The 72089-nt window shown below is 35.1% G+C and overlaps 1 protein-coding gene, 2 long non-coding RNA genes and 1 pseudogene across 5 annotated transcripts; all 4 read right to left on the bottom strand.

The window, feature by feature from the left end:
* Window positions 1-35139: 35139 nt before the first annotated feature.
* On the bottom strand, window positions 35140-37275 carry LOC113353257 (annotated as a pseudogene).
* Window positions 37276-61480: 24205 nt separating this feature from the next.
* On the bottom strand, window positions 61481-62103 carry LOC113353256. Of its 2 annotated transcripts, none has more exons than XR_003361179.1 (4): window positions 62012-62103; window positions 61810-61879; window positions 61608-61727; window positions 61481-61506 (listed from the first exon to the last, which is right to left on the bottom strand). It is a non-coding gene; the product is annotated as an uncharacterized LOC113353256 (long non-coding RNA). The 2 variants fall into 2 exon arrangements; XR_003361178.1 differs by having other exon boundaries at window positions 61608-61712.
* Window positions 62104-63526: 1423 nt separating this feature from the next.
* LOC113353255 lies at window positions 63527-64107 on the bottom strand. The gene is made up of 3 exons (XR_003361177.1): window positions 64045-64107; window positions 63764-63841; window positions 63527-63627 (listed from the first exon to the last, which is right to left on the bottom strand). It is a non-coding gene; the product is annotated as an uncharacterized LOC113353255 (long non-coding RNA).
* A 5455-nt stretch (window positions 64108-69562) lies between these two features.
* On the bottom strand, window positions 69563-71754 carry LOC113347633 (probable caffeoyl-CoA O-methyltransferase At4g26220). 2 transcript variants are annotated; one of them, XM_026591309.1, is made up of 5 exons: window positions 71517-71754; window positions 71160-71239; window positions 70860-71028; window positions 70584-70715; window positions 69563-70119 (listed from the first exon to the last, which is right to left on the bottom strand). In XM_026591309.1, the coding sequence occupies exons 1-5, from the start codon at window positions 71592-71594 to the stop codon at window positions 69826-69828; spliced, it is 753 nt and encodes a 250-aa protein (XP_026447094.1). In that variant the 5' UTR covers window positions 71595-71754; the 3' UTR covers window positions 69563-69825. The 2 variants fall into 2 exon arrangements, with proteins under 2 accessions (XP_026447094.1, XP_026447096.1); XM_026591311.1 differs by having other exon boundaries at window positions 70884-71028; window positions 71517-71747.
* Window positions 71755-72089: the final 335 nt, after the last annotated feature.

Below are 72089 nucleotides of genomic sequence, written 5' to 3'. Positions count from 1 at the left end.
GACAGACATATAACAATTACCCTAAGAGAGAGACAGGGAGTATAGTTTTTTTCACTGAAAGTCGTTAGAAGCAGGACAGGAAGATATAGTATCACCAAGCAACTGCTTTATCAGTTTAACAAGCAGGCTAATATCTGCATTTCTAGCTTCACACGCAGGGTAACAACTCCTTTTTTTGGCTCCAAGTGGGAATCTATCAACTGATATACTGTGTCAGAGAATACATATTAGTAAGGCTCAACAATGGGATACTAGTCTAACATCAGAAAACTCGGGAGGCTTATATTATTAAGGCTTCATGTTCGCTTGATTTAGTGACGTAACCAGCTAGTCGAGAATCGCACGTTCAATACATGGGATCAACTGTAACAATTAGTTATTTGGTTAATTTTAATCATTTAATTCTAGTGAGCATCCAAACGAAAGATATCACCCTTCGGCAGAAAAATCAGACAAATTGCATACAAACTTATATTGAGGTTGAATGGTGGATGAGTGTATAAGTGTTGCTTCCAGAGTGTAAATTGTTAGATTCTTACAGAAATCTATTGGAAATTGTTATTCATAGAAGTTGAACTAAACCAAAGCAAACTATTGCTTGATATAGCATCATAGTAAATCAATTTACTGGAAATATGGGGTCCTGAGAACAAATTACAGATTGCATCTCAGATGTCTCGCAAACGGCTTCTTATTTTTTGCCAAGAGACACCAGTCGTGCATAACATTTTACATGACAAAGAAACAGGAAAGGGTAACCATTAAATCCCACACCCGAAAGACTAAAGAAATGGAGAAAAAAGTAACCTCACAAACAAACTTGTCAGAATGAACTAAGTTTTAAGGTTATCTTCATCAACAATGCCATAGTTCTTTGAAATATTTTGATTTGGTTGTGCCCCGCATCCACGAAATAAAAAAACTTCACATATCAGATATAATATCGTACAATAACTATTTAAAGCAAAACTGGCCACAATAAAGGCAGAACTGAGTGAGCTTGAAAAAATACATAACATACCGCATAATAATTAACTTTCTGTTTCATTAACAAGTTACATAATTAGTTCACAAACCTTTGCAGTTCAACCTAAAACATACTCAACATGTACTAAAGGGATTTACAGTCCATAAAACTTGCATCAATTGCCCTAGATTTGGTATTATGCATCCAAGTTTTCAGATAATTTAGATAAACAATTTGTGTATGATAAGTGGATGAAAGACATGCAGGAAAAAAGTAATCACACGACTTAAAAATCAGTACAATACTTCCCACAGAACCTACAATGATATTGAATATCTCAGTTGAGGAGACCACAAGTTACCTGCAATTGAACCACATATAACTGAACCACAAAAAAAAATAGAGCTTTAAAATATCATACTGAAAGACATCGGTAGATATATATACAGGTACTGCTGCGAAATCAAATCAAAGACACATTAGGTTAAGGATATCGAATACATTGAATCAAGCACCAAGGAAGAAGGAGACCAATCTCGGGAAGGGGAGTTCGAATTTCTGAACGTCCTTATAAGTGCGAGAATCTAGTGCCAACTGGATTAGTTGCCATTATGATCTTTGGGTTCACTGTCAAAGAAAACATAGAAAACCAGTTCATCTTTAAAATAGGTATCAACACAATATAAGATGCCAAGGAAGAAACTAACTTATCGTTCACATAAAGGGAAAAGGCATGCATCTCCCACACTCTAGCAATGCTTGTTGGTCGACTGAAGGGGGACCTTCTATATGTTCACTTGAGATGCAATTGTCAGTCACGCAATTGGTCTCAGTTTTGAAAAAAAAATTCAATTTCATCACAATTGGAAGCCAACTGATCATTCTTTTTATTCTTAGGGTGCCTATTTCTAAATTCGAACACAATAAAAATTAGAAAAATAATGTGCCATTGTCTCAATCAAGAAAACCCTAAAATATAAAGAATCTCATTCAACACACTATTACATCTATTAACCAAAGGCGAGTTCAAAATTTAACGAATTTAAAGTCTTACCAGAAAAAACCCAAGCTGCTTGAACTTAATCGAAAATCAGTTTCACCATGAAATAGCAAAACGCGTTTTTCACCGAGTACTCCTCTAATTTTGAACCATAAAATTTATCTGAACTATGTAATTCTGATCCCACAGAAACATTGACTGACTGATTGGACCTCCGATTCAAACTCCATTGGAACAGGAAACCAGATCGAGCAAGATCTCCCTAAAAACATTGATTGACAGATAAAATAAGGTTTTTATTTGGGGAACGACAAGGAGAAGAAGTAGAGGAATGATTGCTCTAAAACATAAGAAGCTGCACGGAGTTGGAGTAGATCGTGTGAGACTGGGAGTGTCCGGGAGTGTAGAAAGTGGGTTAAGAAAACAAAGCAGTTCTAACTTCTAATCGTGTTTAGAAAAAGATGTAAACTAGACTCGCGCCGAGTGTTCCCGTATCTAAAGAGATATGAAATGGTTACGGACACATATTTGGCCGTGACAAGCAACACTTTAATCCCGTTTATAGATACAACCTTGACAAGGTCAACCGTGACCAAAGACCATAGTTGTACTAGTGTTAGTAAACTTGCATTTATATAAAGATATAGAGATTTTCCAAATCTCTCTCTTTAGTTGATTGGACTCTTATAAAATCTCCTGAAATCTCTATCGTTAGATAAAGACTTTCTGAAAGATTTTAGAAGTCCTTGTTATTTCATTTAGATTTTAAAATCATTGATTTAAAATTTTGAAGCATTTTAAAAGATTTTTATCAGTTTATATCAAAATATACCATAAAAACCTTGATTAAAATCTCTCATATATAGGTGATATCCTGAGTGGAAAAACTTAACAGATCGTATGGAAAAATCATGCAAAAACCGACCCATCACATTCTTCCTATGGTGGGGCCCAAAAATGGCCCTGCTAATCCCTTGAGGGGCGGGACCCGCCCCCATGTGAGAGCTGGATTCTTGCATAGTTCTTCAATGCCGTTCATGTAAAATCACTATATTTTCAGAGATCTTTTTTTTTTGATTTATTATTTTTTATTATTAATGATCAAGAGAATAGTAAAAATAACCACCAAATAAGCTACAACTGTTCCCATGCAAATAGAATTATAGATGTATTCATGCTTATTTCATTATAAGTCTTAGTTGAAAAACATAATTATATTTTCTATAGTGCGTGTATAGATTTTATTTTGTCATTAATTATTGATTTACTTAATTATTTTGTAAAATAGTTTTTGTACGGTTATTTTTTTAATTTAGGCAGGGATGGACTATGTCTTCTGGTCCGATAACTTGGTGAGTTCAGCAAAGAAATAAGCGGTAGTTAACTTTTAGACAAATCCATTTGAGGGGAGATCAAAGCTCAGGCCAGTAGACGTCCTTATTTTTGAATGCTAGTAGGTGCAACTTTAGACACTATCCTCCATCTACTTCAAATACTGGTTCAGCTAATATAACACAACAAAAAAAACATGATTTTACTTTTATAGGTGAAGATGTGCATCTTTCAAATTTTTCAGCTCCTTCAACATCTGAGACTCCACAATGGTTAGCTGATTCTGGTGCAACATCACATATGACTGGCAATGAGGGGCCTCTTTATCATATCTTCTTATAAAGGCAAGCAACAAGTTCAAGTTGGTAATGGTAAGTCTCTAAATATAACTTCAACTGGAACATCTGTTATTGAAACTCATAAAACTAGTTTTAGGCTCAACACTGTTCTTTTGATTCTGATGTGTTGCTTGCTAGTGGGACTGTAGTTAACAATTTGTATCCTATTACTAACACTTTAATTTCATCTCATATTCCTTTTTCTTTGTCTGCTTCTTTAAATGCTCCTTCTCAAGTTTGGCATGATAAGTTAGGTCATCCATCAGGTCATATTATTCAAAAGTTGCATTCTACAAAACAAAATGTTTTAACTTCTCCTCAATCTTCATCTTTATGTCATCCTTGCCTGTTGGCTAAAAGTAAACAACTTCCTTTTCATTTGTCTTCTTCTCATGAACAAAAACCACTCTCTTTAGTTCACTGTGATGTTTGGGGTTCAACTATTCCATCTTTAAATGGTTATATGTACTATATTGTTTTTATTGATGATTTAAGTACGTAGGTTTTATCGGATTTATCCAATGGAACTAAAAACAAATGCTGCTAAATATTTTGTTCATTTTAAAACTCATACTATGGATCAGTTTTCCACAAAAATTATTTCTTTCCAAGTTGATGGTGCAGCAGAACTTGTTAAGGTAATTTTCAAAAATGTTTTAGACCAGAGTGGTATCAATATTCGAATTTCTTGTCCTAAAACACCTCGGCAAAATGGTCTTGCTGAGAGGAAGCATAGACATATAAATGAGATGGGAAATACACTTTTATTAAATGCTTTTTGTCCTAAAGAGATGTGGTATGATGCTTATCTCACACCTACTTATCTTATAAACAAGACATAAATAGACTTTTATAATATAAATCTCCTTTTGAGGTTCTTTTTGCTACAGCTCCTGGTTATTCTCTTTTAAAAGTTTTTGGTACTATTTGTTACCCTCATTTGGCTCATACCAGAAATGATAAATTGTCCCCAAAGTCTGTTAAGTGCATGTTTTTGGGTTATAGTCCTATGCATAAGGGGTAAAAATTCTATAATCCTATTACTAAGAAATATTTTGTCTCTGGAAATGTTATTTTTGATGAGTCAAATTTCTATTTCTTAAATCTTGTGCCTTCAATTTCAGATTCCACAACTACTGGTGTTTCACTTATTCCTAATTCTTTTCCTGTGCATGGTTCCATTGCTTTTGATAGTGATAATTCTATTACCATATGGTTACTAGAGCACAAAAATTCATTTCAAAATCTAAGCTTTTTCCAGATTATGTGTCTCATGTTTCAGTTAAACATCCTATTTCTTCTTCATATGCATCTTTGTTAACCACAATCACTGAACCCAAGACTTTTAAGCAAGCAATCACAAATCCTATGTGGAAAGTTTCTATGAAAGAAGAGTATACAACATTAAGAGAAAATGACACTTGGGACTATGTAGCTCCAGAGACTCACATGAATATTCTAGGTTCAAAATGGGTATACAAAGTTAAACAAAAGTCAGATGGTACTATTGACAGGCTTAAGTCTAGATTGGTTGCTAAGGGGTACAACCAGCAAGATGGTATTGATTATAATGATACTTTTAGACCAGTTGTAAAGAGTAGTATTGTAACAGTTGTTTTGTGTATGGATATATTCTATAATTGGAAGATTAGACATTTGGATGTTACTAACGCATTTCTACGTGGATATTTAGATGAGGAAGTTTATATGTCTCAGCCACGGGGTTTTACTAATCCAGATTATCCTTCCAATTATGTTTGTCATCTTAAGAAGAGTTTATATGGGTTGAAACAAGCTCCTAGAGCATCGTTTCATAGATTTAGTACTTTTCTCTATTCAAATGGTTTTAAGAAGTCAATCTCTGATAATTCTATGTTTGTGTTCACTTCAAAGAAAGGCATGCTTGTTCTATTATTGTATGTGGATGACATTCTGTTAACTGGTAGCTCCCATGTTATGATTGATTCTTTGATTTATTCCCTCAAGAAAGAATTTTCCATGAAGGAGTTAGGTGATTTGTGATATTTCTTAGGAATTGAAGCTGTAAAAAGTGCAGATTCTATTTTATTAACACAAAAAAAGTATATTTTGAGTTACTCATAAAGGCAAATATGTTGGATAGTAAACCTTGTGATTCTCCTGTGGTGAAAGGTGCAAGAGTGTCAATTCATGATGGCAATAAATTAACTGATCCTAGTGAATATATAACTATTGTTGGTAGCTTACAGTATTTGACAGTTAATTACAAGGCCAGATATCTGTTTTGGAGTAAATTATGTTTCACAGTTTATGCATTCTCCGTCAGATGCACATATGCAGTTAGTTAAAAGAATACTCAGATATTTGAAAGGAACAATTGGGCTAGGAATCACTTTAAGAAGGGATAATTTACAACAGTTAAAGGCATACACAGATTCTAATTGGGCAGGATGCCCAGATACAAGAAGATCAACTTCTGGTTATGCTGTTTTTCTTGGTAAAAATTTAATTTCTTGGTCATCTAAAAAGCAGATCATTGTATCCAAGTCATCTGCTGAGGCTGAATATAAGTTTTTTTTCAGTTGCATCTGCAGAATTAAAGTGGCTTTCAGATTTATTCTCAGAATTACAAGTTTCTATTTCTACACCAACAACACTTCTTTGTGATAATACAAGTGCTTTGTCTTTAGCATCTAATCGTGTTTTTCATGCTAGGAAAAAGCATGCAGGGATCCAATATCATACTATCATAGAGCTAGTGGAGAAGGATTTTGTGCAGCTTCAACATGTGCCCAGTGAAGGCCAAGTTACTGAAATTTTTACCAAGGGACTTTGTGCTCCTACTTTTTCCAGATTGCTGAGAAGTTTGGTGGATACAACATTGCAGTAGCTTTTCAGAGTCTTGTGTATTTCAGTAGCTTGTCAGAGTGTGTATTTTGTTCTTTACTTTATCTCTGTTCTTGTTAGACACTATAAGTGTGTCAATAGTTTGTGTGTGAAGTCTTTTCAAACTGATTATTGTTAGCACATAACAGTTTGAGGGGGTGTATTAGACACTCTAAGTGTGTTAGTAGTTTGTGTGTCAAGTCAATACTAGTCAACAATTGACTTGACTATTGTGGTTTGTCTGTGTGGTTCACATGAGTGTTGTACTGCTATTACAGCTCATGTTTACTCATATAAAGTCTGTAAGAAAACTCTATGTAAGATTAACTTTGACAATTATTGAATAATAAAGATTCTCTGTTTTCTCATCCAGTGACTTTATCACTGTACTATAATGACACCGGAAATAGATCGTAAGACAAACTAGTTCACCAACTAGCTACCAAATGCAATTAATACACACTACTATTTTCTTTAATCGTCATGGGACAATGGATCAGTGGAACTAGAAACCATTATGAGACACAACTAAGTATGGGCTTTAATCCCTTTATGAGAACTGGGCCGTCTTCATGAAGGCCCTCAAAAGTTATAGTGGATTAGTGGTCATGGATGAACCGTTACATGAAACTGTCGTCATAAGTAGGAGTTAAGTAGGGGCTGTTGAACCTTGGAACTCTCCACCGACTATGAATTATGATGCTACGGGGAGCCGGGGACCAGGTGAGATGACATGACCACCTCTGTGGAGGGCGGGGCTCCAACCTTGTTGTAGTTGTCAGAAATAACTCTTTAAGGAGCTATGGAAATAGCCCAAGGACCACTATTCCACCCCATCAAAAAGAAAAAAAAAGGTCCTCCCCACTTTTCAATTGCTATCAATCTTTCATTGTCTTGGTCGTTCCCGGGGTGATACACTGACCGCGGATTGAACCCCGCGGTCCATCGCGCAAGACACAAAACATAGGGTCCCTTCTGACCCGACGCCCGGTGGAATTGCAGGGCGTGGGTTAAGGGTGGGACCCACCCCCTCACTATGACAATCCCACTTCACGCGATAGCCCGCAAGATCTAACCCGCACGATGCTAATCATTTTCGGGTCGTTCCCCTTTCTCGGGATGTTAGGTTTCATGCCTCTCTCTTCTGTTTTTATTTTTTTTCGTTTGTTGGTAAAGAATTTGGTGATGTACTCATTAAATGTACCACGATATTACATTGACAAAATTTTTACTTTTAGTTGACTAAAATTTCCTTTAGTGTTTTATGAGGAAAAAAATAAACTAAAAGTTAAACTTAAGATGGCGAGCGAGCAAAAGAATTTCTCGCTTTTAAAGAGAGTTCCTTTATCGACCGCTTGTTAAACCCCACGGCCTATCTGATATCTGATAGACACGGTGTGGTGGGCCCACTCTAGTAGGGTGGGATTTGGGTTGGGTTAACCCACCCAACTCATGCCCAACCCTATTTTCGGGCGGATATGGGCTGTCTATTTCAAAACTTTTGGCAAGTTTGGGCAAAATTTTTAAATCCGAGTTATATTTGGGCAAATATGAAAATAAATATTTCTAACCCAGGCAACCCGCCCAACCCGAAAAACTATGATATAGTGATATAAAATTATTTTTATAATTGGTATCATTATCTATTTAGATTAATTTTAGATATTATCTTTTAATCTAATAATGAAAATATGCTAAGGTTGATCCGTTGGCGGGTTAGGATTAGACGCGCGGCTCTGGTGAATTCGCAATGAATAAACCAATCAAAATATTTATTTTTACACTCATTTTTGGAGTTTGGTCAATCCATAGTAGGAGCAAAATGGCATACATTCTATAGGAATTGCCGGACCATTTATAATTTACCGGCCCGCCCGTGCCGACCCACCCATACGGAAGACTAAGCCCATTATTCTATACGGATGATATTCCTTTTAGAATATCCAATATGAGACTAAAATTTCTGTTTCATTCGTTAAAAGAGAAAACATGAGTAAGTATCCAACCAAGACCAAAACATTTGTGTTAAAAATCATTTTTCTCCAAAATTACGTGGGTTATGTTTGTTATTTGGTTTTAAACAAAAGCAAATGTAACATGTGTTCTATTTGAGCTGAAGAAGAGATTATGATGGAGATTTTTCTTGATGAGAAATGGGTTTGGAGATGAGTGGGAAAATGGGCTTGGGCTTATGGAGAAGAGGAGAGAAAGTTGGTGCCAAAGAAGAAAAAGAAGACAGTACCTGAATCCCATAAACACTAATAATCCCGAGACCTAGTCCAGATTGAACACACACTGTATTAAGCCGCTACAGACACTAGCATACTCCAAGCTAACTTCGGAATGGACTGTAGTTGAACCCCAATCAGCCTCCCACTGATCCAAGGTACAGTTGTACTCCCTATTCCTCTGATCCCAGCAGGACACTGCGCACTTGATTCCCTTAGCTGATCTCACCCACAACTAAGAGTTGCTACGACCCAAATTCGAAGACTTGACAATAAACAAATCTGTCTCACACAGACAAGTCTATCAAAGGATCAATATGTCTCCCACAGATAAACCCTAAAAGGTTTTGTTCAGTCTTTTGATAATAATCAAGGTGAATAGGAACCAATTGATAATCTGGTCTTATATTCCCGAAGAACAGCCTAGAGTTATCAATCACCTCACAACAATCTTAATCGTATGGTAGCGAAACAAGATGTTGTGGAATCACAAACAATGAGACGAAGATGTCTGTGATTACTTTTTATATCTTTCCTATCAGAGATATCAATCTCAAGCCAATCAATCTGATTGTACTCGTACCATAGAAGATGCAAGATCATATCACATAACTACGATAAAAGTAGTATCGGTTTGGCTTCATAATCCCAATAAATTCTTTAAGTCGTTAACCTGGTTTTAGAAGAAGAAAACCAAAGGTTAAAGGAGAACCGACTCTAGTATGCAAACTAGTATCACATGTGAGGTGTGAGGATTAGTTTTTCACAATGCTAGAGTTCCCCTTATATAGTCTTTCAAATCAGGGTTTGCAATTAAGTTACTTTGGTAACAAAGTAATCAATATCCACCGTTAGATGAAAACCTGATTTAGATTCAATCTAATATTTCTCAATCGTTAGATCGAAAACTTAGCTTGTTACACACACTTGACAATGCACGCTTCTAGGTTTGTCATCTGTACCCAAACATATGCACTTGTTGGTTCAACAATAGTTAACCAAATGGTTAGCCATATGAGCATTCCATATCAACCACGTTCTTCTTCACCATAACTAGTTCAAATGAATTCAAATGAACTATTTAGAGAGTTGTTCAATTGCAAGGAAATCTCATGTACTACACAAGACACAATTGAAGCAAAGATTATTTGATTCACTTGAATCGGTTCATGAACTTTTATAGCCACGGTTTGCAAACTGCATTCCTTAGTCTTTTTAAGTTTAAGTTCAGAAATCATCTTCAGATATATAACCTTCTCAAGTTCGCAAACTAGGTTCGCGGACTTAAGTTACCGGGCAGAGTTTACAAACTCCAGCAAAAATTCTCGGGTATGAGAACTTCGCCGATTCGTTGACTGGGTTCGCGGACTGAGTTCGCGGACTTAGTTTCACGCAAATAGTTTGTCAACTCCAGCAGAAATTCTCGGGTTTGAGAACTTTGGCAGTTCGCGGAATGAGTTCGAGGACTTGGCTCACGTCATTCTTCCAGTTCTCTTGATCAACAAAGTTCGCAAACTTTGGTTCAACGAATAAGACTTATACATAAATATGTTTCCACAACAATGCTTATGTCCACCATTGGTTATGTAATCTAAACTCTTATTTCAATCATTGAAACATTCTTAGAGGACGTTAAATAGTTACTACACCATTTCTCGTCAAAGCAATTTTCAGGATGATTGAAACATATCATGACTCTCGTCACATGGTAAAGATAAACTTGGTTAAAGCGAAAAGCTTACCAACTCATATTTCGAGATATAGATAGGCAAGGTATACTCGTCTCGAAATACCAAATGTGTATAATCAAAGGCTATATATATAGGATACGACTTCTTGTCTCAAAGAGTAGGAGATAGCGTAGATAGACTTTTGAGTGATAGATAATTTCAAGTATTCACATAACTTTTTATCGAGAGGTTCCATCGGTTCCTTGAGTAGTTCTTCTTCTTGTATGATGAATCGCCATGAAGTCCTTGAGCTCAACTACACTTTCTATCCTAGTCCGAGACTTAGCTATAATAGACTAGAAATCAAGACTTATAGTTTGATCACTAACATTGACAAACATGCTTGAGATAGTAACGCATGAGAGTTCGACCGAGCAATGCTCTAACACAAACACAATAGGATTGCTTATCAAGTAAATAGGAATTAACGTTTGTGTGATTTACTTTAATTATAATAAAAAAATTATAATGCAGAATATAAAAGTAAATGACACAACAAGATTTTGTTAACGAGGAAACCGCAAATGCAGAAAAACCCCGAGACTAGTCCAGAATTGAATACTCTCAGGATTAAGTCGCTACACAAAATTACACTAACTTCGTATAGTTGAGACCAAGTAACTAACTCTATAGTTCACCTAGTTCCTTCTATATTCCCACGCCTCCAACTTATAAATAAGTCACGTACTTGGAACAATTCCTTTGGTTCGTATTCCAAACAGTAAAGGAACAACAAATCTGTTTGGTATCAACTCTATTCAACCAAGTGATATGAGTCGGACAAAGGCTCTTCCGTTTATCTCAACATAAACTCCTTCGTCAGGTCCTTAGATCTATCTTATGTTAAATCACCCAAAGGTAATCGTTAAGATTAAGCCAACAACACCTTTAATCCGAAGAATCGTGTTAATGCCGATCTACGCAATTAATCAATCCAATCTACCACAAGGATAAACCAATTATTAATTGGATCCTCTATTACCGAAACAAGTATTGTACACGCCAAATATTATAAAACCCAAGTCAGATCTTCAATATCTCCTTTGTCTTCAAATCTTCTTAAATCTTCAATAAAAACCTGCACACAATCACTTGAATCTCTTGTGATCAATCACACACAGAACGAAGTCTGTTAACAATGGACTATCACAAGATCGTCTTTAGAACTAACAACAGTCTAAAAATCCCTGTCGAAACTCTGAACTAGTTTGAGTGAATCTTATATCAGAAGAGAAGATTCTAAAGAATAAACAAACTAGGTGCAATCAGATTTCAACCACCGTTAGTCAATCAAATCAATCGAAAACAAAAGATAAACCGCAATTATCTAGTTTCCCACCAACGGTACACGCTAGAACTTCTCAATCCCAAAGAAGACTTTAAATTGAGCGGCCGTAAGAGATTTCGCCTAATTAGGTTACTCTCCTCTCCGAATAGGCGGCTACACCAGTAACAACAATAAAAGAGTAAATCTGTTGTTACGAAGGATTAGTTAGCCAGAAAGGAAAACTTCGAGTATTTATAGATAAGGAAGTTTGGACACCAAGGAATTTCCAAAACCAAAAATATTCTCAAGATATTCATAAAAGCACAGATTCGATTTTCATAATTCCTGGAAATTCTCTTTCCAAAAATAACGACCGAAATCTCTCGGAAAATGTAATTAATAAATGCACATTGCTAATTTTGTAATTTCCCTACAAAATGAAATTAATAACCTTAAGTAAAAGATTCTTAACTTGCTTATGTTTCGATCCTGGAATTCTCTTCCCTTATCCGTTAAAAGTTTGTCGACATCTTTACTTTGTAAGTTCTCTTTCACACTTATAACCTTGAAACAAATTTGCCACACTTCCAAACAAGTTTATAATTGGTTCATCTGACTTTCAAGAACTATGTAATTGATCAAACCAACATTCAATCATAATCATGGTTTTAACGGTTCTACCAAAACAAGTTTCGGTTCTATCTCCATGTGAGAAATGTGAATAGTAACACTAGCTTTCCAAAAATTCGGTTCACTAGGTACTAGGATCGGTTCCCCCCATATATATGGTATCTAACTTATATGTATTGCACATGTCCATAGGATCGGGTCCTCTTTGCCTAAAAACTTGTTGCACATGTCCATAGGATCGGTTCCCCTTTCTGCTATAAACCTTGTTGCATCCTATACAAGGATCGACTCCCTTTGATGTACTGCACCCTTTACAAGGATCGGTTCCCCCTTTCCTTTTAATTGGTCAGACATACAAAATACGATCATACCACAGGTGATTACTTAAGATCGGTTTACTAGTAAAAGTTATACCTATACATAAGTCAGGCCTTTGTGAATAGTTCTACCAAGAACACAACAATTTGTGAGCGGTTATACTCTATCAAACATATTGGTTGTTCATAAGGTATGCAATGAATAACAAAACCAATAACACCTGGCAATTTCCTTTTTCGGTCCACACATTTAGGCCGCTTCAATAAATATTATGCAGTCCGAATTTAAATTTGACCATTTATCCTTGAAATCAATACTTCTTTGAACCATTTTACTCTTTTGGATATTCTCTTGAGGGTATTGTTGTAAAAATTTCTTGATCTGCTCTATAAGATTATTTGGATTTGGACTTATTTTATCAAAGACTACCGAGCACCTATACTTCCAGATGAACCAGAAGATTGTCGCGATCTTATCAGAAAGGAGTATGAAATCTGGTACTGTAATCCACTCTTTAATCCAGCTTGCTATAGAGTCTGCATTAATTCCTATGTTCACTGCTTCCAAAGATAGGCCAAACCAATTAGCTCTAGAAAATGGGAAATATTGAATTAGATGTTGTTCATTTTCTTGGGCTTGTGAGTTGCAACGTATTAAATTATTTACTATGTGCCCCTTTCCAAATCTCCCAACGTATTAAAGTCTTGCATTAGTTGGGAGAGCTTTCTGAGCTAATTTCCAAATAAATAATTTGATCCTCGGGATCACTTTAATTTTTCAAATCTTTGGCCAAGGAGAATCACTTGAATTGTTGTTTTCTTGATCTTGGTTTACAAAGAAATTATAAACATTCTTCGCTGAAAAGTTTCCAGAAGATTGGTGTTGCCATATAATTTTGTCTTGTTCTTGACTGTTTGGCGATATGGCTTAATTTTTTTATTTTATATCAGGGAAGAAGAAATTATTGAGTTTATCTTGATCCCATTTGTCTTTTTGAGTAATCAGTTCAATTACCCTTTGTGGGGCAGGCTCTGGGATATTTATGGGTTTTTGAATTATGTCTTCAGTAGAGACCCATTTATCTTCCCAAATTTTTGCCGAAACTCCATTTTTGACTTGCCAAACAAAATTACCTTTAATAAGGTTTAGAAATTTTTGAATGCTAGTCCAGATCCAAGATAAGTTTGATGTCCTTGAAGCTTCTAGAGGGTGATTATTAGGAAAATATTTAGCTTTAAGTAATCGAGCCCAAAGGTGGTCGTGTTCTGAGATCAGTCTGCTAGCTAATTTATTAAGGAGGGCTATATTGAATTGATGAGGGTTTTTTATTCCAAGACCTCCTTGTGAAATTGGTTTACAAATACTGATCCAATCTTTAAAATAACCTCCTCTACTTTTGGCTTTATCTTTATTCCACCAGAAGTGTCTTTGTATTTTATCCATTTGGTCTAGAGTTTCCTTGGGTAGGTCTATGATTTGCATCTGGTAAGTTGGGTAACCTTGTAGAACGTATTTAATCAGCACTGTTCTTCCTGCTTGAGATAATAATTTTGATTTCCAACCCTGAAGAGTAGCATAATACTTTTTTAGAAGAGGTTCGAAATTTTCTTTTCTTTTTTTATCGAAAAAGAGGGGAGTTCCAAGATATCTATCATCTTTTGTCATCATAGGAACTTTTAGGATTTTAGCGATGATTTTCCCATTGTTACAGCATTGCTCGGTTGAACCCACCAAGCGTTGGTATGTAAAGTTTGGTTGTCATATTTTAGTGAATCAAAACTCATGTTAAGAGTCGTTTGATTATGTACGAGAGTCAACTTCGTATAGGTTAGATTGAAAGTATTAGGATACGAGACTTTACAAGTATTGCGAAGACTTGAAGATGTGAAGAAGCAAGGAGCTACAACGAAAACAATCATCCTTCCACTTGAGGTTAGTGATATTTGACTTGAACTGTTTCATTCCCTAACGTATATTTCAAGTCGTTCATATTGAAAAATAACTGGGAAGCATATTTGAACTCTAGATATACATAGTATTAAGGAATACAATACGAGGTTTATTGCTTAACCATTAAACTTTGTAAATAAGACATCGCCATAATCATTTGAATTCTATTGTGATTATTTATGGGTATAAGGTGAGGATTTCATCTTAGGGAACAATGTTTACATATTTTCTAAGGAAGTAAGTTCATAAACTTGTTTGTGAACCGAAAAGGAAATTTCCAGGTGTTATTGGTTTTGTTATTCATTGCATATATTATGAACAACCAATAGGTGTGATGGAGTATAACTGCTCACAACGTATTTTTGTTCTTGATAGAACTATTCACAAAGGCTTGAATTATGTATTGGTATGACTTTTATTAGTGAAACCGATCTTAAGTAATCACCTGAGATGGTATGATCGGGTATGTGTTATGTCTGACCAAATTTAGGAAAGGGGGACCGATCCTAGTAAGAGGTGCAGTACATCACAAAGGGGAACCGATCCTTATATGAGGTGAAGCAAGGTTTATAGCAGAAAGGAGAAACGATCCTATGGACATGTGCAACACGTTTTTAGGCGAACCGATCCTATGGACATGTGCAAAACATATAAGTTAGATACCATATATATGTGGGGAACCGATCCTAGTACCTAGTCAACCGAATTTTTGGAAAGCTAGTGTGACTATGCACAATACTCACGTGGAGGTAGAAACAAAACTTGTTTTGGTAGAACCGTTAAACCCATGATTGTGATTGAATGTTTGTATGATCAATCACATAGTTCTTGAAAGTCAGATGAACCAATTATAAACTTGTTTGGAAGTGTGGCAAATCGGTTTCAAGGTTGTAAGTTTGAAAGAGAACTTACAAACTAAGGATGTCGACATACTTTGAACATGTGATGTGAATGTTTATTTCTATAATTGTTCAAAGTTATTCCTTAATAGGTAAAGGAATAAAATCCCAGGATCGAAACATAAGTAAGTTAACAATCTTTTACTTAAGGTTATTAATTTCATTTTGTAGGTAAATACAAGAATTAGTAATGTGCATTTACTAATTAGATTTTCCGAGAGATTTCGATCTTATTTTTGGACAGAGCATTTTCAGGAATTACGGAAACCGAATTTGTGCTTTAACGAATATCTTGAGAATATTTTCGGTTTTGGAAATTCCTCGGTGTCCAAAATTCCTTGTCTATAAATACTTGAAGTTTTCCTTTCTAGCAAACTTATCCTTCGTAACAACAGACTTCCACTTTTGTTGTTGTTACTGGTGTAGCCGCCTATTCGGAGAGGAGAGTAACCTAATTAGGCGAAATCTCTTACGGCCGCTCACTTTAAAGTCTTCTCTGGGAATGAGAATCTCTAGCGTGTACCGTTGGTGGGAAACTAGATAATTGCGGTTTATCTTTTGTTTTCGATTGATTTTATTGACTAACGGTGGTTGAAATCTGATTGCACCTAGTTTGTTTATTCTTGATGATCTTCTCTTCTGATATAAGATTCACTCAAACTAGTTCAGAGTTTCGACGGGGATCTTTAGACTGTTGTTAGTTCTAAAGACAATCTTGTGATAATCCATTGTTAACAGACTCCATTCTGTGTGTGATTGATCACAAGAGGTTCAAGTGATTGTGTGCAGGTTTTTTATTGAAAATTTAAGAAGATTTGAAGACAAAGAATATGTTGAAGATCTGACTTGGGTTTATAATTTTTGGTGTGCACAATACTTATTTTGGTGAAAGAGGATCTAATTAATAATCGGTTTATCCTTGTGGTATATTGGTTTGATTAAATGAGTAGATCGGCATCAACACAACTCTTTGGATTAAGAGTGTTGATTAGCTTAATCTTAAACGATTACTTCGGCAATTGAACATAAGATAGATCTAAAGACCTAAAGAACGAGTTTATGTTAAGATAAATGGAAGAGCCTTTGTCCGATTCATATCACTTGGTTGAATAGAGTTGATACCAAGAAGATTTTTTGTTCTTTTAATGTTTGGAATACGAACCAAAATAATTGTTCCAAGTACGTGACTTATTTATAAGTTGGAGGCGTAGGAATACAAACAGAAATAGGTGAACTGTAGGTTTAGTTGCTTGTTCTCAACTATACCAAGTTAGGTGTAATTTTGTGTAGCGGCTTAATCCTTAGAGTTATCAATTCTGGACAAGGTCCCGGGGTTTTTCTGTATTTGCGGTTTCCTCGTTAACAAAATCTTGCTGTGCCATTTACTTTATATTTGCGCATTATAATTGTTTTATTATAATTAAAGTAAATTACACAAACGTTAATTCCTATTTACTTGATAAGCAATCCTATTGTGTTTGGTTAAGTCCGAACCTTTTTATCAAGTAACATACTTCGTTGTTGTATTGTCTCGATCTCGTATCCATAGTCGATCACACGAAGTGTGAACCGATTAGTTGTATTGTCTCGACTGAGTCCATAGACAATCACTTTCGGAGAAAGGACTTATAAGTAGGAAAAGTTTTAGCTTGAGGTATATTTGGGTACCTTCACCTTTTCATTTGGTATCAGAGCAGGAAAACACGAAAAGATCTAAAAATCTGTGTTTGGTGCGATCCAACCTATAAGAATTGAATATAATGTCTGATTCAGTTAATGCAATAGCAGGATTTGACTACTTTATAAGATCGTGGTGTAAATCACACATGAAGTGTGTAATACTGTTATTCCTAAACATGTTAGGAATTATACTTATGTATGTCTTGAGTGACTTACATAATCCTTTGGTAGACATAGGATTGTATATCATGTACATTTTCAGATGCAATTCTGTCAATGTTTCATCATCTAAGGTGTGACTTTGGAAAATTTGTATTCCTACAAGGAATAAGTTTTCAGTTAATAATTCTATTAACAATGGATTACTTCATACACCTCACAACTGTTTTAATGAAGCAAGTGATCTTTTGAAATATTACTTGGTTTATGATTCTGATGATATTTTTAACAAATATCATATTTTGTTCAATTTTATTTCTGTATACTCTAGTAAATTCTTGAATAAATTTCAAGTGATAGTATCACATTCTGGTAATGAAAGAGTACACATATTATTGGACAAAAACATGGAATCAACCCTAAATAAAGATCCAGTCCATAAAAAACCCGTTTTCTAAAAGAAAGACCTAGATACAAAATTGTAATTGTTTCCCCATAAGCCACGATTTCCGATTTTGAGAGTTATTCCTAAAACTAGTTATTTCCGGTTTTTGATGTCAAGTATTCCTATAAAAGATAATCTCTTGCTATGTGTTCAAACATATTGGGGAAGATTGCTTAAAACCATAACTAGGGTATTTCATATTTCGCAAGTATGAGAAAAAGGAAATCAAGAACTAAATCCGCTAATAAACGGATCAGAATTGAAAATATGGATGAAATCAGATTTCCTAACAGTATTGACAAAAAGCATGAATTTACGCGTTTCATTGATAGCTCGTGCTTCAGGAAACATGAAGCACTTAAGGGAATGGATTTTACCATTGAAAAAAAGTTTGATCCAGATGTCCAAAACAAGGATTATGTGAATTTCGTTCAAGATCGAAACTGGGGGAATCTTTTTAAACTTGAAGAATATTCACCTGATTTGGTAAGAGTGTTCTATGCTAATATACACAATGTTGATCACAAAAAACGCAGTTTTGTGACTTTTATTGGTCGATGTATCTATTATATTGATTGAAAGACAATTTCTAATGCTATTAAGTACAGTAAGGGAAGTAATTACCTGATTACCGGAGTTGAAATTGATCACGATACCATTTCAACATGTCTCATTAGAAAGAAGGTTTCATGGAAAAATGTTAGATTACCTACAAAGAATATACCCTTTCATCTTAGGGTTTTCGGTAAACTTTCTTTAGCAACCATATTTGCAAGTACAAGAGATAAATCAGTCTGGAATAAGACGTTTGCTGAATTTGTCTATTTTCTGTTGAAAGAGGATACTCAAATATATCTTTGTGGCATCACTGTCAGCCAAATGATCAAGATATTAGATTCAATCCCATCTTCTGGTATCAAGAGACATCTCGGTTTTCTGTGCATAATTACCAAAATCTGCAAACCTGTCGGAGGAGAATATTTTGACGACTATAAGTCAAATGATCGGGGTACAATCCCCCCATGATTTTGTTTGAAAATTTTCTCCAAATTCTAACAAGAAGACTCTTCTGGTTCACCTTGAAAGTTTAGGTAAACAACTTGACCGTTTTCAGAAACAGTTGGGATTTGCTGCTCGAAAAGACATAGAAACCCTTAAAAGAATTCAAAATTTTGAATCAGAGTTTTGGGAACAAGAATCAAAAATTGAAGAAGAACGACAAAAAGCACTTGATTCGAAGGAGTGTTCTTCCAAATTATTAAGCTGAAAAAGAAAGAAAAATAGACAGTAGTTTTTGATTTATTTCAATAAAGTCTATTATGAATAAAACTATCTTTTATGAGTAAAATTATTCGATTTATAATTTTTCTTGTGATAGTTTTAGGTTTACATAGCATGTGCTTGAATGCTTTTATCTTATTGCTATATATGTTTATGGGATGTTTGATTTCGGTTTTACTACATTAATATTCGATCTCATATATTGTGAACCCTTGTGGTTTGGGTGACTTTTTGATTTAGCAGGATTAAGTTATATCTCATGTTGGTAGGCTTTATCAAAGAATCATGAGGGGTTCTGGTAGAAACAATATGTGAAAAAGTCACAATATGTTGAATCGGTTTTGGTTTAGCATAAAAGCATATGTGTTTCGACGGTTTTCAACTTTTGGTTGCAATTGTTAAAACCGATTTTCAACCTTATCAGGTAAAGGTTGGTTGTTGTTATTCTTTTGTTTATGCATAAGGATGACAACATGCTGATATTTTGATATCAATTCTCCCTGGTCGAAGATGCAAACATATTGGAGAAGTGGATGCGAAATTTGAGGTAACAATCTTATTAGTTAATTGTTTCCTGTTTAAGAAAAGCCAGAGTTTATCTCATATATATTTATTGCTTTTTCTTAGAAAAATTTTGGTACAATTGATGTTTATTCCATGATGTGTGTGTGGATATGTGTGATTCAATTGGTTCCGGTTAAGAAAAACTATTGTTATCTTGCTTTATTGTGTGGTATCAATTGTTTAGGATTACGAAATTTCGGTACAATTGATGTTATGTGTGATTCAGTTGGTTCCGGTTAAGAAAAACTATTGTTATCTTACGTTTGTATGGTATCAATTGTCTAGGCTTACAAAATTTTCGTGCAATTGTGGTGCTTTTAATGTCTATGTTGTTTCAATTGCTTCCGGTTGAGGTGAATAATTATGCAAGTTGATTTATGTTAGTTTGTATGAATTATTTATGGCTTAACGAAATAAAAGGTGTACGGGATGAGTTGTTTAGTCCAATTCGATTCCGGATAAGAGAAACTAAGTTAATTCTGATCTTAGTTATACTTATCGAAGTGAGGTTTCAGTTATTCAAGTCTAATCGAATGCCTTAACAAGAAATGCTAGTTAACTAACCTAGTACTTGTCTTGTTTAAAATTGAAAGGTCTAAGTTTATGGATAATTAGAACCTGATGAGAAAAATCGATTTATCTTTATTTTGGTCTTATCGAATTAAGCGGTTGTTTTTGAACAATCGGTTTAGCAAAGGGACTAAGGTGCTTAGTTAATTTGTGTTTTGCTAAACTAAAGTGTAAAAATTGTTTCGGACAATTGTTTCCTTGGTAACATATCAAAATAAAACTACTTGTAGTTTCGGTTTTGATATTGGTTATCAGAACATGATGTGTGGAACCCTCGTGCCTAACTCTACAGGTTGCAAGTCTATTGAGATTTATAATATTCTTTTCATGTTGTCCTTTATTTTTTCGTTTCGTTTTCACTTTTGTGACAAAAAGAGGGAGAAATATATGGAGTAAACATGTGATATTGGCATTGATTTTATATTGATTGGTATCGCTAAGGAAAAGAACAGTAGTGCTTGAACGTTTATCTAATGAAAGAGTGAAAGCACAGACTAAGGGGGAGTAACATGTCATATGAATTGGTATAACAAAGACGTGCGGATTGAATATCTACCTGTCTTCTTTATGGGGGTATTTGCTTTGTTATTATAATGTCAACCACGACATTTTCAAGGATTGAATGTAAGCAGTTTTATTATGCTGTTGGATTCGGGAATCAAGCGTATGTGTAATGAATTCTTGTAATTTGTTTATCCATATGATGTAAGAGTTTTGTCACTAAAATTGACAAAGGGGGAGATTTTTAGAGCATTACTCGGTTGAATCCACCAAGCGCTGGTATGTCAAGTTTGGTTGTCATATTTTAGTAAATCAAAACTCATGTTAATAGTCGCTGGATTATGTACTAGAGTCAACTTTTTATAGGTTAGCTTGAAAGTATTAGGATACGAGACATTCCAAGTGTTGCGAAGACTTGAATATGTGAAGAATCAAGGAGCTACAACGACAAGAATCATCCTTCCAGTTGAGGTTAGTGATATTTGACTTGAACTGTTTCATTCCCTAACGTATCTTTCAAGTCGTGCATATTGAAAACATGACTTCGAAGCATATTTGAACTCTAGATAGACATAGTATTAAGGAATACAATACGAGGTTTATTGCTTAATCATTAAACTTTGTAGATAAGACATCACCATAATCATTTGAATGCTATTGTGATTATGTATGGGTATGAGGTGAGCATTTCATCCTAGGGAACAATGTTTACATGTGTTCTAAAGAAGTAATTTCATAAATTTGTTTGTGAACCGAAAAGGAAAGTTCCAGGTGTTATTGGTTTTGTTATTCATTGAATATCTTATGAACAACCAATATGTATGATTGAGTATAACCGCTCACAACTTGTTTGTGTTCTTGGTAGTACTATTCACAAAGTCCTGACTTATGTATTGGTATGACTTTTATTAGTGAAACCGATCTTAAGTAATCACCTGAGATGGTATGATCGGGTATGTGTTATGTCTGACCAAATTTAGGAAACAAGAACCGATCCTAGTAAGAGGTGCAATACATCACAAAGGGGAACCGATCCTACGGACAAAGGAAACACGTATTTAGACAAAGGGAAACCGATCTTATGGACATGTTCAACACATATAAGTTAGATACCATATATATGTGGGGAAACGATCCTAGTACCTAGTCAACCGAATTTTTGGAAAGATAGTGTGGCTATGCACAATACTCACGTGGAGGCAGAACCGAAACTTGTTTTGGTAGAACCGTTAAACCCATGATTGTGATTGATTGTTTTTTTGATCAATCACGTCGTTCTTGAAAGTCAGATGAACCAATTCTAAACTTGTTTGGAAGTGTCGTAAATCGGTTTCAAGGTTGTAAATGTGAAAGAGAATTTACAAAGTAAGGATGTCGACATAATTTGAACACGTATTGTGAATGTTTATTTCTTTAATTGTTCAAAGTTATTCCTTAATAGCTAAAGGAACAAAACCCAGGATCGAAACATAAGTAAGTTAAGAATCTTTTAATTAGGTTATTAATTTCATTTTGTAGGTAAATACAAGAATTAGTAATGTGCAGTTACTAATTAGATTTTCCGAGAGATTTCGATCTTATTTTTGGACAGAGCATTTCCAGGAATTATGGAAACCGAATTTTTGCTTTAACGAATATCTTGAGAATATTTTCGGTTTTGGAAATTCCTTGGTGTCCAAACTTCCTTGTCTATAAATACTTGAAGTTTTCCTTTCTAGCAAACTTATCCTTCATAACAACAGACTTCCTCTTTTGTTGTTGTTACTAGTGTAGCCGCCTATTCGGAGTGGTGAGTAACCTAATTAGGCGAAACCTCTTACGGCGCTCAGTTTAAAGTCTTCTTTGGGATTGAGAATCTCTAGCGTGTACCGTTGGTGGGAAACTAGATAATTGCGTCTTATCTTTGGTTTTCGATTGATTTTATTGACTAATGGTGGTTGAAATCTGATTGTACCTAGTTTGTTTATGCTTGAGGATTTTCTCTTCTGATATAAGATTCACTCAAACTTGTTCAGAGTTTCGACAGGGATCTTTAGACTGTTGTTAGTTCTAAAGACGATCCTGTGATAATCCATTATTAACAGACTCTGTTATGTGCGTGATTGATCACAAGAGATTCAAGTGATTGTGTGTAGGTTATTATTGAAGATTTTAAGACAAAAAAGATATTGAAGATATGACTTGGGTTTATAATCTTTGGTGTGCACAATAGTTGTTTTAGTAAAAGAGGATCCAATTAATAATCGGTTTATGCTTGTGGTAGATTGGATTGATTGATTGAGTAGATCGGCAGCAACACAATTCTTTGGATTAATAGTGTTGATTGGCTTAATCTTAAACGATTACTTCAGTAATTGAACACAAGATGGATCTAAGGACCTGACGAAGGAGTTAATGTCAAGATAAATGGAAGAGCCTTTGTCCCACTCATATCACTTGGTTGAATAGAGTTGATACCAAACAAATTTTTTGTTTCTTTAATGTTTGGAATACGAACCAAATTAATTGTTCCAAGTACGTGACTTATTTATAAGTTGGAGGCGTGGGAATATAGACAGAACTAGGTGAACTGTAGGTTTAGTTGCTTGTTCTCAACTATACAAAGTTAGGTGTAATTTTGTGTAGCGGCTTAATCCTTAGAGTTATCAATTCTTGACAAGGTCCCGGGGTTTTTCTGCATTTGCGGTTTCCTCGTTAACAAAATCTGGCTCTGCCATTTACTTTATATTTGCGCATTATAATTGTTTTATTATAATTAAAGTAAATTACACAAAAGTTAATTCCTATTTAATTGATAAGCAATCCTATTGTGTTTGGTTAAGTCCGAACCTTTTTATCAAGTAACATACTTCGTTGTTGTATTGTCTCGATCTCGTATCCGTAGACGATCACAGGAAGTGTGAACCGATTAGTTGTATTGTCTCGACTCAGTCCATAGACAATCACTTTCGGAGAAAGGACTTATAGGTAGGAAAAGTTTTAGCTTAAGGTATATTTGTGTACCCTCACCTTTTCAATTGGTATCAGAGCAGGAAAACACGAAAAGATCTAAAAATCTGTGTTTGGTGCGATCCAACCTATAAGAATTGAATCTAATGTCTGATTCAGTTAATGCAATAGCAGGATTTGACTACTTTATAAGATCGTGGTGGAAATCACACATGAAGTGTGTAATACTGTTATTCCTAAACATGTTAGGAATTATGCTTATGTATGTCTTGAGTGACTTACATAATCATTTGGTAGACATAGGATTGTATATCATGTACATTTTCAGATGCAATTCTGTCAATGTTTCATCATCTAAGGTGTGACTTTGGAAAATATGTATTCCTACAAGGAATAAGTTTTCAGTTAATAATTCTATTAACAACGGATTACTTCATACACCTCACAACTGTTTTAATGAAGCAAGTGATCTTTTGAAATATTACATGGTTTATGATTCTGATGATATTTTTAACAAATATCATATTTTGTTCAATTTTATTTATGTATACTCTAGTAAATTCTTGAATAAATTTCAAGTGATATTATCACATTCTGGTAATGAAAGAGTACACAGATTATTGGACAAAAACATGGAATCAACCCTAAATAAAGATCCAGTCCATAGAAAACCCGTTTTCCAAAAGAAGGACCTAGATACAAAATCATAATTGTTTCCCCATAAGCCACGATTTCCAATTTTGAGAGTTATTCCTAAAACTAGTTATTTCTGGTTTTTGATGTCAAGGCTTCCTATAAAAGATAATCTCTTGCTATGTGTTCAAACATATTGGGGAAGATTTCTCAAAACCATAACTAGGGTATTTCATATTTCGCAAGTATGAGAAAAAGGAAATCAAGAACTAAATCCGCTAATAAACGGATCAGAATTGAAAATATGGATGAAATCAGATTTCCTAACAGTATTGACAAAAAGCATGAATTTACACGTTTCATTGATAGCTCGTGCTTCAGGAAACATGAAGCACTTAAGGGAATGGATTTTACCACTGAAAAGAAGTTTGATCCAGATGTCCAAAACAAGGATTATGTGAATTTCGTTCAAGATCGAAACTGGGGGAATCTTTTTAACCTTGAAGAATATTCACCTGATTTGGTAATAGTGTTCTATGTCCATATACACAATGTTGATCACAAAACACGCAGTTTTGTGACTTTTGTTGGTCGATGTATCTATTATATTGATCGAAAGACAATTTCCAATGCTATTAAGTACAGTGAGGGAAGTAATTACCTGATTACCGGAGTTGAAATTGATCACGATACCATTTCAACATGTCTCATTAGAAAGAACAGATTCACTTAGGTGACGAGCTGGGGCAAGATAATGTTCTCCGTGTTCTTTTTTTTTTTTACTTTTTTGTAGTGCATCCTTTGCTATATCAAATTGAATTGGCTTATACTAAAGTTAACAAATTGTAATACTGATTTCATTCATATGATATGCATGTAGCATTTCATTTACAACTTCATCCAAATGGTATAAAATAGTTTTCCCAAATAGGTGACTCAATACGTAAAAAGATAGGAACTCCAAATCCAGTTTAGTTGTAGAAACTGCCTTTGACTATAATCTGAAATATTTAGATTATTGAGAAATTCATATGACTCCTGTTTTTGTGAAGACATATGACAAATGCATGGATCATTGGTTACGGTATGTGCCACAGGGATCCTTCTTTCGTCTTTTTTTTTTCTCTTCTCCCCTGCCCTTCTTCATGTATAGTTTAGTAGTTTTTCCAGTGGCCCTCATTTCAGTCCGTATTATATGTTTGCCTAATAGATTTATCTACACTCATGTAGGCACTTTCCCAGATTCTCTCCAGCTCTTCGCAGTGGCTACCAAAGAACTCTTATAGGACTTTGATCATATAACCCCAGTTGAGGCAGGTGAGACCTGGATGACCCAAGTTCACATCATTCAAAAGTGATATAAACTTGATTCTGTAGGGCCTAATGATGTGACTAAATTGGATATGCTTTCTGGATGATAATGTAAGGAATGCCTCCCCACTGTTAAAATTTCCATGGTAATGTTTGGTTTTTATTTGGAGTGGCCATTTAAGTGGGTAAACATAATACTGCAGTGTTATTGTTTGGTATTTTTGCAAAGTGCAACATAATCAATGCTTAGATTCGGTTTTGTTGCAAACTGCTATGGCTGTGCACAAATGAATATTAAGTGAAAATGTTTTCCAACATGCAACGCAAGTGCATTCTACTTGTGTAGTTGATAGACACATTTTTGTGTCTACGTTGTCCTTAATTTCATGTATTGTCGGTACTCGATTTTTTGTACTTATTATGGTATTTTATGTGTTTTTAGGTATTTTTGGAAATTAACATTCTTGGAAAAATCGGCTCTAAAAGTCGTCTAAAGCACCGGAAGGAACATGTTATTCATACTCTCACTTGTGGATAAGGGGCGCCCAATTGATAAGGGGTACCCAAAGGATATTTGCACCCAAGCAGCTGATCAGAGACACCCCTCATTACATCTGTTATTCGCACCCCAGGACCGGATAGGGGGCACCCATCTTCTTCTTCACGGGAAAGATATTTGGCGGGAAAAGAAATTTCAACTGTGTGAGATTCTGGTCTGATATTATTGGGATATTTGTTTCTTTAAGACATGATTGTCTTCTTACCATGACAGTAAGATTTTGTACGTGTCTTGAATGGAAGGAAATCGTATACTTTTGGATATTTTTTTCGAAAACAGGGAAGGAATTATTCACCAAATTAATTGAAGATATTCTCTTCATTATTTGGCTCAATTAAATGAAAAGATTTGGATACCATACAACTCAGAAGACGTGTGAAAATGGGAAGAAAATATTCCCAGAATATTTTTCATCAAGGCCGAGTTAAGAGAGAATTATCTTGAGTTATAGCGAGATTTCTTGGTGCTACTGGGTATAAATAGGTTCCTAGGATCACATAAAATGAGTGATTAGGAAGTGATTAGGGGAAGAGTTTTAAACACCCGATTTTCATCATTTTCTCTCCATTTTATCTTTGTAAACAATTTTTGAAGCAATGAACAAATATTTTGAGCGTGTTTACACAATGATGAGCTAAACCCAATCTTCCGGGGCGATGGAGGAAGCCATTCTTCCAAAAATTATGTGGTAAATTTATTCGAATTAATTTATGCAATTCTTTTATGATTATTTGCACCGAATGAAAATTGAGTAATGATTTTTATTAATTAGTTGTGTTTTCTCTTGATGAAGTATGCTTAGTTTAGGGCTTTTGATACTTCATGCTTGCGATTAACAATTGATGTTTTGAAAATCTAATTTAGGCAATGATTAGAATCACAATTTCTTTTGATTGGAGTTATATTGTCTAGAATTGCATGATAAAAATTAACATTAAATTACATGAATTTTGGTGAATGGTGAAATCCTGAAACCCGGTCTCTCTAATATAATCGTTTTTAATTTTCTTTGTTTCCTTTAGTTTTAAAATTTAAATCTAAAAGCACAACCTTCACAAGTCTTGAACGAACTCTATTTATTACTACAACAACTTTGAAAACACATCAAATTTTTGGCGCCGCCGACGCGGACTTGTCTTTAGGCTAGAGTTTTTAGATTTTTTTTTCTTTAGGTTTTTTTTTATTTGTTCTTCTTTACGTATTTCGGTTTTTGTCTTTTTCTTTCAGATTTTGGAATTTGGAGCGAAAGAAAATTTTTCCAAAGCTTTTGGTGAATACTTAAAGACTGGAGTAAAAGGAAAAGCGAAAGGAGCGAAAGAAGAAGATTTTTTTTTTTTTTTATAAAAAAAGAGAGAAAAATAATAGAGACAATTTTATTTTTGTAGATTTTTTTTTTTTAAACTTTCTTTTTCTTTTGCACTTTATATTTTTGGACTTTGGACTTTAAATTTTGGGACATTATGTTTTAAAACCCTACGGAAGGGCGGTTTATATATAAACTGTTTGCAGAGAAGGACGGTGATTACGATATCACCTCGGCCCCTCGGGTTCGTACATGACATAGGAGTCATAGCCCGAGTCGACTACAAAGGTTCGTCCCTCGTATGCTACGAGAGGTAAGTTTGTCGAAATACTCGCGAATCCCCTGTCAGCGAGTTACTGTCTTCCTTCGTATGCATATATGTTGACGACTTGAAAACGGCTGCTTTAATTTCCTAGTAAAGGGCAAGGACTGGCCATACAAGATAAGGGTTCGGATTTCATCACCGTTCTCTTCTTGCCCGCCTTAGGAAAACAACACCAAACCCAAACCTAAGCCTAAAATTTTGACTAGAACGAGACCGATAGGGTAACGAGCTTAACAGGAAAGTCATTCGAAAAATATTGGTTACTCTTTTAAGCATACTTCGAAGTTCTTGACGGTTTCTGTAAGTTGAATGCGTGACTGCGCCGCCTTGTAATACCGGTGAGGCCTTGGGTATCAAAGCTCCATCGAGCTTCCCTCGCCTCTATTCAACTTACTTTAACTCGGATTGATTCCAGAGGGGTTTGCTTAAATTGTAACGAATTATCGTTCGAAGGATTAGAAGCTGGTCTAGAAACAATCTAAGTGGAGCCATCATGTTTTTTGTTTGCTAGAAATCAGTAGGTTTGCTGTGGTGAAGTCAGCCTTGTTTGTGTTTGCATAGAACATCCCTTCCGTTTTAGGAATTTTCTTTTTGATTTTGTTTTTCTAGTGTATGCCCGAAATTTTTAAATGGGCTTAGAAAAGAAACACTCTAGGTCGTTTGATTAGTGAAAAACCTAGTAGTTCTTCTTGTGAAGACGGGGAGCTCGAAGACTCTTCTTTTGAGAGCTCCATTTTTGGAAACTTCAGTTTTGAGAATCTGTCTCTTTGTGAGGAAAGTACCCCTAGTACTCCTAGTCCTTTGGTAGTGCCAGAAATGACAACTTTGAAAGCTTTGCTAAACCCAACTAGGACCTCTCGTCCGTCTTGTATCAAGTTAGCTGAAACCGAGGCAAATTATGAACTGAAACCTGGGACTTTACAGATGCTCCCAATGTTTTTAGGGAAGGAGAATGAGAACCCCTATTTTCATGTTAGGGAATTTGAGGAAGTTTGTAGTACTCTAAAAATTAAAAACCTAAGTGATGATGCGTTGAAACTTAGGTTGTTCCCCTTTTCCTTAAAAGATAAAGCCAAATCTTGGTTGTATAGTTTGGACTCTAGGTCAATTGAAACCTATGACCATCGTCTACGAGGGTTTAGATTATTCAACAACAACCATGGTTGAGTCCTTATGCACAGGTGGGTTTGAGAATAAAACTGTTGATGAAGCAATGACATTTTTGAATGAAATCGCCGATAAGACCCAACAATGGGAAAATAGTAGGGAACCCCAGAAAAAAATTATTCCAAGTAGAGGAAATGTTAATAGGGTAGAAGGATCTTATGAGTCAGATGCCAAAATAGCAGCTATAGCCAAAAGGTTAGAAGCCTTAGAATTAGGTCATTCTAGTGGTAGTAGTGGAAGAAATGAGACTTTTTTGGAAGGTCATGCTGTTGAAGAGCAAGACAATGCTCTTTATAACAACACTAGGTTTGATAACCAACAGAAGTTTGACCCATATTCAGAAATCTATAACCCTGGCTGGAGAAACCATCCAAACCTTTCTTGGTCCAAGGGACAGAATCAAGGTCAATCAAGTAATGCTCAGGTTCCCCCAGGTTTTGGCTATACTAAGAATCCTTCAGCTCCGGCACAGTTTCAGAACCCTTCGGATAAGAAGATTATGAGTTTAGAAGAGTCTCTTGCTTTGTTAACTCGTAACACTATGCAGTTTCAGCAATCTGTTGCTGAAGGTTTAGAAAAAAATAAGAGAATAGGTCAGGATAACTCTCAGGCTATTTCCGAGTTGAAAACCCAGGTTAATCAGATAAATGAGACATTGAGAGAAAAAGGAAAGTTTCCTAGTCAACCACAACCCAACCCTAGGGGAGTCCATCAAATATCTTTAGTTGGTGAGAAATCGTCAAACCATGTGAACTCGATAACAACCCTTAGGAGTGGTAAAACGGTAGACAATAAGGTAGCCATGCCTAGGGGACATACTGTAGTTCCACCTTCTACTTCCCAAGAGTAGCCCGTAGACGAGGAAACTGAAACAGTCTCTAAGGATTCCCAAGAAATTCCTGATAGGTGTACCTTTGTGCCTAGAGCCCCATATCCACATTTGTTATCCCCAACAAAGAAGGAGTCGACTTTCAACGAGATTATGGAAACATTTAAGCAGGTGAACATCAACATTCCGCTATTAGAAGCAATTAGGCAGATGCCTGCTTATGCCAAGTTCCTTAAAGATCTTTGTACACGAAAGCATAAGCTTAATATCCATAAGAAAGCTTTTTTAGCTGGTCAGGTAAGTTCCATTCTTCTGAACCAAACACCCCCTATGTATAAGGATCCTGGATGCCCCACCATATCTTGTGCGATTGGTAATCACATGGTCGATAAAGTTTTACTTGACTTAGGATCTAGTGTTAACTTACTCCCGTATCATGTATACACCCAGCTAGGTCTTGGTAAGTTGAAACCGACTAAAATGACACTACAATTAGCTGATAGGTCTGTCAAAGTCCCTCGTGGTGTCATAGAGGATGTTCTGATTGAGGTTGATAAGTTTATTTATCCCGTGGATTTCGTTTTTCTAGACACCCAGCCTGTTCAGGACCCAAGTCATCAAATCCCAGTGATTTTTGGTCGCCCATTTTTAGCCACAGCTAACGCTGTCATCAACTGTAAAACTGGGCTTATGAACATATCCTTTGGTAATATGACCACTGAACTAAATTTGTTTAATGTTACTAGAAAACCTTCTGAGAACGATGATTTAGAAGAAGTGATTATGATTAGCAATTTAGTTCAGGATTTGGTTCAGGATAATTAGCTTGACACTTTACTGGTAGATTCTTTAGATGATTTTGAGGAAAACATTCTCTTAGATCAGATATGTGATCAATCTTTAGAAGAAGCTCTTGAGTATTTTAAAGATTCTATGGACCCATAAATTCAGGCAATAGTTTTAGGTTTTTCTGAGAATAATGATGACCCTAAGTTTGGGGGTAGAGAACTAGAAGAATCTCTTGAGTATTTTAAGGACTCTGAAGATCCGGAAATTCAAGAAATAGTTAGAGGTTTGTCTGTGAATTTTAAGTTCGGGGGTAGTGATGGTTCTTGTGATTGTATCGTATCCCTAATTAGAGTCCCTAACTTGGGACTCGAGCCTTGTACATCTGAGATATTAATTGAGTCTATTCAGACTCCGCAACCCGATCCTCCTTATACTGTCCAGGAGGTAACCCAGGTATTAGAGACCCATTTTTCGGATGAATCTATTTATCGAGACACACATATGAAGTTCAATTACGCGCGCGCAGATAAACCCAGTTGTCTTGACAGAAACCTTAGATGAGGACGTGCTCCTTCTTTTCATTTTTCTGAATCAGTGCAGTTGTCTCATACTGGTGTCAGCTCTATTTGGTCTTATGGACCCACAATTGTTTCGACTATTGATATATGACTTTGGAAGGTGACAATCCTTTTTGAGGTATTTGATGTCTAGCTAAAGACTTTAAATTTAGCATTTCCTGGGAGGTACTCATGCTTACGGTAATATCCTTCCTTATTTTTTTTCCATCCATCAAGTGGTAACAGTTTCTTATTGTTCATGCTTTTAATTTCATCTTTAGAACATTGAGGACAATGTTAGATTTAAGTTTGGGGGTGGGGAAGAAACTTTTTGTTAGCTCTTAGCTGCAACAAATAAACTCCAGAGCCTAGAAATTTATGCTTATTAAGGTTGGCACTAACCAATCTAAGTGGATGGGAACATCTTGGTTGTAGGAGTTGAGGAACCAATCTGATTAGATGGAAACATCTAAAGAGTCTATTCATAAAAGCACAGAGCTCAGGTGTTAGAATTAAAAAAAACATGGTAGTTTCGCCATATCTCGTTGAATCCTAATCCTTCTGTTTTTTTTTTTAAGTGATTTGGTGGGGCACACGATTCAAGTTGTTACCTTTGCTAGGGTGGAATAGAGTGATTGAGATACCAAAAAAAAAAAAAAGAGACCAGACCATTAGACCAACCGGAATAAATTCAATAAAGTCGACCACTGGTGCCCTTGTATATGCCAGTTGTGTTGACCTAGAGTTAGGTTTATCGACCACTGGTCCCCTTGTATATGCCAGATGTGTTGATATTAGTCAGACCGGTATCTCAGTCCATTAGGATAGGTTCACCTTGGCAGAGGCCTTCAGACAGATATGGGAAACACCGTTCACTTTTAACCATCTCTTTATCCATCTTCTTAATCTTTCCATGTGATTGGTTGACTCCGGTTATGATGTACAGAAACTATCTGAGTAGAGCTCTGTCACTTATATATGAATTTTAGTATGCTGAGTGCAAACTCGTGTACAACAATTGGAATTTCGCATCAGGGTACTTCCTCCTATAGTCAATGATTGTATGCCAACCAAGGAGATTCTTTAGTGCCTTCCAAGGTTCTGCGTAGATAGCTAGGGTCTGGAGTAAAGGTTTTGTGGGTACACCTCTGGTAAACCCTCCGGAGACAACACTCCGCCACTAGGGCCACCTAGCGGTTTAACGGCTTGCTGCACGTGCTAAGTGTAGTCATTTTTATTTTCTAGATTTGCTCGAGGACTAGCAAATAATAAGTTTGGGGGTATTTGATAGACACATTTTTGTGTCTACGTTGTCCTTAATTTCATGTATTGTTGGTACTCGATTTTTGTACTTATTATGGTATTTTATGTGTTTTTAGGTAGGTTTTTGGAAATAAACATTCTTGGAAAAATCGGCTCGAAAAGTCGTCTAAAGCACCGGAAGGAACGTGTTATTCAGACTCTCACTTGTGGATAAGGGGCGCCCAAATGATAAGGGGTACCCAAAGGATATTTGCACCCAAGCAGCTGATCAGAGACACCCCTCATGGCATCTGCTATTCGCACCCCAGGACCGGATAGGGGGCACCCATCTTCTTCTTCACGGGAAAGATATTTGGCGGGAAAAGAAATCTCAACTGTGTGAGATTCTGGTCATGATATTATGGGGATATTTGTGTCTTTAAGACATGATTATCTTCTTACCATGACAGTAAGATTTTGTACGTGTCTTGAATGGAAGGAAATCGTATACTTTTGGATATTTTCGAAAACAGGGAAGGAATTATTCACGGAATTAATTGAAGATATTCTCTTCATTATTTGGCTCAATTAAATGAGAAGATTTGGATATACCATACAACTCAGAAGACGTGTGAAAATGGGAAGAAAATATTCCCAGAATATTTTTCATCAAGGCCGAGTTAAGAGAGAATTATCTTGAGTTATAGCGAGATTTCTTGGTGCTACTGGGTATAAATAGGTTCCTAGGATCACATTGAATGAGTGATTAGGAAGTGATTAGGGGAAGAGTTCTAAACACACGATTTTCATCATTTTCTCTCCATTTTATCTTTGTAAACAATTTTTGAAGCAATGAACAAATATTTTGAGCGTGTTTACACAATGATGAGCTAAACCCAATCTTCCGGGGCGATGGAGGAAGCCATTCTTCCAAAATTTATGTGGTAAAATTTATTTGAATTAATTTGTGCAATTCTTTTATGATTATTTGCACCGAATGAAAATTTAGTAATGATTTTTATTAATTAGTTGTGTTTTCTCTTGATGAAGTATGCTTAGTTTAGGGCTTTTGATACTTCATGCTTGCGATTGACAATTGATGTTTTGAAAATCTAATTTAGGCAATGATTAGAATCACAATTTCTTTTGATTGGAGTTATATTGTCTAGAATTGGATGATAAAAATTAACATTAAATTACATGAATTTTGGTGAATGGGAAATCCTGAACCCCGATCTCTCTAATATAATCAGTTTTAATTTGCTTTATTTTCTTTAGTTTTAAAATTTAAATCTAAAAGCACAACCTTCACAAGTCTTGAACGAACTCCATTTATTACTACAACAACTTTGAAAACACATCAAATTTTTGGTGTGATAATATTATCATACTAGCATGCAACGCACGAGCATTCTACTTCTGTGGTATGATAATATTATCAGTGATTTGTCTACCGGGGGAGAAAGGAAGATTGGTTAGGAGAGATTATCTTTTTAAGATTTGGTTTAAGACGGTTGGATAGGATTTTGGAAATGATTTTGTATATAGTGTTACTCAGACTAATGGGTCCAAAATCTGTTGGGGTTTGTAGGGTGGATATTTTTGGGATTATGGTTATGAAAGAATGGTTTAAATTTGGATCTAAGGTTCCTGAGTTAAAAAATTTTTGCACAAAATGAATTATATCCGGACCCAATATATACCAATTGGCTTTAAAGAGGCCCGGTTAAAATCCATCTGGCCCAGGAGCCCCCCACTGAACCATATTTGATATTGTATGCCAAATCTCTTGTTTTGACGGAGTAACGGATAAGGAAAATTTTTCCTCTGCAGAAATACAAGGAACTATGATATTGGATAAGTTTTTCATGTAGTTGGTACTTTGCGATGTGCCTATCTGAGAGAAATGATTAACCCGAAGGGTATTGATTTGATCTCTATCTGAAATCCAAAGGCCAGACGGTTCTCTAAGGGAGTGAATTTCATTTATTCTTTTCCCATTTGAAGCCCTAGCATGAAAATATTCTGTGTTTTGGTCATATTCCTTGAAAAATTTATCCCTAGATATTTGATGATAATAGTCATTCTTGATTTTGTATCATTCTCCTAATTCTGCATGGAGTTTTTTAATTTTATCAAGGTTGGTAGAGATATTACCTGATTTATGAAGAGAATCAATTCTAATATTCAGGGATTTTATGTTTTTGTAGATATTTCCGAAAACATCAGAATTTCATTGAGATTTATTGGTTTGTTGTGATTAATGAAAATTTGGTAAATTAAACTGAAACAAGAAATGGGAAAGCAACAATTATGTTTTCTTACCGAGGGGGACAGTTTTCGTGTTGATAGTTCTGAATAAGCATAGAGGTCACAGAGATTATAGAGACCAGAAAGAAAAAAGAAAAAGAACATATAATGAAATTACGATTGCTCATCTCCCAGATCATGGATTGAATATATAAAGTACTTAAATCCTTAATTTGAATTCAAACAAGACCCAAACTGAAGGAAAAGTGTGAACTTGAGGTTTTTCTCTATTTTGTACAACTCTTAGTGCTCATCACAGTAACTTGGTTAGCTTTTGTCAAGGATGAATCTCAATTACTAAGCAACAGAAGAACGAATTTGTTGGAGTAAGACATAAGGATAAAGAAAAAGGACATAGTGCTAAATGGAAATTTCTTGAAAGGACCTGTTTACAATAAAATAAGATTGCCGGTTGTATGGAACTGTTCATCAAAAAGAAAGTTGTATGGAACTGAAAATGTTTTGTTGATTTTAAGTGAATTTAATCCAACCGTTGGAGAGATGACCAACGACAAATAAGCTGCTTGCTTATAAAGCTCTGCTGCGGGGGATAGCAATGCTCTTCCATGAATAAACAAGTGGCATGCTATTTTATTATTTTATTTGTAAAATAAAGAGTTATTTCTTCTTGAAAAGCTGTTGGGAGATCAACCACTCTTCACCATTATTATATTTGAACAACTCATTTGCAGTGATACACAGTAGCCTCCACCAGTTGATTAGCTTTACGGCCTCTTCTTCGCCAATCCCATAAAATGAGATGAATATATCTTTTACTTCTTCAATTTTACCGTCTATTCTTTTCAATATTACTTCACTGCATATTGTGAAACAGTCATTTTGACTCATTTAAACACCTAACATTAGAATAATAAAGCTCTTACATGAAGATAATCAACCAAGTTTGTGACATCTTACTTGGTACGAGCGAAATTATTTCCGCTTAGAATCCAGTGATCTATAACCGTCACATCCTCATAAGTAAAATATTTAAATTAGCTTGAAGGAACAACATTTGAAGTCATCTAAAGGAAGAGTAATCTTGGGAAAAAGATAGCTCTAGAAATGTACTATTAAAGTATCACTTTTGTCTCAAAGAAAAAAATTGGAAAGAATAGAATCACTTTTTGTGTGACAAATACGTACGAGCATCACTATAAAGTCCCTCTCTGCTTTTTACCTGGAAATACAGAAGACATGTTGCTGATGGTATTACTAATGTCCCGGATGGGAAAAAGTTTTTGGCGTACCAATCATCCTCACTCAGTGGCTGCAAAAAGAAGTATGAAAGTTAGCTGGTTAGAATTTATCATTAACCTAAACTTTTTTTTACTTTCATTTAAAATCACCCTGCATAAGTTGAAAAACTGTTCTTGTATGTAAGCGCTTACCTCCCAGTGGTCGGAAAAGCTTTTGTGACATAAATGCTCCAAGAAAAGTAAACCATCATCTTTCATCCATTTTGATATTTTCGGAGAAATAGTTCAAAGTTCTTCATATGCTAGAAAAAAAGTAAAAACAAATGAAAATAAAGATTAATTACCATTTCGGTATCTATCTATGACATAAACAATATACTCCATACCTCGATCAGTCCGATGACGAATACACGGTCAAATGTGCTTTCAATATCGACTGTTGTAACATCCGCTAATATTATCTCAACATTTGATAAATTGAGATTTCTATACAAAGTGGAAGAAGAATGAAATAGTTTAGGCAGATTAATTTTACTACGTTTTCTGAGAAAAAAAAAACTCACTAGACAATCGAAATACTTGCAGTAGAAAACCAAAACTCACTAGAAAACTCCAGTGCTTAGAAAATTCACTAGAAAACAGAAATACTTACTTGCACTGTTCTAGTATGTATTCTTTGTGCGATGACGTATTAGTAACTCCGGTGATCTTGCTTTTTATGTATTTCTTTGCAAGATGCAGAACAAGTAGCCCAGCTCCACACCCTAGGTCTAATATGCTGTGACCATCTTTTAGCCTGCCCTCTCACAGTACAAATCCATCATTCTGGTATTTGCCTCTTCTATCGTAATAGTCGTTTCATCCGTAAACAAACCGGCGCTGGTCACAAAAATATATGCAAGAAAAAGAAGAAGAAAAAAACTAGCTTTTAGTCTTCCAATAAATGTGATAATCATGTATCAAATGACATTTAGAGTGAGTTTACCTCTCTTTTCCGCCGAGAATCTGGTTGAATGAGTCCGGTGTCTCATAAATCTTATGGTTTTCTAATGTGTCTATCTCTGTTGCCATTTTCATGCCACGAAGCGGTATCGGCGACGACGACAACAACAACCACAAAAATGAGTAATCAAGTGAGCTGAACATAAGCAACCTGTTTAAATTAAGCAGATTAAAAATGATAAACATCATTACATTTATTGAAGTCAAGGAGTTGAGCAAGTGTTGTTTCGTTGGGTTTTGTGCCCCATTTGATACGTTTTTGGATCCCAATCTTCATCAGCCTTCTGACCTCTTCATCGGAAATCAGTCCGAGCTCCATATTCTTCCACAAATCATCTTGTTGACTGATTTTAGTTGCGTCCATTGTGGTCGACATCCTTCCTGGAAACTAAAGCGAAATGCAGAACTAGTTAAAGATGAACTAGACCTTGTACTCCCTCGGTACCAAATATATAGACAGTTGGGATATATTCTTTTAATTAACTGAAGTTTTCACAATTTTTTCCCCCTAATTTGCCCTTAATCAGCCGATGGAAGGTAGATTTCCTGTTGGACAAACGAAAGGAGACCAAGAGATGTAAAGCGTGCCGGCCCAACACAACCCAGTCCACGAAGTCACGTGCTTAGCGGTTCTGTGCCGTGTTGTGATGTCCCTGAGGTTAAGATTTGTCGTGCTGTGCCATACTAGATGACGTGTTGTTTTGTGTAGTCGTCGGAAAATAAATGTGTTGTGTCGTATTATGCTCAATAGGATACATTTATTTTGTGTTTTTCAAATATTTTGGAATCCTATGAGTTGTTATGAAAAGAAGTAAATATAACGATGTCTTAAATATCAAAAATTAACTAGAATAAAGACTTTTTTATGAAATATATACATAATTTGATGTATTTGTAGTATTTTTGCATATTATGTTGTGCTTTCTTAACATGATGTGATGTCCATGCCACATGCTTATTTGTACCGCGTGCAGTGTTGTGCCACTGTGACAATTATGCTAGCCCAACACAACCAACGAAACTAACATGCTGGACCGTCCTAGGCTAAGTCACGTATTGAACTGAGTTGTGCTCAAATTTTAACGTCTTATTGCTGGACTGTGCTTGTACTGGCACCACCCAGTTGACATCGGAGTCCTATATAGATGTGGTTAGATTTTTGTAAGTAACGTTTTTTGCAACGTTGTTTTCAATGAAAAAAATAAATCAATTTCATTCAAATTTAATCCGATTGATTTGATATTCTCATGATTGCAGTCCCGAAATATTGTTAGAACCCATAATTTGATATAAACAGACGGAGTTCATATTCAATGTTTTTGAATTAAAACATAATTGAAAACCGCGATTCCATCGTTCAATTAAATTTGATATTATTTGAGCATTTTCTGTGGAAATCGATTTAATAATCAAAATACAAAATTGGTTAAAAACACCAAAATTAATAATTTTTGGGTGAAAAAGACATTTAGATTTTGATACTGTTTAAATGGACAAAATATAAAAATAGCCAGGATGTAAACAGTTTCATCCTGCCCATTGTCAAATACTTTTTCTTATTTTTAATTTATACATGATGCATCCAGTTTCATCCTTGCTATTTTTTAAGTTTAACCTAGGATGAATTCAGTTTCATCCTTGCTAGTTTTTTTTTGTGTCCATTTCACCCATACCAATTTTTACTCATCCATTAAAACCGTATTTTAGAAATATTTGGACAAATGATCCATTTTCCGTAATAAAAAATTGGTAGTCCCTGGTTATTATTAACCCTCAGTCAATTCAAACTTAATTATTTCGTGTACAATTTCTTTGAATTAACAAAATTGAAAAATTATGGTGTGAAACAAAATTAGTTGGAAATGATTGTATCCGTTCTGGAATCATAAACGTTGTAAAAGAGGCATTGTTACTTGCACTACTTCTTCTCTCTCTAAAAGAAAAAAATAAACCCAAATTTTCATCAATCTCTTGTTTAAATTTAGTCTTTTTATACCATATTTGACCAAGATTTCTTTTCTTTTTTAAGTCTTAGTCACAAGTTAATTAACTTATTCTCTGCTTTACATTGCTTTGAGTTTATCGCTGGTCTAAAGGTAAATACATCTAAAACTAGACTCATTGGTGTGGGGATGTACCTGACTTAGCTATCTGGGCTGAGGAATTTGGTTGTTCAACTGATTGCTTACCTTTTATGTATCTGGGGATGCCTTTTGGTGCAAAGTCTGGCTCGAAAGTAATTTGGGATCCAATTTTTGAGAAGTTTGATGCTAGATTATCTGTTTGGAGAAGGATCTCTTTATCTAGAGGAGGTAAACTTGCTCTTTTGAAATGTATCTTGTCTTCTCTTCCCTCTTATTATTTTCCGTTGTTTAAGACCCCTGCTTCAGTTATCAAGATCCTAGAAAAGAAGATGCGTAATTTCTTGTGGGAATACAAGGATAGTGCAAAGACATCTCATTTAGTTAATTGGGACATGGTCCGTGCAACTAAAGAGAGAGGTGGTCTTGTTGAGTCAACTGATTGCTTTGTTGGGACATGTTTTGTTGTTGATTATAAGAGAGGCCATACTTGCGAACTGTAAAGTTGAGTCACAATTCACCTCCTTCCATCTAAACAATCCCTGCAAATAGAAACAACGCACAAAATCAGAAATCCACCATCCATGAAAAACCCACTACATAAATCACAAAAAAATCACATAGAAACCAAATAAAAAGAGAGGCCATACTTGCGAACTATAGCTGGGATTATATCTTCATGTAATCTATAGATTTCTTTTTTTCATCTACCTCTGGTAGAAACTATGTACATTCTTCTACTTCTTAATACAACTTCCCTTTTGATCAAAAAAAAAAAGTTTGTTGTCAAATTTCAAAACGACTATTAGAATGACTATTTACGTTTGGATACCAGAAGCAGTAGTCAGAAGCAAATTTGTATCCAAACGCGCTATTTGTGTTTGGATGCATACTCAGAAGTTTCCTTTCAACTTTTGGAAGTCGAAAAATCAAAAATTAGTCTAACAATAATTTTTCAGAATGACTTCTAACTTTTCTTGAAGAAAAATAGTTTTCCTTCTGACTTCAACTTCTGGAAAATCAGAAGTCAGAAGCACATTTTTAGCCAAACGTGCTATAAGAAAAATAATTTTTCTTCTGACTTCTTCTTGAACTGTTTATCGGGAAAGGACTTATGACAGAGAGATATTCCGGGCACGTATTGTTCCAGCTCAAAAATTACAAAAACGACATTTTGGACTTTTGGCAATGGTATTATACCTTTTTTACAAAGTAGAATTTTCGCAACAGTTTTGGTCACATGAGGTCTCACTGAATCCAGCAAATATAAAGTCAACGTACTATTGACCATTGACTACATAACATTGAGTCCAGTTGACTGACCCAAATACCAGGGTGTACACCTACCGGACACTAGAAAAACGTATTGTTGACTGTTGGCTGCTGTCGGGTGATGTTGACCATTGAAAATGAGTCCAGTTGACTGGTCAATATTTCTAACGCACTATTAGTGAACTCCAAAAATTGTTCTTACTGCATTGATCATGCAGTCGTGTACGTCATCATTTCAGGGACATGGGCGGTACTTTTTGGTCATATTTTTCCCTTTGGTCATGTTTGCCATATACTCGGAATTAAAATTTTGCCATATACTCGGAATTGGGCCATTTTTTAAGTCCCGTTTCGAAAAATATTTCCTTCCTTCTGCTTTTGACTTTGACTTTTGGAAAAGCAGAAATCAGAAGCAGATTTGTATCGAAACACGCTATTGGTAACAAAAATTAATTAGTAAATAGAGTTGTATACATTTTTCTCATTCATCATTAGTCTGGGATTTTATTTTCTTGAAAATAGTTGTGCTTTCCGGTAAACTTTGTGTATTTTTTTCCGGGTATATCTACCCTTTTGATGAAAAAGGGAGAGTAGAGTCCAATTTCACCCGCTGATACTGTTGGGTGTTTGGGAGATGATTTACTTCTTTGATATTTACTTTTTTTAGGGATTTCGATTTCTGCTTTCATTATATTTTTTGATGTGAACAATTACTGGTATATGAAACCTGACTCACTGCCATTCTTTTAAAGTTTTTTAGACTTAATGTTGTCATCGAGCTCTATGCAATCACGTAATCACCTCCATGATTTTTAACGATCACCACCCATGTTGGTTTTGTTAAAAGAAAGTAATTCTCACTTGTCATATTTGTTCAAAACTAAGAATGTTTCCTGAAAATTTGAAGTCGGCTGTTACTGCACGAGTCTCATAACTTCTCATGTATCTATAGATTCTATATTGTCCAGACTTTCAGTTTTTGTATCCATACATCCCTCCATTTTCATGTCCAATTATGTCTACTTAATATCTTAGCACAAAATTGGTTAAAAAGACCAAAATTCATAATTCCTGGGCGAAACAGACTGGTAAGTTTTGATATTGTTTATATGGATAGGAATCCAAAAGATACTGTTCAAATATCCTGTTTGGTTATTTCACCCAACTTTAATAACTATTTTTTATACCCACGTACTAAAATGCCCTTTTATTCATATTTCGACCGAAAAATCTTGTTTATATCCGCAAATTACATTATCTGAAGGCAAAACACCTACTAACGAGTTTTTCGACAGATCTAAGGATTCTAGAGATGAAAAATACAGTAGAACTAACAATTCAAACATAAGAACCTTGAAAAGGAACCCTAAGATAATTTCCCGAGAGATTCAGATTTATTAACGACATATAAGTGAATAAGCTTCTGGAACATAAAATGTAAGTTGGTTTGAACTAAGCTCTATAGACGCCAGCTTTTGAGAATTCCCTAATATATGTGGAACATCGTCTGTTAGAATATTGTTGCTGATTATAAGAGAGGCCATACTTGCGAACTGTAAAGTTGAGTCACAATTCACCTCCTTCCATCTAAACAATCCCTGCAAATAGAAACAACGCACAAAATCAGAAATCCACCATCCATGAAAAACCCACTACATAAATCACAAAAAAATCACATAGAAACCAAATAAAAGCTTTTTTTAAGCAATTTTAAGAAAACCTACTACAAAAATCCTAAATTACGACAGAATGAAACTAGTTTCATCCTACTTTAAACATGGGCGAGATCAAATTCAACCCGATGTAAAACAGGATGAAGCCAATTTCATCTTAGCTAAGAATAGGGGAAACCAAATTTAACCCAATATAAAACAGGATGAAACCAATTTCATCTTTGTATAAAAATAGGATGAAACTAAATCCAATGCAACCTAAAACAAGAAGATGTACAAAATACTCATCTAGTAGTAACAGATCATGAAACCAGACTTATCCTGTGGAAACACAAGATGAAACCAGTTTCATTCAGTAAAAACATAAGATGTACAACAGATTCAACTAGTAGAAACAGATGATGAAACCAGACTCATCCTGTGGAAACACAACATGAAACCAGTTTCATCCAGGAAAAACATAAGATGTACAACAGATTCAACTAGTAGCAAAAAATGATGAAACCAGGATCATCCTGTGGAAACACAAGACCAAACCAGTTTCATCTAGTTATAACACAAGATATATGAAACACATTCAATGTGAACATGCTAAAACCATGTTCCATTCACTGGAAATACATGCTAAAACCGGTTTTCTAACAAACAAAAAACAAGGATGTACTCAATTGCATCAGATTCTAACCCTTAATCTAAAAAAATTCAACAAAATGTAAATGAGTATCTATGCAAATGCATCGAAAATAAAATTAGGGCTTTATCAAAATTAGGTTTAGGAAACTTACTCTTGATAGAAAACAAAACCCAATTTCTTTTAGCTTCAATCAATCTCATAAATTAACTTTAATTTAAGTTTGAGTATTCAAAAAAAAATAATCACTACTAGTGTTGGTGTTGTTGACGACGATGGTGTTTTTTGTTTTTGTGGTGGTCGAGATATGGAAAGAATATACTGATATTGTTGTTGGAGGTGGTTTCTTTGGGGGTTGTTTTTTGTGGTGGCGGAAATGATATGCTGTTGTTTTTTATGGTAGTAGTGTAGATGATATTGTTGTTGGTATTTGCTGATGGTGGTGAAGATAATACTGATCCCGATGATGTTGGTTTTTTTGCTGATGAAGATGGTGGAGGAAGAGATGTTGTTTGTGGTGGAGGAAGAAAGCTAGCAAAGAGATAAGATATGTAGTCAATGTTTTCAATGTCGACAGAACTAGTGGGGGTACAAATGTCTATTCTGAAATGAAGTGGCATCTGTCCATTTCACCCAAACCAAATTGTTACACATCCATTTGACCTAGTTTTTGTTGATTCCGTCCATTTGACCCATTTTCTGTATCACTAGCGGCTATATACATATTTTTTTTCCACTTATTATTGAACCAAAATGCCTACATAACCCTAAAAAAATCTGGACACATAATTAACCCGAAGTGGCTAAATAATTTTTTTTTCTACCTTAGGGGAATAGGCGTGTCTGATGCCACCATATACATTAGACACATAAAATTAATTATGTGACCATACACTTATCTATGGTACATGTCATGGGTTTAGACTTTAATCCATGGACAAATCACAAATAGTACCATATGGCTACAAGAAAGGGATCAACGTGACCACAACAACAACATATGACTGTTTCCATGGAAAAATATTTTGGTGTGGATAGCCTTTTGATCTCAAGACGTAACCTATGTGACAATTTATATTAGTGTTTGAGAAGAAGAGTTTGCCCTAATATTACTATGATCTAACCTAAAAGAATAAACTTGGGCGTAACTAACAAAAATAAACAAAAAATTTATACGAATCGTGCAAAAAAACCACCAATAAACCGCCCAATCACACATTTATCCCACAAAATGAGACCCTTTTGGGTAGCGGGAACCACCTGGCCCGTTCATGTTTGTGTGAAGGTTTTGGAGTGGTTCACACGCACGGTCCATCGAGAACTCAGGAACAATAAATTAAACTTTATGACCAAATTTTATTAAGACTATCACGGAAAAGAAGACAATAATTATAAAAAAAAATGAAGGTGCCCAAATACACCACAATCTCTTAAATATCAACCTATGAGTCCGATTTAAGTGATTGTCTATGGACATAGTCGAGATAATACAACTTAATTCCTATAATTGTGTGATTGTCTATGGACGAGGTAGAGACAATACGAAAAAAAGATATTTACTTGAAAATAGTTATTGTAATAAAGCCGATTGACTATTAGGATCAATGTCAAGTAATTCAGATTAACGTAAAAGTGTAATATTATAATAAATAAATTATAACGCGGAAGTAAAGTAAATAAAACAAAGATTTTGTTAACGAGGAAACCGCAAATGCAGAAAAACCCCTGGACCTTGTCCAGTTTTGAATACTCTCAAAATTAAGCCGCTATACAAAATCTAATATCAACTTCGTATAGTTGAGACCAATTAGACTACCCCTAGATACTTAGTTTCCTCAGTATCCCCGCACCTTTGACTTCGAGATTCACACATGTGAATAGCTACTCCTTTGGATCGTATTCCAAACATAAAATGAATGAATCTATTTGGTAACCACTCTAATCAATCTTTTGTAAAATATATTTTTTGAGTTGTTGACAAAGGCTCTTCCGTTTAAACTAATAACAAATTTCTAGTTTAATCAAAAGCTTGATTACCGAAATAACAAATTTCTAGATTCTCAATTAATCAATATAAAACTCAAAGGGTAACTGTAGAGCGATGCCGATCTTACATAACTAGACAATCAAGTCTATCAAAGATAAACACGATTCTATTTGTATCCCAGCCGATCAAGGTTTGTGCATTATATTCACAAGATACAAAAACTAATAAGATAATATTTTTCGTCTTCAAATCTTCAATTTACTACAATAACCTGCACAACACAATTTGAATCGTCTCGTGATCAATCACACATAAAACAGAGTCTGTTAACAATGTATTATCACAAGATGTCTTTAGATCCGAAAATGGTTCGAAAGATCCCGTCGATACTTTGATATAGTTTGAGTGAGCCTTATATCAAAAGAGAAGGTTCTCAAGAATAAAAAAAACTAGGTGCAATTAATGAAAGTTTCAACAACCGTTATTAATAATCGAAAACTAATATAACAACGAATAAACGACTCCACCAGAAACAACACGAATGAGTTGTTCCTAGATCTTAGGATGGTTTGCAAGAAATGCGAACTAATATTTTTTTTATAAAAAGGTTGTTTGGACAACAAGGAAATTCCAAAACCGAAAATATTCTCAAGATATGCATTAAAGTACCTAAATTCGATTTTCCTATTTCCAATTAGATGACAAACCATTTTTCCGAGATCTTTCTTAGAAAACTTCTATTATTAGTGTATAACATTAACTAATAATATTTTTCATAGGATATGCTTTAGTTGCTTGTAATTAAAACATATATTATGAAAATCATAATTAAATGATTTTCAATATTTCGGTATGGGATCACCATGAGCATCAAGGGATATGTTTGAACACTTTATGATAAGAGTTATGTACATGTTCAAATAATTTCTCACATCTAGAAGTTTCTCTCAGCAAACCCTAATTCCAAGATCACAGAAAACATGAAGAGATATGTGAATATCATAAACTTAGTTATGCTCATTAGGATCGGTTATACCATGACTCACAATTTAGGTTGTGGCAGGTTGTACCATGCTTCCCAATATATGTTTTGACCGGTTACACCATGCTTCCCAAAGGTAGCTAGTGATCAGTTACACCTTAAGTACTTCCTAAGTTAGTTTGTGACTAGTTACGCATTGCTTTCAAAAGTAGCTTGTGACCGATTACAACTAACTTCCCAATGTAGCTTGTGAGCGATTATACCTTGCTTCACAAAGTAGCTTTTGAACGGTTACAACATACAACATATGATAGTCTATGACCGGTTATATCTCAATTCCCGATATGAGTCAAGATAGTTTCTACCTTGTCATATTGCATTGGTCATCCAAAAGATATTCAATAAAGAACCTGACCAATCATATTTTCCCTTTCGATTATAAAACAAGTCCATACATATACTTCCTTAAAGAAAATGTAATAATACATAGTTTTCTAGGATGATATCACACCTATACCTTACACATAATCAAATAAAAAAAATACAAAGATTATGTTGATGTTGTATTTGCGAAGTTCCAAAAGATAAGCGTTTATACTTCGTAATTCAATAAATTTCATGACACTTTGATTATAATGATATGACCAAGTCTAATCCTTAGAGTGTTGTATATATACATCTTCGTATGTTATGTTTTCAATATAATACGACTTGAAAGATATGTTAGGAATGGAAACAAGTCAAGTAAGTTTACTAACCTCAAGTGGAAGGATGATGTCTTTGTTGCAGTCGTTACTTCTTCTTCTTCTTCAGGTCTTCAGAGTAATACTTGTGCGTATCAATATTCCTTGACTTCCTAGTCTAACCTAAACGAAGTTGACTCTAGTATTTAATCAAGCGACACTAGATGAGTTTTGATACTAAAATATGACAACAAAAATTGACGTAACAACGCTTAGTGGGTTCAACCGAGCTATGCTCTAACAAATTCCACCTTTTCCATTTTACTATCTAATAGTGACTCATATAACAAAGAAAATTAATCCACATGTGACAAAAGTTTACTAGTTAAATCCATGTGCAGGCATGTAAGAAATCTATATGCCCCTTATTAGGCCACTTGAATCTTTAAATCATAAACTTTAAGTTAGAGTTAGCGGGGGCCATGGATATACAATTGAATAGCTATTGTATTTCAATTATTTTTTTCATAAGTGATTAGATTATGGGTAAAATTAGATTCAATCTAAAATTGGACTGAGCTAGAGTTTCAAGCATAAATTAACTTATCCTGTGGTGGAAATCTATAATGCCGTCATTTCTATAATCCCATGATTTTTAGCGGGAAGGTTTTAGTTGTTAAGGGGCATGACACCGACAAATCCTATGGACCGACTCACAAAGGTAGGAAAGCTAGATGAGAAGAAAACCTTACTGGCAAAGAAAAATTCATATAGTTTTGATGATATTACCAATACAATAAGGCTTTTAAGAATAATGTTTCTTATATATGTAAGATATCTGAAGAGGCCTGGAGTAATTTTAAAACCATATATATTCAAATAGAAAACTTCCGAGAAAGATGATAGGCTTCAAAACCTAACTAGTAATAAAAATTTCGTTCGACTGAGGAACGAACCCTCACGAGTCACGTCCATTACAAGAAACAATCTCAATATGATGTACAAATTTTTCAGCGTCTGCCGCTAAAAACCTAGTCAAAGGACCATTTCATCACATATAACAATAATCTATCCACACTATCAATAAATCATCTAGAGGGAAAGATAAAAATCTTTAACCAAAAACACTATTTCAAAAAAGGGAAGACATAGCTTCGAAGGCCATGGATAACAAAAATACCTTTGTTTGGAAAACAAAGTGTACATGGGATGATAAATGTTATGATAATGGTAAAGAAAAATTGAGGATGAGATAAAAACAACAATGTTGTTGTTTACACAACGATAATTACTGAAACCCGGTGTTTCAAGTATCGCGAATTTGGACATACATCAGTGAAATGTCTTGATAAAGAATATTATCGTATGAAAAGCATATATTGGTACTCTTTCCTGTTGACAGTTAAATTACATTTCAAAACACTTAAGTTATGTACTCATGCATTAAAGTTTATATACACTTGCAAGAACAAGCCTCTAATTATTGTTTCTTAAGAGCATCTTCAGTATCGGGTGTAAAATCCTACGTGAAAGTCTTATTAAAATCTTTATTTATGAGTTACACATGTAGTAAAATTATAACCCCACAGCTAATAAACTATCTACAATAGTATAAAATTTAATCCTCAAAATATCTTATGTGATAAAATCTTAACTGTCTAATTTTACTTCAAATAATTATTAAAAAAGAAAATTAATGTAAAATATGACATCGAGGTTCATAAGAAAGTGTAAGGAAAACTTTCTTTAGCACCTTCGTATTCTATATTTAACCGCTTCTAATTTCCTTCTAATTTGTACAATCTAATTATTGGAGATGAATTTATGTTAAATGGAGGCCAAAATCCTGTGTCAAGAAAAAAAATATTTTTACCCTATAACGGAAATGCTCTTGGCCCCCACATTTTAAATTCTCCTCTATTATACGCGGCGGCGGTGGTGGTGGTGCTATCTACTGGTTTTAGAGATTAAAATGCATATATGGAAAACATTTACACTTGTGAAAAGGATGACATGAGCTAGGAACAAACAACTCTTTTCAACAAGAGCTCTTTCAACAACATGAAATGATAGTGTTGGAAGTTAAACCAAGATATTGGTAAAGCTACTCATGGAAGCAACTAGTCGAAGTTGTTGCTGTCTGAGTGAAGTAATTAGTGGAAGTTGAGGTTTCTTTAGTGGAAGTAACTTGGTGAAGTTGACGTCATTATGGAAGCTACTAGATGTAGTTGACACGGTGTGTTTGGCTTGAACGTGAAGTCTACTTGTGAAGCAAGTATTTTTGGTTTTAGAGTTTTACTATATTTAGAGTTTCTTTGTGTTTGTAGAAGTTTGCTTTATTTAGAGTTTGATTTTATTAGGAAAGTAATTTGAGTGATCGTCGAGTTTGTAACACTATAAGTAGGCTATTGATCCATAAGAATTGAACACCAAATTGATTATCAATGTAGTCTCATTGATTTCGTGTTTGTGCTCTCCTCTGTCTTGCTTGATCCTACATTTGGTATCAAAGCAAGGTAAGAGGAAGAGAGTGGAGAGGGAGAGAAATTCGAAGTAGTTTTTTTTTCAGCGATAGAGAATTGTTTTGTGTGTTAAAAATTGTGCGAAGGTATATCAAGTCGTATTGGTTTGTCTCATCTCTAGGGTTCGAGAATTTTTTAATAGAAGGACGTAACATTGGCGGTTCTGATGGTATTCGTTACCGTTGGTAAGAAGAGTATGAAGTCATAAAGGTCAAGTCGTCTGAAAGAGAAGTTGGTTCCGCAAAGCTTTGGTAATAAAAGGTTGTGTTTTGTTCGCTGAGATGAAGGCCTAAGCCTGTACACTTCTGTGGGTTTTACAGGTTTTAAGGTGTTGGTGTTTTATTCTGGCAAGAGTATGAGAAAGAAGGAAAAGGAACATAGTCTGATGCTATTCGTGACTTGTTGGTTCGTTGTTAGACGATGATGTCACTAGTAAAAAAATCCCTTTTCAATACGGTTTTTTACCGTGACCAAATATCTACGGTCACGGTATTTCAATTTTGAGAAACCGTGTCCAAAGCCTGCGAGGCCAAAAGTGTTTCCCATTTGGTCACGGTGAGTTTCGTGACCAATTTGTACATTTCACCGTGACCACAATTTCTTTGGTCACGTACTTTTGTTAGACACCGTGACCAATACGCACAATTAGACACGGATATCGTTCTATACCGTGACAAGTTCATGTTTTTAAACCCGGGAAACTAACATACACCGTGTCCAAATTTGATCATTGGTCACGGACCACATTTCATACCGTGACCAATCAGTGTAATGGTCACGGATCAGAAATACCCACCGTGTCTAGTCCAAGTATCCCCCAATGTTGACTACAGATTTTTAGATCAATACTGTACCCAGAAAGGTCTTAAAAGCCATAACTAACAATAAACTGAGTTTTTATTGAAATTAAAATATTATATCCATGACATAAAATTCAATAAACATATATAGCTTACTGTTAACAAGAATGAACAAGAAAGCATAATGAAATCCCTATTTACAATGTTGGTACCACTTGTAATGTCCAACTTAGACCACCAAAAAAGTCTTAAAAGCCATAACTAACAATAAACTGAGTTTTTATTATATCCATGACATAAAATTCCATAAACATATATAGCTTACTGTTAACAAGAAAGCATAATGAAATCCCTATTTACAATGCTGGTACCACTTGTAATGTCCAACTTAGACCACCAAAAATCTAATCACGGAGATGGAGACAACTCCCAACCTAGGCACTTCCATGTCAGTATTACTGGAAAGCATGCACTATATTGATCCCAGCTTCACAGGCGAGGTTTATTTATCCAACAAGAAACTCATTGAGATCATAGCAATGAAATACCTTTACGCGAATATAGTTAGTACGTTTAAGTCTCATGGAGCATCTAAGTCTCTGACACCGCATGTGTGGCATCTCCATTAGCACCTTGGTGTGCCTGAAATTGAATATCTTTACACTTTTCCACAAGTTCCTGAAACGTAACCAAATTAGTGTGGTTCACTGTTCTATCAGATTTTTAGATCAAACACTACAGCTAAATTACGGGTCTGATATATCAATGACAAAATGAAGGAAAAAATTTGTTTGTCGTAAGTTCTGCAGCTTCAGCTATAAACGTAATGCTCAGACCTGTGCCAGTAGTTTTCCATTGCGGATAACTGTTGTAGGTCTAAATCAGATAGCCAGCCATTCACAAGTACTGCAGCCCCAACCACCTGAGAAAATACCAAAATCTATTTTAACTTTAGTTTGTTTAAGTTCTACCGAACACACCTCACTTAAGCACCCAAGTTGACTGTTTTATTCATTCTCTGGTCAAGGGTTGGTAGCTACAATCAATTCAACTAACGAGAACTACAGCCGTCAATAGGAAGTTGATCCATACAATATATATTATGGGGACAGTATTTGATGCAGTACATTCAACAAAGACGAAGAGACACACAAGTCAAAAGCTCTTCCGAAATACTGAAATAGTTTCACGGAAGCATTCAAAAAACTGGTTTACCTTTATCGGAGGGTACTTCGAGAAGGAAGCATGACCATGGTCCATGGACCAACTCTACAACAGTTTATCCCAAATGACCAGATATCAGCTGTGCAAGGTGTATAAACAAAGAAACTTCACAAGAGTATATAGTGGTTCTTATAGACATATGAGATAAGGGTTTTCCGTGTATCAGTAGTTTTCATGGAAAAAATCGAGATCTGCCGAGTAAAAACTGTTATACAGTACAGTAAGAGATAAAAAACAGCCACTCATTTGAAATCGTATCCACTTCCCGGCTGAAAAACTTCTAAGCCATCCCGTAAAATATGAGAATGTTTTCTAAATTCAATTGTGTACAGCGGTGAAGAATGAAAAAAGGAAAAAAAAAGGAAGAAACAGAAGATTTTCATTCAGAAAAAACTTGTTAGAAGGAAAAAAAAAACAACTGACGAGCATGCAGTTCTTACAAAAGTATCCCTTGAGCGTTGCCTGCCACCCTTGTCAAATACACAAGCTGAAACACCGAAATCCCCAAGCTTCACTATTCTATCACTGTCAAGCACAAGCCTGCATAGATGCATTCCTTCAGTTCAATCAATCTCTCCAAATAAATCACAAAGGGAGCACATATGTATCTGTCTCGCTTCTATTAAAAAGAAATAGATAAAAAACCTTGACGTCATTTCAGTTCAATCAGCATAATGTACTTACGCCATTTAAAGCCATACTATATACGTCACCTCCAGTCTAGTTTAGCTGTGCCTCGCTGAAGCAATCACAATAAACTCTCCAGTGTACCGGAAGGAAGAAACTCAAATCAGTAATGCATGTGGAATATCAATTCAGCCAAATTAATTAGAATTATAATTGATCTGAATTGATAAAAAAAACTAGAGTCGATAATTATAATACAGAACAAGTTACACATCTAAGAGATAAAGGGTGCATTTGAATTGATTGACTTCCCAAAGATATTATACATTCACATTGAGAAATAATGTAATAGCTAGCATGATATAATCAGTGACCAAGACTCCAAACTTCTCATCTTACCGGCAAGATATTCACCTAATGATCCAGGATTAGAAAAACAAACGAACAACAAAGAAAAATCAAAATAGTATATTATAATAAAAATTACCTGATCAACAACCTCAGTGATGAAATCCCCAGCTACCTCCCTAGACTCCGCAACTCCTCAGCGATCCAATTCCTATTAGTTTCAGTAGTAGTAATGAAACTAGCATGTGTGAAAATCCTACATTTTGAGGTGCAAAATTCTAAATCACGAGACATGAGTACTTCTCCACATTTTGTTAAGTTTTCAGAAGTAAAAAATAAACTGACCTTAGACGGTGGTTAATATTAACCAAAAAAGCATCCAACATGTTAAGCATAATATTTTCCAAGCCACTTAAAACAGTACTTGCCGTTAACCGAAAAAATCTTCATCGCTTTTCTTTACCTCGCACAATGTAGTTTGTTTCGACAGGTTTTAAGAATTTAATGGTACAACCATACATGAATATATATCCAACATAGATAATGGAAAGGTAAATGAAAAGAAAAAAAGACTAACCAGGGGTTGGTATACCCCCAGCTGGCTACTAGCACATGACCTTCATTGCCCTTGGTTCTTGATGCTTATGTACCTTGCAGAAAGTAGAGTAAAGGTCAACATCATAAGTCTATGATGTCCGTTATATAGACAGAGTGTTACTGCCATAACAAATTAAACAAGAAGTGAAGATTGAACTTCAATCATAGTCTTAACTGTAGAATCAAAAAAATCAATAAGAAAACACTGAAAAAACTAGAACATCAATGGGAGATGATAGAATATTGATGAACACTTTCTATTCATTTCAAGAAAACCCTTATCTAGCATCAAAATTCTGCTGGTGATTCGAGCTAGTTATAAGATATTCTTTCCAAGGCAGTACAACGGATTACAGAACATAAATAACAAGTAAAACAAGATAAGAACTTAATTATATGTGCAAATAGAATGCAGAAATGGAAGTAAACGATTTTGAATCTGCCGTAGCACGACAACTACACACAAAATCCACCCTCCCTTCATAATAACAAGCAGGAGGAGTTACCTGCAACAATAAAGCATGGATGAAAGATAATCAAATTTATGGGCACATTACCAGCTTGTGAAATTACAAACTGAAAACAAATCTAGCTTCTTCGAAACTGTACTGTTAACATACTGAAACTGGTGGGTCTCTTACCAGCTGTTGCTACCATCTTATTGTTCAAAGCAGGGATCAACATATATCCCCTGACCATCATCGCGAAAATAAGAAGTGTCAGAATCATCGTCCACATAAAGTGAGCTCATATCTACTGCCATATTATCTTCTGGCCGACGATTCTCAGACATTAGCTCATCCTCAGCAATTTCATCGACATCATCGTCATCCATATAGTCATTTAAAGGGCACGATATAACAACAGACCACCTTGGATCTCCTTGATCTTCTACATAAAAAACTTGATTAGCTTGGGAAGCTAAAATGAAAGGATCCTTTTTATGCCCTAATCTGTTGAGGTCGACTAGTGTGTAACCAAGTTCATCAGTTTTGACACCATAACCACTGTGTACCCAATCACACAAGAACACGGGTATCTTTACGCAGTGGTAATCAAGAACCCAAATCTCATTTATCACTCCATAATAGCGCGATGTAGCAATCTTTGGGTTACTGTCCTTCGCACTAGCAATGTGCATTCCTGACGCCTCCAGGCTAACCCCACAGTTTTGGTTTACGCCAACATCACGACTTTTAGTGCGATACCGGCATCCATTTATGTCATATCCATTGTACTTTACAACTAAATGACGCGGGCCCTGTGATATCCACCTAAGATATTTAGAGATCTTCTTCTCCTCTGCCATGATTTCATCTTCGTTCTCCAACTCCTTCTCGACCTACATAGTTAATGTTTTAGATTAGAAATCGTGGAACACAGTTACGATGCAAATAGTGTACGTACTAATCAGGGATAGAAAGAGATGCCCAATTGATTAGAACATAGTTAAACTGCACAAATATACCTAAATGGAAAATTTGAAAAACCACTGAAAATTGATGAAATGATTACCTTTTTGTTCAACCATCGACGGAACGTTTTATTGTGTTCATTTTGCAGCCATACTTCATTTCTAGCTTTCTTTCCATACTGTTGCTTCAATTCGGACATGTGTTGGCTGGCAGTGAGAAAGAAGTTATTAGTTCCACTGACTTGAGTTAATAAACTTGTATGAAAGGAAAAAGAGGAGGACATACTCTATGTAGGGTTTTACTTCTTCAGTATTGTGTAACACAACGAGGTGGGCTTGGGACAATAATACGCCATCTACCACATCCTCCTGAGCACCTTGTAATGGTTTTCCATCTGATATTATACTTGAACCCTCCGAAGAACTAGCTCCAGTATACTTTAAAGGAGGAATACCGATTGTTTCCACGCCAGACAACCAATCGGCAGCAAACTCAACAAATTCCTCTAACTCGTTACAATTTACAATACAACCTTCAGCACGATTTTTATTTCGAATGTATCCCTTCAAAATCTTCATGTACCTCTCAAATGGATACATCCATCGAGTAAAGACTGGTCCACACAATTTCACTTCTCTGACTAGATGCACGGTGAGATGAATCATGATGGTAAAGAATGACGGTGGAAAATACTTCTCAAGTAAGCATAATGTCTCCACCAGGTCCCTTTGTATATTATCCAATTCAACAATATCAATCTCTTTTTTGCATATTGACTTGAAGAAGGATGACAATCTAATGATGGTATTTCTTACGTTCTTTGGAAGAATCGATCTAACCGCAAGTGGCAAGAATTGCTGCATAAGAACATGGTAGTCATGTGATTTGAGACCAATCAACTTGCTATCTTTTAGCGACACCAGACTGCTAAAATTAGAACAGTACCCTTGTGGAACCTTCAACTCGTACAATGTTTTGCAAAACTTCACCTTCTCTTCTTTCGTCAATGTGTAGCAGGCAGGAGGAAGATACATCCTTTTTCCTGCAACAACAGGTTCTAACTCAGGCCTTATCTTCAAATCATTCAAATCCATGCGAGCTTTATAACCATCTTTCGTTTTTAAAGGATCATTAAGCAATGTCCCTACTAAACTCTCGCACACATTCTTCTCTATATGCATCAGATCAAAATTATGTTGGACAAGATTGTATTTGAAGTATTCAAGCTCTTTTGCCCAAATTGACAATTTCTTCAGATTAGATGAATCCTCGTCCTCAAACTCCGACCTTGTTGATTTTCCCAATGTTCTACCGCCATTACCTTTCTTTCCCCATGCATTTTCAATTGACTTCGCCTCTTCAAACCTTTGTAACCCACTCACTGGTTCAGGAGCCACACCGAATTCTTGATTGCCATCAAATGGCTTCATTTGATATCTGTAACGATGGCCAGACGGTAACCATTTTCTATGACCAGTGTATGAAACTTTTTTAGAGTACTTAAGCCATGTGGAGTGTGTATTCACACCACATGTTGCACAAGCATCATATCCACCAACAGTACAGCCACTCAAATTGCCGAGTGCAGGATAGTCACTTATTGTCCACAAAACTACAGCCCTTAATGTGAACCTTTCTTGTTTGTAGGCATCATACGCTTCGACCCCTTCATCAAACAATAATTTCAGATCATCAATAAACGGAGCTAAAAAAACGTCGATGTCATTGCCTGGTTCTTTTGGTCCTTGAATTAACATTGTAAGCATCATGAATTTTCTCTTCATGCATAACGATGGGGGAAGGTTGTAAACCACTGTTAGGATAGGCCAGCAACTATAACTTTTCTTCTTACCACGAAATGGATTCACTCCATCAGCTGACACTCCTAAGCGAATATTTCTAGGATCCTCAGCAAAATCAGGGTATCTTTCATCAATCGCCTTCCATGCTTCAGCATCTGCTGGATGACGCAGCAACCCATCTTTGTTTCTATCACGATCATGCCATATCAATTTTCTTGCTATGTACTTCACCAAAAATAAACGTTTCAGTCGTGGAATGATCGGGAAATACCACAAAACCTTTACAGGCACCCCCTTGCACTCCTTCAATGTTATCTTATCCTTTTTCCATCTTGATTCCCCACATGTTGGGCATACTTCTTTCTTTTCATGATCTTTCCTATATAGTATGCAATCATTAGGACATACATGTATCTTCACATAGTTCAACCCTAACGGATTAATGGATTTCTTAGCTTCATATGTAGAAGAAGGAATTTCATTACCATCAGGAAGCATCTCGTTCTTCAACAAATCTAAAAGCTCACCAAAAAACTTGTCTGATACTCCATGGCTTCGCTTTCAAGTTGTACAGCTTGATTATGCCGACAGCTTGGTAAGTTTCGAGTCTCCTGGAAATAAAGGCTTCTTAGCATCCTCTATTAACTTCTCAAACTTTCTACGATCACCTGGAAAGTCCTTTAGTATCGCGTCGACCATCTTTGTTGCCTCTTCAACATAATCTGGAGCATCATCTATAGTACTGTCTGGAATATCACCCAATGGCCCCTCTTCAAACTCATGTTCTGTAGAAGGATGAGTTTCAAAATTAACAGTACAGCTACTAGCATGAGGAGCATGAAGATTCTCCATGTTTAGTCCAACAAGTATAGCTCTGGTCAATACCATAGCGGAACAAATCATATCTTACTTCGCTTTCAGTTTTACGACAATGGTTACACATATTCCACATGGACAAAAGATTTTCTTTAGTTTCCTTCTTCGTGCATCTTGAGTAGCAACTTTGATAAAATCGTTAACTCCTGCCCTGTATTGGGTGATAATCTATCCATTCTCATCCAAATTTTGTCCATTCTGAATGCTTAAGCTAATGCCCCTTCTTATCAAGTTTATTCTCGTAGATTCTGGTAAATGAATGTTGTAGGACAAAACCCTAACAATCACCAAACAAACACCCAAATTAGATAAACAAAATCACAAATATTAAAATTTTAGAAAAGTAAAGCAAACTTTGGGTAACTTTTCTACCTGCGGTCCTTACTCTCCAGGACGTTCTGCACCCAAATATTTACAAGGGCATCTGTATTAGCTTCACAACAATTGTACCCTCTTTGATCTGTTTTGAGCAGTCATCCTGTCACAAAACCAAAATTTGCACACATTACAAATTAGGATAACTACTTACTTTGTACAAGCACGAATTTCATCGGTGTTATATTCCCAATTTTCATTTTGGCGTGCAAGTATCCCAATTTTAATTCTCGTGGAGGGGGTGCATCACCTGTTTTCTTTCTTTCCCTTTTCTGAACAACAAATACATTAATATCAGTATGATGCTTATGTTGAATAATACTATGTTTCATCTAAAATCTTATATCAACAGAGAAAAAAACAAAACTGAAGTTAGAAATTTCTGAAGGAGATAAATCTCTAGTAAAAAACAGAAAAAAAAAATGAGAATCATGTATTCACAAGCTCTCTCAGCAATAAATTTCAACATTTTGCTAGAAAAAAAAAACAAGTTATGAACGCATAACTTAAAAAAATGATGAGTTAGGGGAATGATTAAGAGCTTATGCCTCTTCTTCTCAAGCACATTTAAGGGGATTCACGACCCTACAATAAAGTAGGAAAACCCTAACAATGAGTAAACAAAAACACAAAAAAGATAACCAAAAAAAACTCAAATTTAAAACTTAAGAAAAGTAAATCTAATAAAGGGTTAGAAATAAGTCAGATCTAAAAGAAAAGATGAGTTAGATTGAAGATTTAGAGATTACCTTGTTGACGGAAGTTACAATGGAGACGATTTCACTGTAAAATTAAAAAACCCCAATACTATCACCATACGAATTCGAGTAATTCCAGTACTCGAAACAGGATGTTTCTAAGATGAAGAAATAGGAAACGAATATTAAGTTAAACTAAAATTAGTGGGGAAACTGGGGGAGGTGCCTTCTAGATTCTTCGATCCCGCCATTACAGGGTATAACGGGGAGGATTGAGAATACATTAATCACCACGATGAATTCTCTCCTATTAAAAGTAATAAAATAAAATAAATGGAAAGAGAATATAAGTACTATGCCGTTTACATTAGAACGAGCACGGTATTTTTCAGGGACATTTTGGCAAAAAATTCTCACACCATGCACAAAATCCCACTTGTAATCCAAAATATTAAGGCATAAATATTGGTTGAAGAGTAAAGAAGGTCTCCAAACAACAATAAATTTATGGTTGGTTTGTTTTCAGAATTCACTGTTTCTAGGAATTTATAATCCTATGGGATTATAAATTTTGGATTCATGTAAATTTTTTGTGTGTTTGGTAACTCAATAAAAATTCCTAGAATTTATAGGATGTGTTTGATAACAGAGAAAGGAAACAATTCCATGGAAAGTGTTTCCATGAAATCAGTTTCCCGGAGGAGGCAAGGAAAGACTTTCCATGGAATTCCACGGAATTGAGTTTAAAAAATACCTTAGGTCACGCTTTTATTGCACCAAATCCCCTAGACTCATAAATTCCACCTTTAAAATTCTACATCCAAACTCATCATTGACTTCAAAAGAAGTTATTAGAATTCGGTCGATTAGGGTGAATCTTAGTCAAAGAGATAAAATAATGTAGCCTCATACTAAAAATGGGGGAAGGAAACCTCTTGATTTCATTAATATGTCAAAATTGAATACATCAATTCCAAATACTTCAAAGATGGGAACAATAAAAATTTACATATATCTTGTTTTATAGATGAAACTGGTATTTGAAATATGGCATGTGAAATAAATTCCTGTCATTTGAATTTGTCTTCTACATTAGGATTAATATTTCTCGGAGGAGAATAATATGCCCTATTTAATTTTTCTTATTCTTTAAGAGTAAATTGTCCCAGAAGGGAATAGTATCCCCAAATCATCGCTATCACGATCACTTCTTGTTATCCATGTACCTTCAGAAAATCATAGAATCATGGCCGCTTTTAAAAAAATACATATCATAATCATATTTACACCCTAAGATCGTTTGAGAAAACAATGATTTATTTAATAATACTAGTAACTAATGGTTGTACCCGATCAATCTGGAAGATCTGAATAAATCAGATCAATTCCGATAGATTTGGATCAAAATTGAAATAAATCAGGAAGTTTGTATATCAGGAAGAGAAAAATGATATTAAATCAGCTTACAGGATTTATATGAATGAGAATAGTACTTTGGAAGTGCTTGTTTTTGGAGGAAAGTTTGGTCAATTGATTGTCTTCCGAAAATAAAGTTCTTCATGTGGAAAATCTTTGCTCGATGCGGTCTGTTAATTTCTTTCTTAAGTTCTATAAGCCTTACATGGATGATAAATGTCCTTTATGCTAAAATGAGGAAGAGTTTGTTATGCATTTATTTATTAGTTAAGTGTCCCATTGCATCTCATATTTGGTTTGGGGTATCTCTGCAACATCTAGTTACTACTGATCTAGATTAGATTGATGAGTTATTTCTTTACTGGCATGATCATACCCTTGGCATATCCCCTTTTGTTATTAGTTGGCCAAGTATATGTGCTATTGTTATGTGGTTCATTTGGAAGTTAAAGTATGATGTAATCTTCAAGAGTATTACTATAAAGATTTGAATAAAGTTATTACGGATGCTAGAAGAATGATTAACACTTATATTTCTCCCCTTTATTGATTAAAAAAGTGAATAAAGATGTTAAAATTCTTAAAGCAGTGATCTTCTTGAAGACTGTCGGAATTTGCTTTCTAGTTGTCATTCTTTTAAAATTGTGTGTATTACTATAAGGCGTGTTAAAAAACAATCTAGCAGACCGACTTACACGTCAGGCTATAAAATACTGTGTCAAGGATATTTGGATCTCCTTTCCTTATTTTTTGGATAGTCTTGTTAGGAAGGAACCCTTAATTGAAAGAAGTCTTAATGAACCCTTAATGAACCCTCCGCTTCGTTAAATCTAAGGTAACTTTCTCACCAAAAAAGAAGAAGGAATAAGTCCTTTGAAACCTATCACAGACTCGAAACTTGTGACCCATAATCATCCATGCAATACAAATTTTAAGTAATGTGACCCGAAATCCACTTTCTATCTCAAGCATTTCCTCATAACTCGAAACCTACATTTGAAATACAACATTGTGACATGAAACCTCTCACTTGACCGGAGATATGGTTATTCACCCAAAGTCATCAAGTGATTCAAAACTTGGACAATATAACCCAAAAAATAAACTTAGCTAGAGAATCTCCAATGCAATGGGCCAAGGTTTTAAAAAAGCATGACATATAGGATTTAATATCTTTTTCACCAAATTTTCATATCCAATGGAAGGATGAAGGTCATATAGAACAATGACATGACTAAGTGGGGGTAAAGTAGAAAGTATGATCTAGACTTTGTTCATAACCCTGGGTCTTCAGTCTAAAATCTAAATCATCTTTTGTCTCTAAATTTAAATAAAAGGTGTTAATAAGACCTTGAGATTTTTTTCTCTTTTCTCTTTTCTCTCTTTCTCTTCCCTTTATAAAAAACAACCCTAGAACCGTTTTGCACAAATTTGTTCCCTTTGGGCTAGATTTGAGCAAAGATTCTTTGTCTTTTCAAGTTTTTGGTAGTAGTAGGTAACTAAATAAGATGCGTTTACATCACTTTTCATGTTTTTGACATATTTCTTCGCCGTTTTGGGGCGATTTTATTCGTCGTTATGGGGAGAGTTTTTCAAATTTTAATGGTTGGTTCATGGCTTGCTATTCTCGAATAAAAACATCGACGATTCATTATGACGTCGTTTTCTATCGGCATCTGCGTTCGTGTGGATCGACAAGTTTATTCGAAAACTACTCCTTTATTTTAGGAGCATCTCTTATCGAAGAAGAATATAATCAGATTAAATGGTCAGAATTTACTTGCGAACATAACATCATCTCTCCCTTATACATAAAAAGAAATTGGATATCATTACGGTTTATTGTTCTTTCTCTTCGCGATATACTTATATATGTCCTTATTTGTATTAGGATCTTAACTATCTTGCATTTTGATGTTTTTGTTATTCTTGTAAGCGAACATGTAATCCCTATTTTGATTTGTATGTATTGAAATATGTTAATTATCTAAAAAGTTTTATCTTTATTTTGTTTTTCCATTTAGCAATAACTCACACTCAATTCCATGCTCCCAAAATTGAGCACTTTGACCAAAAATATTCTCACTCAATTAGTACATGCCTCACATGTGATCGAAACACATGTTGTCAGAATCTATCTTTGGTTTAAGTAATCACGGAAACCTGTTAAGTTTTCCTTCACACAGATCCCCCTTTTAAAGTTTCTCTCATGCGCAGTGAAGGATATCCTATTCAAAATGAATTATGAGCACCATTTGCATTATAAATTTAGATTAAAATTAAAACAAAAAGAAGAGAGAAGAAAAATGAACACAATATCAGACAGTTAAGACTTAGGAACACCATTTGCATCATAGCTGCACCAATCCTTTAAAGTTCAAACTAAAATAAGGAGCTAGGGAAGACAGTATTTAAAACGTCATTAAATTAATTAATTCAAACTAAACAACAATTTTTTTCTCAATACTTCTTAAGAATTGGTGAAAAAAATCAAATTGTTTTCTCATACTTCTCAAGAATTGGTGAAATATAATCCATCCACTCCCTTTTGATTTCATCAATTTCTGTCGTACCATAGTTCATCCCCGACTTAAACATCTGCAGTCAAAGAGTTCAAACACATGTAAGCTCTGTTAAAAACATTTTTAGTATCACATCGTGGAAACATATTGAGCTGCATGAAGAAGTTGAATCACTACCTCCTTAGGGTTCCTCATTGAAGTGTCATAACTTTCTATAATGTGCTTCATATATAGCATCACAAAAAATCCACACTCCCAATCTCCTTTTTGTTTAGGGTTGTGCTGCATGTATCAATTCTACGTATTTGAAACATACTCTTTAAGAGTTAACAAAATAATGGTAAAATAATGGTATTAATCTTAAGTTTCTTTTTCTTACCTTCACGTCCACCCAGAATACTTTCTCTTCAGATCGCTTGACACCTAATTTTCTTAAAGCTTTTGAAACACTGGTGAAGAACAAAGAGATATATTTATTAAAACTGGATACTAGTTTCACAAATCCTTCAATGGAAGTGCCATGAGTTTAAGCATTTTTCCTTCTATGCATACAAAAAAGTTCAAACCCAAAATCAACTTACGTGCTCATTTGCTCCTCTAGTTTGTATCTACACTTCTCATCCAACGAATTTAAGTAATAAAATACCCCATCGAAAAATACAATTAGTACCCAATGAATTCTACAAAGTGAACAGAGAATAAGTTAGTATATGCAAGTATGCAAAAGCAATGTCAGCAACACCAGATGATATCAAAGAATACCTTAACTATGCTTCAAAAAAAAAAACAAGGATACCCTAACTCTAATAGTTTTTTTTACTTGATATGCAAATTAAGGTTAAATTCTGAAGAAAAAAATATCTAAATTCGAGATGAATAATGCAATGCATCTTCCGCTTACCCTGTATTACAAGGAATAAATATATTTTCGACTCGGCACTGAATCTTTCAGTCTATTTAATACACTTTTCACGAGTTCTGTTTTATTGACTGAAAAGTGAACTGCCGCTGGATTCATAAATCCGAACTTGGTTTTGCGTGCATCGCCATCCAATTTTTCATACAAAAATCTAGGAACAAATAAAAACACGAGTTCCAATAGCATACCATTAGCTAGTCAAAAAGAAGTAATTATTTATGAAAGCAACAATCAACAGAGACTTACCGGATGAATAAGACTATAGCATTGTTCGTAAGTTTCTGAGACGTGCAAACAAACTCAATATCTTCTTCTAGTGCCATATGTATAGGCACATCTACAGTTTGACCAAACACATCGCGATGCAACTCAACTTTGATCGCAGCCCTGCTTCTGAACACTTCTTTTGCTCTCTTAACAAATTCATCAAATGCATCCAATCGTTCGCCCCTGCAATAAAAAAGTTCAAGTACAAGACGACCAACACCTAAAAGAGATATTAAACTACGCTGTAAATGATTTCATAATTGAAAAAAATAGAGATTAAAATACATTTCCGACAAGGACCACCAAGTGTTTTGGCCATTGAACAACACTTTCACGGGCATCATACACAGTAACAATATCACCAGATGGATATGGAAGTATTGCAGTTTTTATCTCCACAAAATCCACCGACACACGCAAACAATCATCACGCATTTTTTTTCCATGAATCATTTTTGAGTCGCTGTGAATAACATGTCCCAGCGTAACAACCCTGCTGATTTTTTCGTACAATTCACACGGATGGCTCTACATGACAAATATAAAATTATATTTGGAGTTATCTAGTTTCAGATGAGAACGCCATTAGTAGGGGGTCTTTAGATTAAGAAACTTACCCTGTTACAAGGCGGATGAGGTGATCCTGTTGGTGGATGCAGACGTCATATAATAACATATGAATGTCCTGCATAATCAATTAATCTGGTTTGATTTCTAACAAATTAAACAACTCACCTGTGCAACCACTTTTTTTGAGGACAGCATCGAATTAGGTACCTAGATAAATTAAATGAGTAACAAAATCAGGATCAACAAAATAAACTATGATTTATCACCATATCATAATTAGGTACAAGATTCCAAACATTTGAGGATAAAAAATGTAGAAAAGAAACCGAATAAAACACTCACTTGGGCGGGCGCTTTAAGAGAGGCCGGGATAGATGTACTGTTCAATTCTTGAGACGTCTTTCTAGCATCCAGTTTAGAGCTTTTGGCCCCATTATGTCTCTAAAAAATTGATATCCAACGAAAAAAAATTTATCATTCTCAATATATCCTGATTGGTTACTGCAACTCGATTACGACAAAGGTACTCGTACACAAGAACAATAAGTATATGTCTAAAGTTCAAATTTTGACAAACCCGAATATTTTGGGCCTTTCCTTTCGGATCGTGAACAGCTTCCCCCCAAGTTTCAGCTAAGTCCTTATCCTCAGCACCCTGAAAAATTTGCAATGCCATTTCCATTAAGGTGTTCAAAAACGATCAAACCAGATTAACCCAATTCATCCGGTTTCAAGATACCACAATTAACTTCATCATAACAAATATTAACTTGTATTTACTTCTTCATAACTTTATATGTTCAGCATGATATCTATATTTATATTTAATTAGAAATATAAACTAAAAAAACAACTCACTAAGGCAGGGACATTTTCTGAGGACATCATAGGTGGCTGAATCGTATCATATTGGGATTTGCCAAATAATTCTTTGAACTGAAGGAATTGTTTCTGCAATTTTCTCTCCGTGTCTAGTGACTGTTCCTCCAATTGTTGTTGGAATTCTTTTCTCAAGTTCTCTTCACTTATTCTTGCTTGCACATCTTTCACTCTTAGTTGCTCTTCCAGTTCTCTGATTTTATTCAGATTATCTTTATTTGATGATCCACGCTGTCGAGGAGTGTCAAAATACTGACTATGGGTTACTCTTGTACCTGCAGCCCTTACTCTTCCACCATGTTCTTCACCCAAAATCTTTACAAGGGCATCTGTCTTACCTTCACAGATAATTGTACCCTCTTTGATCTTTTTCGAGCAGTCATCCTGTTACAAAACCAAAATTTTGCACACATAAAGAGTTAAACTGGATATCTACTTATTTTAAAATAGAACTTGTGTATAATTAAATTGAAGTTGTCTATCTTACAATTTGAGAAGCAACTTCACCAATCTCATCAGTCTTATACTCCCCATTTTCATTTTGGCGTGCAAGTATCCATAATAATTCTCGTGGAGGGGGTGAATCACTTGTCCACTTTCCTTCTCTTTTCTGTACAGCAAATACATTAATATCAGTATGATGCTTATGTTGTATAACACTATATTTCATCTAAAAGCTTATGTTGACAGAACACAACAAAATTGAAGTTAGAAACTTTGGAAGCAGATAGCGAACTCAAGTAAAAAACATAAGGAAAAAAAATGAGAATGTATACACGAGCTCTCTCAGCAATTAATTTCAACATTTAACTTCACAAATTAAAAAAAAAAACAAAAAAAAACTTATGAATGCAAACCAGTTTGTCCTTTAATCCAGCATAGGTCCTTCGTCCCATCCTATGCGGATATTTGTGGTGAGCTTGTACCGTTTTGCCAATTTCAGACAACTCCTGAAAATTAAAAATGTATTAGCTCTATATAGTAACAAAATAATTCTCGACCCAATCTTGTTTAGCTCAATTGACATACCTTGCCTTTGTCGCTCAATCTCCGTTTTACAAACTCTTTCAATTCTTCTTGTTCTACAAAACCTCTTAAATCTGAAGGAACATTCTTAAGCTTTTTTCGGCTTTTTTCGAATGGGGTAACATGCTTTGCAGCAGTTCGTTTCCTCCATCCTCGCCACAAGTCAGAAAATTGTCTCAATACATCTTTCCTCTTTGATTCGTCGAGATCAAACTTAAACTGGAGGTAAATAAACATCGACTAAGTGATATATATATATATATAAAACATTGGTAGGGATTTTAACATTGGGCATTTCATTAATTAAAACATACCGTTACGTCCTCCCATAACTTTTTCTTCACTACAGGTGGAACTTCTTTCCAACAGGTATACTTCAGTACAAGACTTGGACCAACTTCGCTGCCTATGTAACTTGAGAGCAAGCAACCATTTTTACCGGTTTCTTGGTTGGCTTCATCATAAGTAACAGTCTGCCTTTCACCATTAGTATCCCTTAAAAGCTTCGGTAATCTTGTCTTACCCCGCTTTCCTTTATTTGCATCCACGTTATATTCACTTGAAACTTGAGATAAAAAAAAACGAAAAGAAAAATGAATTGATAAGTGTTTGACGCGGTACAACCTTAAGGAGCTTTATATTGTCAAAATTTTTTGGTCGAATCAACCATGTATACTGCAAGAAAACACTTAAACAACAAACCTGATTGTTCGCTGTGGGAATCTGACTGCTGTTCGCCGTGGGAATCTGAATACTCTTGAAGCCCGTCATCAGACTCTGTGTCTGAAGTATCCATGAAATGAGCTGCAAGAACAGATAATATATACGCTTCTAGGAGCAAAAAATTACAAACATATCCAAGAACAGATAATATCTGAAGTTCGAGATTACTAGTAAAGACAATAACGAAAAATTACAAACATATCCAAGGTGCTATTACTAATGAGAGATCGGCTAGTATTTGCTATTACTAATGAAGTATTTGCTATTACTAATGAAAATAGATTTCTATTCGATTTTAGCATGAAAAAATGTGGTTAGCTAATAAGAGACCGACTAGTATTTGCTAAATGAAACGCTTTCACTATACCAAATATCATAACCATTCAAGCCATTTAAATCTTCCTTTTCTTCTTTAATTGTGGCCAATGCAGAGGTCTCCCTAACCCTGATATCACTAGCCCCTTAGTTAACTTATTCAAATCCTATAAAAACAACTATAAGGAAAGAGATGACGCAATAAATATAAAAGACAACAAATAAAGAAATGCAAAAACCAAAGGTAAAGACAACACTTAATCTTTTCTTTCTAAAATATACTGCAAGTGTGAGAATCAGGCAGTATCCCATTATTTGACATTTCATCAAGCACCTTGTATGTAATACCCAATTCACCAGCCCATTGATCAGAGTAGTATAAGATACCGAATTCGGAGAATGACCCCAAAAAAATATAAGAGAATGCTTTGATTTTAGGAGGAGAATACCTTGTAATCAGCTGTTGACGCTTTCACCTTTTAATATATTCGTTACAGGGGAATGGAAGGATTTTGCTTGATTAACATCAGATAGAGAAAAAAACTTGCAGTTGGCTTCATGTAATCCCTTCAACACTGTTGCGGTTTCAAACAAGGAAATAATGGAGAGAAAATAGGGAGTGGAGTAGTGTTGATCGTGGGAAACCAAAATTGGCGGTAAATTTGTAATGGGTATATCGTAGGCACGGGTATTAAGCAGTTGCATCAAACATGATTGAATGTAAGCCGTGTCCAATAAAAAATCTCCGTGAGACCTCATCGATCAATAAAATCTTCGGTAGAATTAGCTGAATGGATAAATAGAGATTGATAACAGTGGAGAATGAATTTTGTTTTCGAATTGTTGGCAACATAAACTCTAGGACTTAGGTTTTAGAAACGGCAGTTGTTCTTCGAGGCTAAAACCTTATCTCCTCCCTCTTTCCGATTTTGAACTTCGGTCATATCGAAACCAAGATCCAAAATCCAGAATCATATATCAATGTGAAGACACGTCTCTAGAGATAGATAAACACGTATTAGGACTTGGCGAAAACCGAGTCTATTAAATAATAGGAATCTAGTGTCTCAGCTAAAATTAATGCCGGGATTAAAGATATAGTGAATAGTCCCGAAATTTTATATCCCCGAGACCAATTTAATTTTGGTCACGTATTTACATAAAACCGTGACAAGGTCAACCGTGACTAAAACCCCTTATTGTACTAGTGTGTTGTTCTTTGTAAAAAAACAGTGATGCAGTGAGGATGAATACCATAATTAAAATTTATGCATGTTGTTTTCTTGGACGATCTGTGGTTGATTGATGAAGCCTAGGAAACTTTGCTTTGTAAGAATCTGGGTTCCAGTTTGGTTAGGGTTTGAAGAGAATACAAAGAAGAAGATGCAGGCAGAGATGACGATATACTATTGTGATTTTTGCTGCCATGTTTATTAGTCATGGTTTAATGGATGTTGAGAATTTTTTGACGTGCAGTGACGGGACATAGAGATTCCATGAAGTAAACTGAGTTATGATGATGAAAGATGAAGATAGTTCTGATAGGTATTTGTCGAATGGAAAAAGGAGATTAAAGGCTTGTTTTAGAAGATCAGACCAACACGGGACTTGATGGTTTGTTATAGAGGTAGAGCAGTGAGAGGCAAGACGAGAGTTGTTGTTGCGGTGGTTTGTGAAAAAAAAAAACTATTATTGAAAGTTAGTAACAGTACGGGTGTTTCAAAGGTTAGTGTTATAGTTGCAGGAGAACTTTTATAGTTGAACAGTTACAGATTTGAAGAAAGTGTCACAGTTTGTGAAAGTAACAAAAGTGTTATAACAGTGTGAAGTGTGACAGTTTTCTGGCAGAGGCGTTGCAGAAAACAGATTTGATGATGGTTGAGGTAGTAAGCAAGGGTTGTTGTGGCAGAGCATTGGTTGATTTTAGAAGGTAAAGAAGATTTGGGTGAGTGGTTGATTTAATGGGTTAGGTTATGGATTCGAAATAAACGCAATAGAAGATCAAAGTTGGTATTGCAGTCAGGAAGGACTGATACAGTTTGATTAAGTTGATCAAATTTAGAAACTTAGAATTACAAATAGTGTTGGGTGGTTATGTTTGAGCTTAAGGTAGGATGGTATCATGTTAATCTCAAACATGTGATTGAAGAGTTTGTGGCAGAAACTTGAAAATCCTACAAAGTGTGGCAGACTTTTTGATAGTTATTGCTTGTGGAAGAAGCGTAAAAAGAAAAAATTGTGAGAGAATCTTTAAAAACAAAGAAGAAACAACAACAAGGTTATGAAGAAATAGAAGCAATCACCAAGGTTGATGTGTGAGAAGACAACAAGATGAGGTTATAATGCCTATGAGTTGTGGAAGAGACGTCACAAGGGTGTGATCGTGAGAAGTGAAGCAATCCCAATGTGGGGATTTGAATAGAGAAGTGAAGGAATTCCAGTGTGGAATTTGAAGAGTGTGGAAATCTTTCCTGTAAAATAGTAGGTTACAAATTGTGAGTGATAGTTTGTATGGAAATCCTGCGAGTGAAGTAGATAAACAAGAGATGGGCGGAAATCCTGCGAGTGAAGTAGGATGTGAAAAGAAGTTTGTGATGGTTGCTATGGTAAGATAGCAGTACGAAGTGAGTGTTTGATGATTGTTGTTAAACGAAAGAATAAGATTGGTTTGTTAGCTAAGTTGCAGTTGGTGCTGTAGTTTTTTAATTGAGTTTGTTGATTGGATAATGATGACGGAATTCGGGTAGGATCATGAATTTGGGATAAGATATAATCGAGTATTAAGAAGTAAGGGTTTTTTGGGGGTATCTTTGAAGATGAGAAAAGACAAGAACGTGCTACCGCCGATTAATGGAAGAAGAGGAATAGAACATGGAAAAGACAAGAACGTGCTAACGCCGATTAATGGAAGAAGTTGTGGATTAGAAGAGGGCTACAGAATTATCGTTGATTGTTAAGGATATCTTGGTTTAAGGGAGGATGTTGGAAGTTAAACCAAGATATCGGTAAAGTTACTCATGGAAGCAACTAGTCGAAGTTGTTGCTGTCTGAGTGAAGTAACTAGTGGAAGTTGAGCTTGCTTCAGTGGAAGCAACTTGGTGAAGATGACGCCGTTCTGGAAGAAACTAGATGTAGTTGACACGGCGTGTTTGGCTTGAACGTGAAGTCTACTTGTGAAGCAAGTATTTCTGGTTTTAGAGTTTTACTATGTTTAGAGTTTCTTTGTGTTTCTAGAAGTGTGTTTTATTTAGAGTTTGATTTTATTAGGAAAGTACTTTGAATGATCGTCAAATTTGTGAGATTATAAGTAGGTTTTTGAGCCATAAGAATTAAACACCAAATAGATTATCAATATTGTCTTATTGCTTCCATGTTTGTGCTCTCCTCTCTCTTGCTCGATCCTACCGATAGGGTTGTTTTGGTGTTTATCTTCAGCAAAAACATTTGCGCTACATGGCCTAATAGAATTATAGACAAAACATGTCAATTTATTTTATTATAATTTTCTTTTCTTTTGTAAACTAAATCAAACTTGCAGGAAAAATGTTTGCTTCGTAGTGTGAATCCCTATGGACACAACATTACTATTATCATCCTAATGCCCCAGCCTTGGATATGTTGTCGCCACCAGCCATCTAACTTCTTGAAGGGCGTCTAGCTCCCAGTCATAAAAACAAGCTCCAAAGAGTAGCTTTATCAATGTAGACGCATACATATTGTGAGACCATCACCAACAGGGAGTTGTGAAATTTTAATGCGAGAGTCAGATGCTAATTTCTTGTTCAGATCAACAAAGGAATCTTTAACTTCTTTCATGAATTCATCAAGTCCAGAATCATCTTTCCAAGCGACCGTACCTCCCCAAAGTGTATTATCATAGAGAATCATTCCTCCGACCCTCACTAGTTTTAGTACTCTCTCATGATAATGCACATAATTTTGCTTGTCTGCGTCGACAAATGCAAAATCAAACGATCCTTCATTTTCTGGCTGCGAAATAAACAAAAATAAAGATACTCAGGCTGTGTTTAACACAATAGAATCAATTTCCACAAAAAAATATTAGGCTAGAAAAGATTTTCAACAAAATTCCATGAAATTTAAATTCAAAACATTTTTTCTTCTTGTTGTTCTACTTCTAAGCCAGTCCCAAACAAATTGGGGTCGGCTAGAAAGGAGAAACGATGACTTCCAAACCAGTCACCTATCTTGGTACTACTGCTCTTGCCCTCTCTAAGGAAATATAAATTCAAAACATATTTTTAGCCATCCAATTTTTAATGGACCCTCAAGGAATCAGATTGATAATCAAACAGCGAATTGTAAACGATCTCCATAAAAAAGAAAATGATGAACATATCTGTTATCAGAAACACCTTTAAGCTAGGTAATGAATACCGGAAACTTGATGAATACAATTATGAGTATTTCTGATATCAGTTGCATGTACTTACATCTTCAAGTAGTTTGTCAAGAACAGGGAGAGCCATAGACTCAATGAACTCCACCTTATGTTCTACACCAGCTTTTTTGAAGAATGGTAGTCCTACCTCGAACATTGACCGATCTGGATCAATGGCAATGGTCTGCGGGGGTTGTGTAGTATATATATTAGATCAAATGATGAAATATGATCAAATAATAATCAAGTAATAAATAAACTATATATCCTCGTTTGATGCTAATTCAGTACTACTATATCAGTATATATTGCATATATATATACACACATTTGAGTTTAGATAGAAACGAACTTTTCCATCTTTGGGAAGTGTAAGAGCAGTGACAAGAAGTGAGTATCCAGTGTACACTCCGATTTCAAGTGTCTTTTTAGCATTGACAAGCTTTAAAAGTAGAGACAATATTGGACCTTCTTCTCCTGCACAGATCATGAAACTCCTGCAAAAGTGCGAAGTAGTTAAAAGAAAACCTTAAAAGATCTTTAGTTACATAAGCATTTTTGTGAGAGATCACAAATACAAATCCTACTACACGTAAGTCAATCTTTTTTGGTAAGTTTGACTACGTACTGTGGTTGGGCAGAAGTAGCGCCTCTTAGCTCCTTTAGCACCTGTGCCTCATTTGGGTACACACTCGTCTCCAAGATATACTATAAAAAAAAAAAAAAAAAAAAAAAAAAAAAGAAAAAAAAGATGAAATTCACTGTTACAACTAAAAAAGAATAACAACCTATACAAAGAATTAAGAAAATTCAAATGCTAAAAACCAAATAAATAGAGACCGAATTTGGCCCGGTCGATGCATCTTATATGGTGGAATCACTCGATTTTTAAAAGAAAAGATCTTATCTTTTAAAGTGCCGCTTGATATGATATCTCATAAGAAATTCAGTTAACTAACGAGTAATGAATATATGAACTTATTACTTGATTGAGCTCTTTACTCTGCAACAAACCCGCTTCATCCACATCATATATACTGACTTTCTTTGGAGGGGATTCCATGGTTTTCTTCTTAACTCTTTCTCTGTTTCTACACAAGTTCTGAGTGTTGCTCTTCTGTTGCTTCTAATTGTTGCTTTTAAAGAGCGCATTCAATCTCATTTTGTTAAGAATGTGGGCTGTGTGGGCCCATTGGATTTCCTGTTGGATAAAGAACAAATGAATAAAATGAAAGCTAGTGAATAAGTTTGAATTTTAACATCAAGATCCCAAAACCAAATTTTGTTACTTCTCCGACGTTGAGAGTAGTTTCTTCCATCGTCTAATGAAATTACACGAATGAATAGAACAGCCCACGAGAGGTCCGTGTATATGGATTAAAGAAAGAAATTAATGGTCTCGTATTCTAGTCTTCTAGAGTCTAAATTTTAATCAGGACAACTCATCCAGTCGTTCTTACTTGTTAGTAGAGAATCATTTCTCCGACTCTCACTAGATTTTAGCAGTCTCTCATGAGTTATGATAATGCACGTAACTATCTATGCTTGTCTACGTCGA

The sequence above is a fragment of the Papaver somniferum genome, chromosome 2, assembly GCF_003573695.1.
Source record: "Papaver somniferum cultivar HN1 chromosome 2, ASM357369v1, whole genome shotgun sequence".
In the NCBI taxonomy this organism is placed as follows: Eukaryota; Viridiplantae; Streptophyta; class Magnoliopsida; order Ranunculales; family Papaveraceae; genus Papaver; species Papaver somniferum.
The sequence above is the reverse complement of the archived record's forward strand: the minus strand, read 5'-3'. Positions and strand labels throughout refer to the sequence as shown.

Coding starts and splice junctions, on each gene's coding strand:
- LOC113347633 (XM_026591309.1), bottom strand. CDS start 71,594: ATGGAATCCCCTCCAAAGAAAGTCAGTATATATGATGTGGATGAAGCG. Junction 71,240..71,516: donor AGAGTAAAGAGCTCAATCAA/GTAATAAGTTCA, acceptor TTTTTTTTATAG/TATATCTTGGAGACGAGTGT. Junction 70,120..70,583: donor TTGACAAACTACTTGAAGAT/GTAAGTACATGC, acceptor TTTATTTCGCAG/CCAGAAAATGAAGGATCGTT.